At 32.4% G+C, this 72089-nt stretch overlaps 1 protein-coding gene and 4 long non-coding RNA genes across 5 annotated transcripts in view; 2 read left to right on the forward strand and 3 right to left on the reverse strand.

Moving 5' to 3' along the window:
• Positions 1-12102: 12102 nt before the first annotated feature.
• Positions 12103-17704, reverse strand: LOC139429664 (uncharacterized). Its single transcript, XR_011640218.1, has 3 exons — positions 17624-17704; positions 15988-16029; positions 12103-13476 (listed from the first exon to the last, which is right to left on the reverse strand). It is a non-coding gene; the product is annotated as an uncharacterized lncRNA (long non-coding RNA).
• A 15890-nt stretch (positions 17705-33594) lies between these two features.
• LOC139429659 (uncharacterized) lies at positions 33595-34896 on the forward strand. Its single transcript, XR_011640213.1, has 2 exons — positions 33595-34535; positions 34591-34896. It is a non-coding gene; the product is annotated as an uncharacterized lncRNA (long non-coding RNA).
• A 2824-nt stretch (positions 34897-37720) lies between these two features.
• Positions 37721-48308, reverse strand: LOC139429640 (3'-5' RNA helicase YTHDC2-like). Its single transcript, XM_071195598.1, has 9 exons — positions 46968-48308; positions 46376-46866; positions 46144-46317; positions 45424-46076; positions 39626-39773; positions 38768-39559; positions 38556-38707; positions 37978-38502; positions 37721-37855 (listed from the first exon to the last, which is right to left on the reverse strand). The coding sequence occupies exons 1-8, from the start codon at positions 48085-48087 to the stop codon at positions 38352-38354; spliced, it is 3681 nt and encodes a 1226-aa protein (XP_071051699.1). The 5' UTR covers positions 48088-48308; the 3' UTR covers positions 37721-37855; positions 37978-38351.
• On the forward strand, positions 42139-42591 carry LOC139429642 (uncharacterized). Its single transcript, XR_011640202.1, has 2 exons — positions 42139-42299; positions 42517-42591. It is a non-coding gene; the product is annotated as an uncharacterized lncRNA (long non-coding RNA).
• A 20264-nt stretch (positions 48309-68572) lies between the features above and the next one.
• The window catches only part of LOC139429665 (uncharacterized), a 5603-nt gene continuing 2086 nt past the window's right edge, over positions 68573-72089 (reverse strand). The window contains exon 3 of the long non-coding RNA XR_011640219.1: positions 68573-69946. This is a non-coding gene — a long non-coding RNA (uncharacterized lncRNA). The remainder of the gene's footprint in view (positions 69947-72089) is intronic.

Here is a 72089-nt window from a genome sequence, read left to right on the forward strand (position 1 = left end):
TTTATAGGATAAGCTTCAGGCCAAAGTGTGAAGCGGTCGATTACTGTGAGGACATAAGAACATCCTAAAGATACTAAAGGTCCTAATAAATCTATATGGATATGCTGAAATCGTCCTTTAGGAATGGATATTTTCTCAACAAGGGATTTGGTATGTTGATGGATCTTTGTTTTCTGCTACTGGAGACATCTCATTCTTGTCCAAAATTGTATGTCCTTTGACATATGAGGCCAAATGAAGTGAGATTTAACACTGTGTAATGTAGAACGAAAACCTGAATAAGTTAAAGAATGAAATTTATTAAAAATTACTCTTCTATATTTTTAAGGTATATATATTTTAGGGGATGTCAAAGTAATGTCGCACCAAAGTACTAAATTTTAGCCTGCAATTTTTGTTTCAGATAAAAATATAAGTTAGTTATAATTGCATTTGGAAGCTGATTGTTTGTTGATTAAATAAGGTAATTGTTGATCTTGGTCCTGAGCATTTTTAATCATCTGTAAGTTTGGGTATTGATCTTCAAGGCAATCGACATTGATTCGTGACAATGTGTCTGCCACAATGTTCGATTTACCTTGCTCCCATACCTATATTTGAAGCATTAGTAGTTAACGAAAGCGACGCATGAATAGATGGATGCGCAAGTGTTATCGTAAAAGTAAGAAGTTCTTGAGTGAATGATAGTTCATGTTTGTTTGAACATGAAGAGATTGATTTGTCTTTACTAGAATTTAGACCAGGTGTTAAATTATATAGTGGTGCTAATGAATGAACGAATGAATGTATGATAAAAGTTTATCATACCTAAGAATCTTTGTAGCTCTTTTAAAGAAACAGTGCTGTACAGTTATTTAAATGCAAGTTGAAGTCTTGTATGTGAGGAAGAGGGTAACGATCAAGAACAGTTAAAATTTAGATGATGATAATCTCCACAGGGTCCCCAACCATTGGACTCTTTTTTAGGGACCATATGTTATGGAGAAGCTGTGGACGAAAATGATGAAAAATACCTAAAGATACGATAGTTTCAAATTTTTTTTTAGCAATATTAAATTTTTAATGATATTGTGATTTGTAGAATGCATCACTGGGGAAGAAAAATCTGGGGGAGAAATTAATTTTGAGTAGCATTTTAAAAGTTGTTTAAATTTCGTTTCAATAGAAAATAGTTTTGGTGAAGTTGAATTAGTTCGTTGGATTAAACGTATTGAACATAGATTGGTTTCCAAATCAATTAAAGGACGATTTTTAATATATAATAAGATACCGTATTTATGTAAAAAATCGGCACAGATAATTGTTTTTTTAACATCGGCTATAATAAATATGAAAGAGTAATTTCTTCTAAGATTTAATGATCACGTTAATAATTTTTTGTCATTAGTATTTATCGAATTTCCCTTAGCAGCCGAAAGGAATTTAGTAGAATCCTGTTTGTGTTGTAGATACAACGTGTGAGGAAGTACTGAAATATCTGCGAAGACAAAGATTGGCGAATAAATGAAGTAGAACCTCTTGGTCGCTAAAGAGTTGTAGTAATTAAATAATTTTAACTGTTTTTAAAAATTAAAATGCAAAGGCAGACGTGTTGTCTGGTTGGTTGCTTATAATCGAATGATATTTACATCGAAATCAACAAAAATGGTAACAAAGGTAATTTATGATAATAAGGTAATTTGATAAAAGTTATAATTTCTATGTGTACGCTACAGTCGCTCTATATAGAATGCAAAACACCGGAGAATCACGTATGTACGATTTGTGTAGTCAAATATTCTCGACACATAAAACTTAAGCAGCACAATATTGTACCGGTCTTATGGTCTCGACGCAGAACTACGAGCGCGTGAATTATAAACAGTCGAAAGAAATGTTCTAGTTGAAAAGAAATAAGTCATCTAATTGTAAAAAAATACAAATAATATAATTAAAAATAAACTACGTTTCTTCGTTAATAATGTAACGAAGTAACATTTTTTTTTTAATTCCGAAAAATTAATAACATCCGAATATACTTGCCACATTACCCCGACCTCCTACAGTTTCCGCCCGATTTAGAAAAATCCAAAAATTGATACCTTATCACCACCCACTTATGCAACTTTATTCGCATTTTCCTTAATTTCTTAATTTCCTTAATTAAACTTCAAATTTTCATATTAATTCATTTAAAACCGTTAAACCTTTTTCTGAAAACGTTTCCTGACCGAATTTCAAATAAACAAAAGCAATTAGTGGAAATCGCCAAACGACGTAATTACCGAAAGCACATGGTTTCTGAAAATTGTTATTTAAAATAATTAAATAACACCGCAACGAAGTAAAATACGAAGAAGTATCAGTAATCAGTAATCAGGGTGTTACTGTAAACAAGGCCGACCGTCCCGTGTGAGTTTCAGCAGCCAGCGAGCTACCGTTCAGCTACCGTACAGCGACTATTTTTTTTATGATGCGGAATTAGAAATCGTAGAACAATCAAACCGATTTCAAACAATTACTAGTATCATGAAATAACCGTTGAATGATTCTAAAGACGATCCGATTATGATTAACATGATTATTAACCAAAATCATCCCGCATCTTAATTAATTAATTTACTTCATTCCTGATGGTCATCCATGGAAAATACTACCCGTATAGGATTGCCCCGGACACCGGCCAACTGCTGAAGCTACTTTGTGTTGAAGTGCGCGTTCATTAATACTGATTAATCGAAGTTAACGTGAAACACGCGGTCGGGAAAACGTTTATGTAGGTAAGTGCCGTAAACGCTAACCGATTTTGTTAATTATATTTTTGTAAATTTCCACATAAACAAGGGCATCTTTTGAATTATGTTATAAATTTTTCCGATAATTATTTTTAATTAATTATCACTCCGCTATTCCTTAATAAATTTTATCCGCTCAAAAAAGGGATTTAGTTAATTTTGTACCCCGCATCCGATAACGCCGTTAAAATTTTGCTATTGTCATTAATTAGCCCCGCACATTATAATTTAGTTTTGATAACTTGTTTCAATACGATCCCCACCTCGGAAAAATCCAGTTTTCACCCCGAACAAGTATAAGTAGCCGGTCAAAATTTCACATTCAACCAGTCTTCAACTGTCAGAATCAGTCTTCAACTGTCTTGATCAGTCTTCGACCGTTCTAGATTAGTCTTCGACAGTCTTCAAGAGTCTTTAGCCGTCATCAACCGTCTTCAAGAAGTTCGCCAGACTTCACCGAAAAATCTCCGAGTTTTGGAAATAACCGAGTTTCATCGTAAGTTTCTTTTTGGTCTTGCAATTGTGGGACTTTGATTTTATTTTCCGCAATACTTTCCCCGACCTGGTGTTGCTGCGAGTTTTCCGCAACACTCTCCCGACCTGGTGTTGCTGCGAGTTTTCCGCAGCACTTCATCCAGACCAATTATTCCCTTATGAATAATTATTTCAATCACGTCCGAAGTACGAGTGCTACAATATTGCACTAGGCCAGACATTTACCGATTATATATTTAAATAAAGATTTTTTTTTACCTTCCTCCGTAAACTCCTATGTTGATTTTTTTTATTATTAATAAATTTTGATTTTATTTCTTAATTTATGAACCGCATGTTTTTATTTTTTTGACCTTTTCTCAAACACCCTGAATCTCCGACTGTAACCCCCAAAAGCTACTTGGAGGCGAAAGAGTTCCTTAACTCTGTAAACATAAGGTAGCGCCCGAGACCGTTAACATCCCGAACATAAAAAATAGGGCACCAAGACCCCTTTCCTAGGACCGAAGCAGGAAAGGACGTCGCAATAAGTAAAGAGTGTGACTGATTCACATAGATGTAATACTAAATAATATAATTCTCGTTGAACTAAAATTAGAACTAAAACTAGAACTAACACTAGAAACTTTCGCATTTTGCCGGGCGTCTTTTAAGAAAAACGATAATTTTAGTTCAATTAACACCGGCCGTGAAAGCCTTCGTACTTATAATATAATTCTCCCTTTAAAAAAGTGTAACGCAATTGCTCTAGTGGAGTATCAGACCACCCCAACTGTTGCTTTTCTCAAAAATGGTTAAAAATAAAAAATGTCTGATTTATGAATGACAATAATGTAGTAGAAGAATATCTAAAACCAAATAATTGAAAAAAATTGGTTTAAAAGATATGAAGCAAAAACTGGTGTCTGGGTATCTAAACACCCCAGTATAGTACTTGAGTGTTAAATGTGACACCATCAGTGTTTAACTACGGTTCAGCATCGAGTTACTCAAATGCCGGACCGGTGCTTAGACATTTGAACGCGGCGACGGTTTGATCTTGCATCCAAACTTCTAACTTCGCTCGTTACGTTATCTTTGTCAAGAATTCGATCACGCTTTCTTCCGATTTTCCAGATAACACTGGCAAACCAGTTAACGAAATTTTAGACACAGTTTTTGGTGCTTCTGATTTACGTTATCTTAAACAAACTTTAATTGAGTTAAGTAGAGAAATTTACGATTCCTGACAGTAATGTATTAATGCCGGTTCTGGCGCAGGAATAAGCGCATGGGCAGTTCCAACCCTGTGACGTCACACTCCAATGTATTCAGCATGAGCGACTTGTCGGATGTGTTGTTGGCTCGATAACTCGTGTAATACCATATACTGGATGTATCTGAATGATAATATGATATATATATATATATATATATATATATATATATATATGATATATATATGATAATATGATATACATATATATGATATACTTTGATATATGAACCATGGGCGACTTTGGCTCCCCTAAGGAGCTACACACCTCCAAAAATGGCTGAAAATTTTGGTTTAATTTTTTTTTCTCAAAAACCCTAAACGATAGGTAAACGAAATTTGGGGAATATGTTTAACTCATAATAGGGCACGTTTTTACCCTCTTTGTACTTTCAACCCACCCTTCTAAACTACTAAACGTAGCCACCCCCTTTATATTTTTACACTACCCGATTAACTTACTACCCGATTTTCGATATTTTCTTTTGGTTTATTTTTATATTTACATTTATTTTTTTTGTTTACCATTTATTTTTTTAATAAATTTATTTCTTTGGTATATGATTTTGCCGATTTCTTGTTTTGTGTTATATGTTGGTGTCGTCGAACCTTTTCCTTTCCAACCCTCTTGGCAGTTAGAGCGATCTGCAACTGAAACTGCGTGGCGCCTTATAAATTCAGACCCACCCCATCTTCACTGGGAAGCCGAGGTGTTGCAGATCTGCGCACTTATTTTTAAGGGTTCGATTGTGTTGTCGTTTCTTTTTGTAGAGAAGTCGTCACACTATGGGTACTACTTTCAAAATATTTGGCAGCAATATGTTTTAGAACATTCTCACACGATGGTGATATCATATTTTCAATGATTTTTAATATGAATGAATTGTTTTACAATCGATGTTATTTTTGCCCAAATAACGAAGTAGATGTTTATTACAAAAAAAGTTTAATTGTTTCTTTCGTGTCTACCGCTACTTGATATTTGGACAACAATAACATTGAGTGATAATTAACTTTAACTATAATGATAATTTATAGTTAAAGAAAACCATCTACAATAATTGCATTTTAAAGCTGTATAAAATACGAGCGAAACACTTCAAACACTTTAAAATTTACGATTCGTGCAAGCGCTTTCGCGACATTGGGCCATGACAAAGACAGACAAATACATCATTCCGTCTGCCTTTGATGCAAACGCTCTCCTCTCATTGCTTAAATATTGAGTCAGCGATATAGGAGATAGTATATACAAGGTACATGAATATATTTATCAACCTTGAGTATATATATATATGTGTAACATCATCCATCGGAGAAATCCTGAAGAGTACGTCATACAAGGGTGAGTTGTTGGTTGCATAACTCGTGTAACGCCATCTAGCGGAGAAATTCGGTGGTGTAAAAATAGAAATAACAATTATATGATAACACATTTATCATTTAATTGTTAAGTAAAACATAAATATTCTAATATAACTACTGTTTACATATTTATTTCCATACAGAGAAACATCGGATTACATATCAGATTTCTTGAAAAAACAAATTTCTAGAAATAACAGGTGTTATTGCTACATAAAATGCGAATAAAGCGGTTTCTATTATTAAATCACCGAGGTTAAGTGAACTTTACTTAACTTACTTGCACCTCACAATAAATTTAACTGTTTTAAGTTTTTTAACATTACATTTATTTAATATAGTTAATCTATATGAAATTAAACAATAATTATTTACTTAAAATTGTATTAACATTACTTAACACGTTATGCTATAATGACCCCAAGCTAATGTATTAATTCCGTTATCACAAATATATCGCTTGGAGTCATTTCGTGAAAGAACCAATTTATTTTGTAATACAGTAAATATTCTGCGGTTAAAACTTCTAAATAATGTTTGTTGTTTAAATAATACCAATTTCGAATTTAGACAATCTAAATAATTTTGAAAAGAGATGTGATGTTTAACAACGGCCTTCTTAACTCCTTTGAATTTTTTGGTAATCCGCCCATCAGCGACCCTTTTAGCCTTTGACCTCAAACCAACAAATTCGACCATTACGTTTCCACAATTCTCATCTTTCATTTTAATTTAATTAATTTTAGTTTGTATTTTATTGTTTTGCTATTGTTTTGGTTTGATTTTAATACATTTAATTTATTATTTAAATTTAACTAGATTTCTTTTATTTTTATAAATTTCATTTAACTTTGCTCCCTAAATTGAAGCCGGCGTGACAAGTTCTGCTTGTCGCATACGCCTTTAGCACGCCCATACAACATAGTAGAGCCGCTCCTTACAAATTGGTGTCAGAAGTGGGACATTATAGTTTTTGTATAATTTTCGAACCTTTAATTTCGTACCAATCAGAATAATTACTAACCGTTATTATCATGGCAGAGGCCGCCATACAAGCTATGACCGTTACCCCCGTGTCACTCGGGATGATCGCAGCAACGGTAGAAGCGTTGTCGGGACAAAGGAACGTGAAATTATATTTTGAACGAATAGAGCAAAGAACCACGTTAGATAGGTGGACAGAACAAGAAACATTGAATATCGTAAAATATCGACTTTCCGGAGAGGCGTATCGATATAACAAAAGTGATACAACATTGAAAATAATGGTAATGTTTACTGAATTCAAAGAAAAATTTATCCAAAGATTCAAGCCGCGAAGAATTCCAGGTGAAGCATACAACAAATTGAATCGCACTTTCCGGGTACCTAATGAGACTGTGTCCGAATTCTAGACTAGAATAAAATTGGTAGCTAATAAAATTTTGGAGGATAACCAAAGTAGGGCGACAGATGCCGAGTTGCCAGGTATTAAAAAGAAAATTAACGAAAGCGTCCTTAATCAATTTAGGATGGGGTTGCGAAGAGAGATTTCTCAAAACATCGGAATTATATTAATGCGAGAAAGTCTGACTTTGGAGAAGGCGGCGGAAATTGCGACTCTAGAAGAGAGTCATCAATTCGCCTTAAGACGTCGATTCAAATCGGTTCGGGTGATGGAATCTTCGATTACATGTTTCAAATGTGGAGAAATTGGTCACATATCAAGAAATTGTAGAAATCAACAAAGACAAAAAACAACGCAGTTTAAAGGAAATCAGAAATTTAATTCTATAAACCTCATAAGTAATAGATTAACCGAAGGGAATTCGCCAAGACAGTCGTTTAGCTGTTATAATTGTGGACAAGAAGATCACTTTAGTCGAAATTGCACTCTTCCCAGAAATCATAGACAAGGCACGACTCAGAAAAATTTTAAACGTGTAAGACTTAGAGAGCCTCTTATTAGGATTAGGTGTGCATTTAAACACAATTTCTTCGAATGTACGTTTAATTAACTTTTCATACGCCTAATGTAAAACTTACAACTACCATAAAACATAACATAATGTCGACTCTAACGGACACGGACACAAGGCATGCCGCGTAATAATTAATATACAAACTAATAAAAATCAGCGTTTTAAAATCAAATTAAATTAATGCTACAACTCGGCCATCCTGACAATAGTTCGTCCTCGAACTACACACAAAAGTTTTTTTTTTTATGTTTGTCCACGGAAGCAAATTATTTCCCACCGGTACACCCTCATATGGTCTATTCGAATTTTGAAATCCATCAATATCTACTATGACAAATCGAGTTTCAAAAGAAATTTTCTGGGAAAATTTCTTCGTTAGTAAAGGGAGGTATTATTACAGCTCAATTTTTTTTTTTACTTTAGGTAACTTGAGTTTTGTTCGGAATTTATGTTATTTGTTATCTTTTCTTTATGTTGGTGGGAAATTTGTATTGCATATAGGCGGTTATTGAAATATTTGTGTTTATTTGGAATTAATTTTATTAATTTTTGTTTAATTTGATTTTTTTAGCAACGATCTCGATTCAGCAACTCCCTAAATCCCTTTTATCCTTTCAGATGATTTTTCTTTTCCTTTTCTTGATTTTTCTTCGTTTTTCGTTCTTTTGTGCATGTGTATATTGAGCGAGCAGGTGTATTTTTTGGGCCCTTTAAATTTAATTTAAAAGCATTGTGGCTTACCTCTCGAGTCTCTTCTTGAGTAACCAGTTACGATACACTGTGGTGTAAGGTGATTGAGGCATTTTTGGGTTCATCACCACTGCATATCTTTTGAAATCGTGTTTTCACGTTTCAAGTCATCGGATTTTTAGTGTATTTACATTAAAATTCATCTTTCTGGTTTTAAACTTCGAACATCAGAGGTAAGCGTGTATTTTTCTAACTTTTGCTATTTCTTTTAACCTTTCATGTAATCATTCTTTCTCTCTTTTCCAAACTACTTTAATTAACTTACTATTTAAAAAATATATATATACATACTAAACTAATTTCCCATTTAATCTAATTTAAATACTAAAACTGTTTTATCTTCTTTTCCTAATTTCTTTTTATTATTTTCATGCAGGTTTTAGTAAGAGCCAATTTTATTTGGTAATTTTTCTAAGAGCGAAATTTCGTTCAACCAAACGTTTCGTTCTGCCATCTTGGAAACATCCACTTCGGTGTGTTGCTTTCCTACAAGAAACATTAAGCATCAAATTCTAAAATAACATCATCCATACTTACCTTTCCCTCGCACCAGAGGTCGTTGCTGCGGAAAGTTAAGATACAAAATCATCGATACTAGAACCTAGAACATTACATCGGGGAAAAAGGTCAGGAATATTTTTAAAAATATAATTATGTATGAAATGGGTGCCCATTATGTATGAAATATAGTATATATCTTTGTAGGTATCAACTTTATAAAAAAACATTTTATGCAAAACTTGTTTAATATTTTATTTGCCTTAATTAGACTCCATTCAATTGTTTTAAATTCAGAAAACAAATGAGTAACGAATAATACTTAAATTTTTTAAATGTCAATGTATTCTTTCTTTATGATGGCGTAAAATTGTAATAAAAATTAATCAATAACATTAATCTAAATATCCGAGATCGTCAAATAACTCGAATTATTACTGTAAATTAAATTTACATACAAAATAAAACAAATAAACGAAAAACTATTGTACATCTCCAATAATTCGAGGTACTGCGAGATACTTGACGATCTCGGATATCTAGATTAATGTTATTAGTTAAATTTTCTTAATAAACTAAAATTAATTAAATTTTTCGCGGGTTCTAATAATTTTGATGATTGTTTTTTTTTGGTTATTTCTTTTTTTCGCTAACATTAATAGTTTAGAGTTCATTATTTGTTATTGTTTGTACGTTATTTTGAATTTTTGGAAATAAACAAAACTTTTCTATTTTGCCTGTATAGACATTGTTGGAAATAATTCACGAGCACACCCTGTATAATCTGAACGCGTGAAGATAAGTCCATAATATTTGCGGAGCACAAAGGATTACTGTAGACGAGTTTATTCAGGGAGTTTCGACTTTTTTATTCGCGGCATTGTTGTCTGAGCCACCCTTCCAAGTGGAACATTCCGTCGCTATGGAAACCGAAGTGGATGGAAAATTCCGGTCGTTTTTAGTGTGGTGTGAGGAACCACATTGTTATCGTACTCTGTGCGCAATGGATGGGCGATCGCGTTACTTAAGCGAGTTTGAGCGAGGAATGTTTGTGCTTATGCACATTGAGGGTGTATCGTTCTGTGAAATTGCGCGTCGTCTCGAGTGATCTCGAGTGATATTTTAATAATGTGAAATTGACAGTAACAACAATTCTTTGTTTAATGATATTACAGAATTTAATAACCATCGACTTTTCCCAAAATACGTGTAGCTGACTGAATCTGATCTACTTTATCGCTTAGCCTACAGTTTTTAACAAAATTTACTTTTCACATCTTTTAAACCTTTTAAATTTTTAAATCTGGATCGTTTCGTACTGTGATATGATTCACAGTTTCAACACCGCACAGATAGCCTACATAACCTTAAATAAAACTCACGTTAGTCGTCTTACTGCGCTTCACGCTATAACGCGTTTTTACTTTTTGAATTTTTTTAATTTGCGTTCTTTTTGTTGATGGTAATATTTTAAGTTTTATTGCGACATTTTGTTGTTTACAATCTTTTTATAATGAAAAATAGGTAATTGAAAGCCGCTTTACTGAATTCTAAATATAATTTTAAACTTTCCTTTCTTTTACAGTTCTCTTTAATTTTTCAACTCGCCCTTCTGGCTTTTAATCTTTTGTAACTTATTAAAACATTACGTTCTTACTCCCGAAGTCGCTTGGTGTTCTGATTATGTATTCTCCTTCTAGTTTGATTCTTCGTTATTGACGGTATCTAGTTTAAACATTGTCATTTGCAAAATGGTTTTTTCTATTATTGATTTTTCAGTCATGCCTGAGGAAGGTTTCATAGAAACCGAAACAGCTTGTGCACCGATTAGCTAAGTTTTTCATATACACTATTTTTTATCATAAGACCTTTGGTATTTTTTAAACTTATCTCTCTACAATGAACGTGAAATCACAATTATCTAAACTAAAATGTCACTTTTATATTTACGCTTGTAAAACTAGCAAAAATTTATATTTATCTTGCATAATTCTTGTATTAATTCCTCAAAGTATATATTTACAGTATGTCCCAGGACAGATGTTACAAGAGGTAAATGACCTACATATTTTTGAATTTTACTTTAAGGATGTGGAATTAAGCCCTGCTTGATGTGAACAGAATTTTAAGAATATTATCATTTTTTGAAAATCAAGTTGGCCTTGGCAGTGAAAAGAACTATTTTTAGTTCAGGTAAAGTAACTTTTTTGTTCATGATCATTCGAAATTTTATTAAGAAAAGTTGTTCAAAATGACAAATTATGGTTCTATGCAAAATTTCTCGACGTAAATTTTGTGTTCTAAAATTAACATAATGCAAGAGGAATTCAACTTTTAACTAGAACTGAGGGATAATACAATTTAAAGGAAAAATATAAAAAGGTTTCTTCGTAGTTTGAACTGGTCTGCAATTTAAAAAAATACAATAGTCTGACTAGTTTCGGCTTTTTGACAACTTCAGAAATTATTTTGAATTCAGAAAGAAGTTAAGATATATACATATTTTCTCATTTGACATTGTTGAGATCGTGAAGGTTGTTAATTACAATAAAATAATATTAAATAAATTACAATACAATTAATTTTCCAATATTTGCGACTACTTAAGTACATTTTTTCTATGCGTACTAATGTTTGTGTTCCTTCACTCTGATCTAATCTAAAAGTATGGAGGTAGATCAGAGTGAAGATTAGATTTCTGAAATTTTTCATAGTGCCATTATTTCACATTCCAAACAACTTTTCATGATGAAATTTTGCCCTATCATGAACAGAAAGGATACTCTAACTGAACTAAAAATAGTTTCACTGTCAACGCCGACTTGATTTTCAAAATATGAAAATATTCTTGAAGTTCTCTTCACACCAAGCAGAGTTTAATCCCCAATCTTTCTAAATTTTTAGGTCATACCTCTTGTAACATCTATACTGGGACACACTTCATATTTAATAGGTATATTAAATTGTTAAAAATATAAAATGAAATCAATGAAATTCTGAAACATCAATGAAAAATATAGATATTTATTCTAGCCACATAATGTAATGCTCATTATTATTAATTACATCCGAAAAAATAACAAATTAAACCTATTCAAAAAACGAGTAAATAACGAGTAAATGCTGTTACTGAAGCATCAGTTGGAATGTTTGGAGTATTCACTTTATTCAAAAAACAAATAAGTAATTGTTTATTCAAACACATGAACTTAAAATTTGACAGAAAATTATTAAGAAGTACAATAAATATAAACATATTACGAAACGACGTAATTAATCAACAATAGCAAATAAAATAAGTACTCTAATAAAGTATATATTGCACTTACAATCTAATATATAAGTGAAACTAAATTATGTAAATCGCCAAGAATTGTAATAATACTGCAAATAATCGAAACATATTCATAAACAACTTATTCCAAACAACAATTATTAAATCTCTAAAAATTAAATCAAAATTAACCTTGACAAAACTATACGAACTACATTCATGCATTTACTAGAAATATTCAGTAAGAAATGTTGAATCACTTCGGAAATTCAAGAATATTGTTCTTCAGAACAATAATTAAGTTCATTACTTGTGATTGCTAGCTGATGCCAACGTGCCATTAGCCAACCTTCTAGGTTCTGGTAGTGTTTCATTGACGGATTTATACAGTGGACAATACTTTCTAGTATGAGCATTATAACCATCTGCATAACAATACGGATACTTCAACGCTCTCAAAACCGGACATGAAACTTTACCTGTGGAATCTTTCAACGAATGACTTTCATAAAATTCTCGCCCCTCTGAATTTCTTCGACAAAACGTACAAGTTCTTGTTGATATGGCTTTTGACCACCCGTTTACGGTAGAATTGTTTCCATTGAGAAAATTATCCCACTTATGATTATCTTCCTGTTTGGCGATAGGTTGTCTTAAAAATGCCTCTTTCATTTTTGTCACGTAATAATCCATTGGTTGATTATTGCTAACTATGATCTCTTCTGATGAATATTTAAAAGGAATGTTATAGATGCTGGTGGTCTGGTGACAGAGCGAACAGGAAAATATATCAGGGTTTTTGTCGTTAATTAACAAATGACAACGTGATGGACATTTATCAGGAATTCCTTTGTAGCTATCAATCTTTTCAGTAGTTTGATGATTGGCAGAGAGTGGCTTTGAAGCTGTTACTGAAGCATCAGTTGGAATGTTTGGAGTATTCACTGTATAAAATACGGAAAATGTGTTAGTCATTTCTGTTTACATGAATACAAAAATAACGTAAAATAAATATAAATTCGATCTAAATAATCATAAAAGTATCTCACCTCCATCCCGTAGATTTTTCTTCAATATGCAGCCGGTGACATTCCCACCATTTATCTGTACAAAAAGGGAAAGATAAAAAATTATTTAAACTAAGATTAGAACTAAATCTAGAACTAACACTAGAAACTTTCGGGTTTTGCCGTGCGTCTTTTAATAAAAGGTTTGACGTTTCGGATGCCATGTCAAAAGCTCACTTCGAACCAGTTTCTGAAGAAGGTTGCAACATGGCATCCGAAACGTCAAACCTTTTATTAAAAGACGCACGGCAAAACCCGAAAGTTTCTAGTGTTAGTTCTAGTTTTAGTTCTAACCTTAGTTTAATTCACACCGGCCGTGAAAGCCTTCGTACTTATAAAAAATTATTATAATGCATATACCGTTTGAGGCATTTAAATTGACACTACCTATAGCTCATAAATCGTCAATTTTATCGAATAAGGTTTCAGATAAAACTTTCATCATATGAAGGGGAAAATATTCTGTATGGTATTCAGTTTACATTTTAGAAGCGCTATATATGTCTTTCAATTGTTAAGTTGTAACGCCTAAATATCTAACTTTAACAAAATAAAATCTAGACAAAGAGAAAAGAAATATGTTTACACCTAAGGACACACGCGAGTCCTCGACCGGCCGGAATTCTGAGTTGCAATAATTTTATTGAAATAAAATAATACTCGCATAAAATATAATCAAAAAATAATACAGGTAAGGTATTGTAATAGATAATGTAATTCAAAGGATAATATACTAAAAACAGAATTTGTTGTCAATGGTTCGCAAAATGAAACAAGCAAAAAAATAAAATGTGGCAAAAAAATTGAAACTCGCCAACAAAAATGTACGAAGGATATAAAATGAATTTAATTTAATCAATGAATTGCTTTTAATCAAAAAAATAATTGAATGAAACACTACATGAAAATTCCTCAGTGAGAACAAGATTAGTGCACGATTCTCCGGCAGAAATAAAATGTTGATGTTATCTGACCTTATGTTCGTTGACTATTCCGATCTGATCTGAAGGAACTTATCTACACCAGCAACTTTTGGTGTTCTATAGGAAAATTTATTTTTATTGAACAATTTTTCTTAATTGATGCAGTTGTTTCCAGTCAGTAACGAAATAGTAATTCCTCTCGGACCAAAGTTGTCTCCAAAATATTGGTAACCGAAGAAGTAATGAAATGAGATTATTCCACAAAAGTAAATCGAGAATAATATAGCTCCTCACAATAAAACCTGGTTAAAAGAAAATTAAAGAAGAATAGTAAAGAAAATTAAGAAGCATTACTAAAGATTAAATTTTAGGACGGTTTTTTAATTTTTCTTTGTAGAATAGTTTTAGGATAGTAGTTTTGTAGTACTAGAAAGGATGTGTGAATAGATGAATGTGTTGAATGAATAGTAATTAAGCAAATGCTTTCCTCAGGTGGTCTAGGTTTTAAGCAAAGAAAAATTTGGGAATAAGAAAATACGTTGAAATCCGGATGTACCGATAAATTCGAGAAAAGAAAATCACTTTTCTCACAATTAATCACGAATAATGAATCCCAAAAATTTGGATTGAAAAAACTCACAAAACTGTGACTTCGCTTTTCTATACTTGAAAGAGAACGAGAAGGCTTTTGAACATACTTTTATACGAATGAGAAAAAATTACACCTGCGCAAAAATAAAGTCACAACACGGTGTCGAAATGAAAGGAAGAAATTCAAAGAATTAGGAATCTTTTAAGGGAAAAGAGAAGAAAGGAATATTGAGGATTACCAGGAGTATGCTGCTGTAAAAAAATCTTAATTAAAAGAAACAATGTAAAATATATGCATCCCAAAATTATGCAACTCATAATTCACAACAAAGACAAGTCAACAACATAAAACAAAAAGAAACAAAGTCTTTCCGTAGCTACCTAATTCATTCGTCACGTTTCACTAATTAAGCTTGGAACGACATATGATTACTGAAACGATTTAAATAATTTTAGTTTATGAGAAACATCAGAGTTATCAATGATGCTCGAAATTTATGCGAAGATTTCCTACAGAAACATTCCGTCCCGTGCTTCATTTTATCGTATTGTGAAATAATTTAAAAAAAAATTTGTGAAAAATTTTTAATTTTTGCCTTGAAAAATTTTGCTCAAGATAAACGACGATGAGTGATAATAGTACAATCAACGTTTAAGCTGCTGTTCGTAATAATCCACATTTATTCTCTCGCTATTTCTCGAGGCTGTACGGTATCCCAACGTAGTGTCCTTTACATTTTATTTTTAATTGAAGCTTATTTGTTTTATTGTGTTTGTTATGGAGAATACCATAATAATTAAAAAAGGGTAAGTATCTATTTAAAAAATCTTACTTGACAAATGAAAGACAGATCGAGACGCTTCTGAAATGTAATGGGACAAATGGGAACTATGCAGAATATTTTCACCCTTTATATCATGAAAGTTTTACCTGAAACTTTTTACGATAAAATTGACAGTTTAAGAGATACAAGGTCGTCTCAATTTCAATGCCTCATCGATATAATATCGATAATTAGAATATACAGTATTACCATTATCAGGAAATAGTGAGTAAAATGATCTATGGTCACCTCCTAGAAATAACAAAAAAATATAGGCTATTATTATTATAGATAGTTAAAACGTTATTATGAATGTTAGTGTAAGTACATGAAGTTAATAAAAAAAAAGCAATGAAGTTTGTTAAACATAAACGTTATTAACATCACAGAAATTTCATGCAATTACTATACTTTTCCGAAAAAATTAAACGACGATTCAAATGATTATTAAAATTAAAATATATTTTCTAACTTTTCAAGAATCGCCCGGTCGCTTAAAAATCGACGATTCTTTTTAATCGATAGGTACTGACCTAAAAATGACGTTAACAATAAAAAAAGTGTGTTCACTTTTGTGACGTCACAAGCAATGCTTTTTAAACATTTAACTTTTTTGTAAACATGCTTTTTCGTATTCAACCGGTCAACACCTAACCCACAAATTGTTTATTTTATAGCCACGCACAAAATAAATCTAATAAACTTAAAAGTAAAGTTATTTTTACTTAACTTGTAGAGATTACAACATATATTTTCGGATGAAATACCCTAGTTTCTTAAGTTTTCGATGCATAGCACTACCTAGATAGACTGTATCAATAGACTGTCTGTCAAGTGATACAAAAACCTACAACGACTGAAATGTCTTTATTTACCGTCTGTCTACTGGCGTGGATCTAAATGTTAGCGGTTTTCTTTCAATGGACCCTTCAATCCGTAATTTACAACTCGACATTTAGCGAATTCGCACTAGTTTAAATGTTAATTAACATAACTGAACATCCAATTTCTATACAAAATTCTGAAGTAAATCCAATCTAACCTAATCCTGACCTAATCCAACCCGGAATTTACACCTACCACCTGCATCAAACCCAACCGGTACCCAACCCGACAATTCGGAAATTCACACCAGTTTAAATGTTAATTAAACTAACTCAAAATCTGATTTCGAATATAGTAAGTAAAAATTAAATCATTGTCTCAAATTTAATGAAAGAATTAACAACTTGTTAATATTAATTTAATAATATTTATAACGCATATTTTCGGATATAATACAACGACTAAAAGTCTTTATTTACCATACACCTGTTCGTGTGGACGGTTTTTTTTTGTCAACAAAACCAACCTAACCTGAAATTTATAACCCAAGGTTATTTCACCCGAAAATATATTAATTTTTTCAAAATTTATGTGTAACGGTGTTGCTTTGAAAATATATGGTTAGCATGGTTGATGAAGTCACAAAACGTGACGTCACATCAAAACTTTAAAGTGATTTTTTTACTTTTCCGCACTTTTTCTTTGTTTTGCCTTCAATTAAAAAGAATCGATTTTTATGCGACCGAGCGATTCTTGAAAAATGCCCATATTTTTATTCAAAGATAAATACGTCTAATTGATACGAATGTTAACACAGAATGAATTGTATATAAAATAAATACATATTTGTTATCTTGGAAACAAATAAAAATATATAATTTTCATAAGCAATAGACCCTAATGATTGAATTGAATAGATTGAACTCGTTCATCAATGCCGGCAATATTGACAGTAACGTCACAATGAACAACTGAATTAAAAAATACTAAAATGAAGTATATAAAACCCAAAACTACTCACAAATTTTCGATATAAGAAGAGAATTTTTAATAAGTTGTAAACATCTCCGCGGGGTAAACTTAACCTAAACTTAACACAAACACTAAACATCGGTGAGGTGACTGAATTGGAAGGCCAAGCGTCTGCGGTTTATATAGGGGTAGGATTGACGATGTAATACAGGGGCGTGGCTTAGAAATTAACATTGTTCTTTGTATGCTAAAACGTACACTTTTATAGCAGCGAAAATACTAGAATAAATTGTTGAAAAACTTGAATAATGTTCGATTAAGTGTAAAATTAGGTTCTATCATTATTTTACATTGAAAGTTGTTAATTACAACTTTGATACGAGATTTTGTATTGAAGTATCGATACGGGTCGTGTTAACAGTTTCTACATCCGCCCAAGGTTCGTAAAGCGCATTGTACAATACGCTTTACGGACCTTGCATCCGCCATGCTGTCGCCAGACAAACCGGAAACCCGCCCTCAGAAACTTCGAGTTGTTCTCATAAAAGGAAATAAAACCTACCCATATTTTCTATAAACTGCAAGAAATTATCAAAGTATTAATTCTGCCTCTTAATGTAAAGAACTACACTTATTATCTTTCTATAAAATATTACTATGAAATTTTAATAGTTATATTTAATTTTAATATCTGCGATGAATAAATGTGTTTATTCAAAATTGTAATAAATTGTTGACATTGATTTGTTGACATTTGTTGCATTGTTTATTCTTACTTTTACTTTCGTTTTAAACTAGGAGGATTGAATACAAAACTTAGATTTAGAATAAGAAATATCATTAAAAAATATCACTGGATATTTTTGGCGGTAAATTTAAATTCACGTTATTATTACATAAAACGAAATGTTCTACTTATTATTAACATTTATTTAGCATTTCGTCTATTTTAAACATACAAGTTAGGAGTGCGGGAAGTTACCCCCAATTTTTTGATTTTTAAATTTTTTATTGTTGTCCTAGATTGTTCTAGAGATGTTCTACATTGTTCCAAAGCGGCAAATTGAAAAAATAAAACTCCACGAGAAAACCGAAAAAACAGGTTTTTTGACTAGCCCCCCATTTTTGGAAAAGTGAAATTTTCTTTGTTGTTCTGGGTTGTTCTAGTTGTTCTAGTTATTGTTCTAGAAAATCAAAATTGTGGGATACAGCATTACGAAGTTATAACTAAAAATAGGTTTGGCCGCTGAAATGTCTGGTTGATTGCTGTGACCATAGCTTTTCTATCAATTCCATATTACAAATATGTACCTATTATAGCTAACGCAATCTGGAACAGCTATTATTTTCACTAGAACAACTCTCTAAAGGGCACTTTACTCTTTGAAAATTAAAGTTTTTCGAAGTTTTAATAAGAATTAAAAAACATAGAACAATCAGAAATAACTCAAACTTTGCCGATTCAAATTGTTCTAGATGTGTTTTGCGTTCAACACGAACATTAATTTTGCAAAATCACATATTTTTTGTTGCTCTAAATTGTTCTTGTTGTACTAGGTACTTAAAATGTTTATTTAATCACTGCGGTTTTAGTTCTTTTGAAGTTTCATGTAATAATAGTTTTAAAATACTAAAAAAATATAGAATAATCTGACCATCATAATTATCTAAAAATCACAAGTTTCACCTTTCTCTTTAAACTTATAATAGTAAAACAAAAGATGCGATTTAAAGTGTATTTATTTTGTATAAACTAATAAATTAATAAATAAACTAAACTAAGAAATAAAACAATAACTATTCGATCAGTATTACTATATTAGTACAATAATTTATTTTAAGGTAAACTATAACTAAATAAACTAAATTATGTAAATAAACTAATATCATGGAATAATACGGTTACATCACTTTGCTCAATTATAAACATATATGCACATTTAAGCATTTATTTCAGTAGCTTTTTCAACTTGTACGGATTCTTTTCGTAAGTCTTTAAATAATTTCCAATTGGCATTGTTGGGCACAAATGCCAGGTAGTGTCCTACATCAGTCAAAGTTTGAGTACCTTCGTAACTGATGATACCTGCGGGGATATAGAATTTGTTGTGGAGTTACAAATTGCGTACGTAATCACTCAATTTTGTTTTATTGTTCTCTCCATTTGTTGTTTCTATAAACAGACCACATTTTTTTGCAATTGTTGCTTAGGGTTTGCATGTAGTTTTCTATTACTTGGTTTAGCTATGCATAGCCTAATATTGTTACGATGTCAATGTCGATTGGTAAAATTATGTTTTTATGGAAAGTAACGTTTAAACCATTATTGCAGTTTTTAGTGCTACAATAACTAAATTCTTCTTTAAATCGTTGTGTGCAAAGAAACGTAATATTTGACACAACATTCACTATTATCAGGCCAGCAATATTCTGGTTTCCAAAATAATTTATGCCTGTTAATAGTTCAGCTCTTTTTTTATATGTTGCTTTACTAGAACCGGTTTTTAAAAATAATTTTAGGAAACTAAAGCAATATGTGCAAACATTCTCAACATGATTTCTAAATGAATAGCTAGTATCATCAGCTACGAAGGTACTCACTCTTTGAGTGATGTAGGATACTACACGGCATTTGTGCCCAACAATTAGTTATTATTTAATGATTTAAGAAAAAAATCCATACAGGTTGAAGAAGCAACAGAAATAAATGCACAAATGTGCATATATGTGTGTAAATGAGTTCCGTGATATTAGTCCATTTAGATGATTTAATTTATTTACTTATACTTTACTTTAGAATAATTTTTTGTACAGTTTTTGTGAAAGAATAGGTATTGTTTTGTTAGTTTATTTATTAATTTATTACTTAGTTTTACAAAATAAAATACACTTTAAATCGCATCTTATGTTTTATTATTATAAGTTTAAATAGAAAGGTGATTTTTAGAAAATTAGATGGTCAGATTATTCCATATTTTTTAATTTTTTAAAACTATTATTATATTAACGGTTGGGTTCACTGATTCAACAAAACCTGTCCGATATCACAACAACTAATAAAATTTAAGGTTTTTCTAGTGAAAATAACAGCTGTTCTGAATTGTTTTAATTGTTGTAAGTAGTAATTTTTAATATGAAACTTTAAAAGAACTAAAACCGCAGTGATTAAATAAACATTTTAAGTACCTAGAACAACAAGAACAATTTAGAGTAACAAAAAATATGTGATTTTGCAAAATTAATGTCCGTGTTAAACGCAAAACACATCTAGAACAATTTGAATCGGCAAAGTTTGAATTATTTTAGATTGCTCTATGTTTTTTAATTCTTATTGTGTAATATATAACCGCTGTCACAAGAATTACTGACTGAAACTTCCAAAAATTTTAATTTTCAAAGAGTAAAGTGCCCTTTAGAGAGTTGTTCTAGTGAAAATAATAGCTGTTCCAGATTGCGTTAGCTATAATAAGTATATATTTGTTATATGGAACTGATAATAGAAAAACTATGGTCACAGCAATCAACTAGACATTTGGGCGGCCAAACCTATTTTTAATTATAACTTCGTAATGCTGTATCCCCTAATTTTGATTTTCTAGAACAATAGCTAGAACAACCCAGAACAACAAAGAAAATTTGATTTTTCCAAAGATGGGGGGCTAGTAAAAAAACCCGTTTTTTCGGTTTTCTCGCGGAGTTTTTATTTTTTCGATTTGCCGATTTGGTACAATGTAGAACAACTCTAGAACAATCTACAACAATAAAATATTTAAAAATCAAAAAATAGGGGGCTAACTTCCCGCACTCACAAGTTAGCATGTATGGTTTAAATATATTTAATATAACACACATAACTTCATAATTACTAACATTCGCCATATTGAGTGCCAACATAATTCACTAAAAAAAACATTAACAAATAACTGTAAAAGATTCGATTTATGCCAACGAGAATTTCAAACAAAAGGGAAGCTTTGTGGTGCGAAATTTCAAAATCTACACCGCGTATGCAGGCTGTTTCTGTAAGTGTTTGGATATTTTTAATCACAAATACTACGTGACTAAAAGTTATGACGAATCATTTAAAAATTTCTGGTCTAAACCCATAAATGGCTAAGATATATATATGCCTTCGCAATTTTTAAACATTTTCTTAAATATTTTTGACATGGTTTGTCGTATTAAACTTATGTTCTCGTTGTCATTACATCACATTCTTTGTTCATATTTAACAAATAATAATCCTTAAATTAAAATAAATTACGTTAAGACTTACTACAACCAATGCACACCGATAAAAATCACGAACACTACTATCCGTGCTGAAAGTCAAGGCCTCTCACTTTAGACATCGATATCTTCGCAACCGCTTGATGAAAAAGATTGCGGTAAAGTTTGTTGTAATTACTAAACATTTCTACGTACCATTGAATGTGAATTTGAATTTTCGGCTCCGCGGTTTTCTTTTTATCGCGAAGTAAATGAAAAAAGTACCCGATTTTTGAGTGTGCCGCCAACTGTCCACTTTGCGATTTTTTCACTTGAAAATATATTAAACTAAGATTAGAACTAAAACTAGAACTAACACTAGAAACTTTCCGGTTTTGCCGTGCGTCTTTTAATAAAAGGTTTGACGTTTCGGATGCCATGTTGCAACCTTCTTCAGAAACTCGAAGTGACTTCGAACCAGTTTCTGAAGAAGGTTCACACCGGCCGTGAAAGCCTTCGTACTTATATGAAAATATATTGTATTGGTGAACGATTGAATATTGATGATATATCGATGAATTAAAAATTTAATTAAAAAAAAACAAAAAAAACAACTTAATAAATTATTTAATTATTAATACGAACTTAAATTTTATATCATTTGATGTTGTTAACTCGGACTGAATATCCTAAATCAAAATAAAATTTTCAAAATTCGAATTTTTAATGAACAACAAAAAAAATTAATCAAAGACTTATCTTAATTACAAGTAAATTGTTTCTCCTTCAAACAATGGTTTCTATATACGCCTCCTCTATCAACTTAAATCATCGGTGATTCCACACTCTCACGCTAGATGTCCAAATCCAAATCGATTGTTTTAATTTATTCTTCCTTTTTGTATTCTGATTATCGTCTCAGTTAGTGTTTTAAATGTTCACGAATTTTTAATAAACAATTTTATACACTTGATTAAATTAGTTTTTTTTTTAATTGCTAGTTTTTTTTTAATATTCAAACTCACATTAGGTTATTTCTTCTTCTTCTTCACTATGATCGGGGTTATGTTTTTTTTTTTAGTATATTTTCATTGTCGAACGCGTTCACAACAAAAGGGTGCGTCTTCTTCTACGATTCAACTTTGATTGTTATTGTTATTTTTTCAAGTGTCGGTACTTCAATTTTCTATCAAATGCGTAGCGACTATGCTACTGACAATCGTGGATTATTTCAAAAATAATATAAATTTTGGTTATACAAAGTACGTTAAAAGATAATTTATGTAAAATTTCGGAACGACATGCAATGTCGATCAAAATAGTTCAAATATGTTTTCTTTTTTCCAGAAATAATGATTATCAGATATTATTATCGATTTGTTGGTTAATTTCTTCAATTTCAGGAACAATATGGTTTTAAATGTCTTTATCATTATCGGTGAATTTTTAAAATAAGATTTTGGAATGGATATGGAAATTTTATTACTTTCTAGAAATATTACGGCATAGATTATTATTGATTAAGTGAAAGATCGCATTAATAAGTCTTTGTAAGAAGTTTTATCGATAATTTCATGAGCAATATCGATTCTCAACTGACAGGTGAAAACGTAGTCATATTTTTTCATTAAAAATGAAATCAGATACTATCAGATACTCGTATCAGCCTGAATTACTACAATATCAATAAAAAAATAAATAAAAAAGGAGAGATGTAACACCACGTTTCTAACTACAGTATAAATAAGAACATATTTCAATATGTTCTTTATAATTCAATATTATTTCATAACAAACATGACCACTATTTGGTGTAATTTATGTGAAAAATGATTCTGCTTTTGTAAGCCGTTGTGGAGTTAGTATTCATTATAAATAATATTTCCAACTCTAACAATGCCATAAACACGTATTGATTTTTAATGTTCTATTTCATTGACAAAATCGAAAAACATAATGAAAATAATAAACAAAATCATTAAACTAAAACTAAAACTAACACTAGCACTATCACTAGAACTAACACTAGAAACTTTCGGGTTAACCCGTGCGTTTTTTGAAAAAAATGTTTGACGTTCGGATGCCACATGATAGTGCTAGTGTTAGTTCTAGTTTTAGTTTAATTAACACCGGCCGTGAATGCCTTCGTACTTATAAATAAAATCATACTAACCAAAATAACGTAAACTAGATCTTTTACAAAAAACTAATAATTTTTAATAGATAAGTACGCTACATGTAAACTGTAAATAATTCAAAATGACAATTTTAAAATAAGGTTGTCAAAACTGACAGGTGACTATGTATTTTCTGTTTAATAGTGACATTGTCACAAAAATTAATGACGTTGTCGTTTAAAGAAAATGTTGGTTGTAAACGATGAATACTAAAAGTAAGTTTTTGTTATTTCGCGAAATAATAAAGCTTTTTTTTCAATATTTTTATAATTTAGAAGGGCCCTTCTAACTGCAGAGAGAGGGATGGACGATGTTCTAACTTTAGAAACACAAATTTAGTATTTAACAAATTCTTATGTACGGTTCTTAAGGTTGATTATTAAGGTTTAGAAGTAGAACGGAATGAAATTGGTACAGGCTTTAAATTTGAAAATGTATTGCGCAAACTAGATAGGAGAGGTTCTGTGTCAACAGAATGATGTGAATTTATAGAAAATTCTCCAGGAAGACAAAGTGGTTGCCTAACTCAGCGGGAGAACAACGCCGATCTTCTTTTAAAGAGAATCAGAGTCCCAACAGGATTATTGGTGGTTCGTGATTCCACCTATCGACATTTCCTATGGCTGTTATGGCGGTTTTGAGAGTCCTGTGCTTGTAAAATTGTAAAAGGGTGTGATAGATTGTGGTATGCCGATTCTGGAAAGATATTCACGGAGAAGAGTGTTTGCTACTGAAGAAGATGAAATATCATTTATAGGATAAGCTTCAGGCCAAAGTGTGAAGCGGTCGATTACTGTGAGGACATAAGAACATCCTAAAGATACTAAAGGTCCTAATAAATCTATATGGATATGCTGAAATCGTCCTTTAGGAATGGATATTTTCTCAACAAGGGATTTGGTATGTTGATGGATCTTTGTTTTCTGCTACTGGAGACATCTCATTCTTGTCCAAAATTGTATGTCCTTTGACATATGAGGCCAAATGAAGCGAGATTTAACACTGTGTAATGTAGAACGAAAACCTGAATAAGTTAAAGAATGAAATTTATTAAAAATTACTCTTCTATATTTTTAAGGTATATATATTTTAGGGGATGTCAAAGTAATGTCGCACCAAAGTACTAAATTTTAGCCTGCAATTTTTGTTTCAGATAAAAATATAAATTAGTTATAATTGCATTTGGAAGCTGATTGTTTGTTGATTAAATAAGGTAATTGTTGATCTTGGTCCTGAGCATTTTTAATCATCTGTAAGTTTGGGTATTGATCTTCAAGGCAATCGACATTGATTCGTGACAATGTGTCTGCCACAATGTTCGATTTACCTTGCTCCCATACCTATATTTGAAGCATTAGTAGTTAACGAAAGCGACGCATGAATAGATGGATGCGCAAGTGTTATCGTAAAAGTAAGAAGTTCTTGAGTGAATGATAGTTCATGTTTGTTTGAACATGAAGAGATTGATTTGTCTTTACTAGAATTTAGACCAGGTGTTAAATTATACAGTGGTGCTAATGAATGAACGAATGAATATATGATAAAAGTTTATCATACCTAAGAATCTTTGTAGCTCTTTTAAAGAAACAGTGCTGTACAGTTATTTAAATGCAAGTTGAAGTCTTGTATGTGAGGAAGAGGGTAACGATCAAGAACAGTTAAAATTTAGATGATGATAATCTCCACAGGGTCCCCAACCATTGGACTCTTTTTTAGGGACCATATGTTATGGAGAAGCTGTGGACGAAAATGATGAAAAATACCTAAAGATACGATAGTTTCAAATTTTTTTTTAGCAATATTAAATTTTTAATGATATGGTGATTTGTAGAATGCATCACTGGGGAAGAAAAATCTGGGGGAGAAATTAATTTTGAGTAGCATTTTAAAAGTTGTTTAAATTTCGTTTCAATAGAAAATAGTTTTGGTGAAGTTGAATTAGTTCGTTGGATTAAACGTATTGAACATAGATTGGTTTCCAAATCAATTAAAGGACGATTTTTAATATCTAATAAGATACCGTATTTATGTAAAAAATCGGCACAGATAATTGTTTTTTTAACATCGGCTATAATAAATATGAAAGGGTAATTTCTTCTAAGATTTAATGATCACGTTAATAATTTTTTGTCATTAGTATTTATCGAATTTCCCTTAGCAGCCGAAAGGAATTTAGTAGAATCCTGTTTGTGTTGTAGATACAACGTGTGAGGAAGTACTGAAATATCTGCGAAGACAAAGATTGGCGAATAAATGAAGTAGAACCTCTTGGTCGCTAAAGAGTTGTAGTAATTAAATAATTTTAACTGTTTTTAAAAATTAAAATGCAAAGGCAGACGTGTTGTCTGGTTGGTTGCTTATAATCGAATGATATTTACATCGAAATCAACAAAAATGGTAACAAAGGTAATTTATGATAATAAGATAATTTGATAAAAGTTATAATTTCTATGTGTACGCTACAGTCGCTCTATATAGAATGCAAAACACCGGAGAATCACGTAAGTACGATTTGTGTAGTCAAATATTCTCGACACATAAAACTTAAGCAGCACAATATTGTACCGGTCTTATGGTCTCGACGCAGAAGTACGAGCGCGTTAATTATAAACAGTCGAAAGAAATGTTCTAGTTGAAAAGAAATAAGTCATCTAATTGTAAAAAAATACAAATAATATAATTAAAAATAAACTACGTTTCTTCGTTAATAATGTAACGAAGTAACATTTTTTTTTTAATTCCGAAAAATTAATAACATCCGAATATACTTCCCACATTACCCCGACCTCCTACAGTTTCCGCCCGATTTAGAAAAATCCAAAAATTGATACCTTATCACCACCCACTTATGCAACTTTATTCGCATTTTCCTTAATTTCTTAATTTCCTTAATTAAACTTCAAATTTTCATATTAATTCATTTAAAACCGTTAAACCTTTTTCTGAAAACGTTTCCTGACCGAATTTCAAATAAACAAAAGCAATTAGTGGAAATCGCCAAACGACGTAATTACCGAAAGCACATGGTTTCTGAAAATTGTTATTTAAAATAATTAAATAACACCGCAACGAAGTAAAATACGAAGAAGTATCAGTAATCAGTAATCAGGGTGTTACTGTAAACAAGGCCGACCGTCCCGTGTGAGTTTCAGCAGCCAGCGAGCTACCGTTCAGCTACCGTACAGCGACTATTTTTTTTATGATGCGGAATTAGAAATCGTAGAACAATCAAACCGATTTCAAACAATTACTAGTATCATGAAATAACCGTTGAATGATTCTAAAGACGATCCGATTATGATTAACATGATTATTAACCAAAATCATCCCGCATCTTAATTAATTAATTTACTTCATTCCTGATGGTCATCCATGGAAAATACTACACGTATAGGATTGCCCCGGACACCGCCCAACTGCTGAAGCTACTTTGTGTTGAAGTGCGCGTTCATTAATACTGATTAATCGAAGTTAACGTGAAACACGCGGTCGGGAAAACGTTTATGTAGGTAAGTGCCGTAAACGCTAACCGATTTTGTTAATTATATTTTTGTAAATTTCCACATAAACAAGGGTATCTTTTGAATTATGTTATAAATTTTTCCGATAATTATTTTTAATTAATTATCACTCCGCTATTCCTTAATCAATTTTATCCGCTCAAAAAAGGGATTTAGTTAATTTTGTACCCCGCATCCGATAGCGCCGTTAAAATTTTGCTATTGTGATTAATTAGCCCCGCTCATTATAATTTAGTTTTGATAACTTGTTTCAATACGATCCCCCCCTCGGAAAAATCCAGTTTTCACCCCGAACAAGTATAAGTAGCCGGTCAAAATTTCATTTTCAACCAGTCTTCAACTGTCAGAATCAGTCTTCAACTGTCTTGATCAGTCTTCGACCGTTCTGGATTAGTCTTCGACAGTCTTCAAGAGTCTTCAGCCGTCATCAACCGTCTTCAAGAAGTTCGCCAGACTTCACCGAAAAATCTCCGAGTTTTGGAAATAACCGAGTTTCATCGTAAGTTTCGTTTTGGTCTTACAATTGTGGGACTTTGATTTTATTTTCCGCAATACTTTCCCCGACCTGGTGTTGCTGCGAGTTTTCCGCAACACTCTTCCGACCTGGTACTGCTGCGAGTTTTCCGCAATACTTTCCCCGACCTGGTGTTGCTGCGAGTTTTCCGCAACATCTTTCCGACCTGGTGCTACCGCGAGTTTTCCGTAGCACTTCATCCAGACCAATTATTCCCTTATGAATAATTATTTCAATCACGTCCGAAGTACGAGTGCCACAAGATTGCACTAGGCCAGACATTTACCGATTATATATTTAAATAAAGATTTTTTTTACCTTCCTCCGTAAACTCCTATGTTGATTTTTTTTATTATTAATAAATTTTGATTTTATTTCTTAATTTATGAACCGCATGTTTTTATTTTTTTGACCCTCTCTAAAACACCCTGAATCTCCGACTGTAACCCCCAAAAGCTACTTGGAGGCGAAAGAGTTCCTTAACTCTGTAAACATAAGGTGGCGCCCGAGACCGTTAACATCCCGAACATAAAAAAAAGGGCACCAAGACCCCTTTCCTAGGACCGAAGCAGGAAAGGACGTCGCAATAAGTAAAGAGTGTGTCTGATTCACATAGATGTAATACTAAATAATATAATTCTCGTTGAACTAAAATTAGAACTAAAACTAGAACTAACACTAGAATCTTTCGCAGTTTGCCGGGCGTCTTTTAAGAAAAACGCTAATTTTAGTTCAATTAACACCGGCCGTGAAAGCCTTCGTACTTATAATATAATTCTCCCTTTAAAAAAGTGTAACGCAACTGCTCTAGTGGAGTATCAGACCATCCCAACTGTTGTATATTTTTACATATTTGGATTTGTCTGTTTTGAAGCTTTATAAATAACTTTACTTTTTGCAATTTGATTCTTCCGTTCTCGAGTTATTCGATTTTTTCTAGAAAAATCTGCTCCAGCGGTTATTTGTTAAAAAAATCATAGAACACTCAATTTTTGAGATATCAATTTAGGATTCAGAACATGTTTAAACAATATGATGGAGTATGTTTTGGTGCCGAGAACAGCTGTCTAGATCGTTTGGTCACATTACTATGGCACGTTAACTTTTCGAAACTTGGAAGTACCATAACTTCATTTTTTTAAATGGCACCCCCCATATTTTATTACTTAGTCGTCTTCGGTGTCTCTTTTTACATCTTTTATATCCGATATGTCCTATACCTAACATTTATAGTTTGGAAGATAATTAGAGTTTTTTGAAAAATGCACACACATCGATATTTAACCTAGTGTGTCATGAATACCGTCATGTAGTGAATGACCGGATGAAGTGGAAGTTTGAAAATTTGTAGACTTGTGATGTTTGATGCCAGCTTTTTAACTAAAGTATATTCAGGTTCCGGGTACTTGTGGTTACACCGGAAGAGGTGACAATTTTCATATTTCAAATGGAACACCCTGAGTTTTATTACATTTTTCAATCAAAAATGTCAACTACAACGTTACTTTTTATAATTTATAAATCATCTAGTTTACCGCCGGAAAAAAAATTTGGTGTTGTGGAATGTTGTTGTGGTTATGTATTATCAGAGGATCAGTAAGGAAAGAGTAAACAGTTTGACATTTGCTAAAGCTATGGTTTATTTCTGTTGGAGTGTAATTGGAGTGTAATCAGAGGATCAGTAAGGAAAGAGTAAACAGTTTGACATTTGCTAAAGCTATGGTTTATTTCTGTTGGAGTGTAATTGGAGTGTAATCAGAGGATCAGTAAGGAAAGAGTAAACAGTTTGACATTTGCTAAAGCTATGGTTTATTTCTGTTGAGAGTGTAACCAAATAATGCCATATACGTGTCGGCTGCAACCTACAAATGGCCTAAAAAAATTGAACAAAAATTTCAAAAATGTAATGAAATACAGGTGTTTCATTTGAAATATGAAAGTTGTCACATCTTCCGGTGTAACCGCAAGTACCCGGAACCTGAAAATATTTGACTAAAAAGCTGGCATCAAACATCAGAAGTCTGTAAATTTTCAAAAGGCCACTTCATATGGTTATACACTAGGTCACACTAGCTATTCATGGCACACTAGGTTAAATATCGATATGATATGTGTGCATTTTTCAAAAAACCCTAATTATCTTCCAAACTATAAATGTTAGGTATAGAGCGTATGGGATATAAAAGATGTAAAATGAGACACCCAAGACGACTAAGTAATAAAATATGGGGGGTGCCATTTAAAAAAATGAAGTTATGAAATTTCCAAATTTCGAAAAGTTATCGTGCCGAAGTAAAGTAACCAAACGTTCTAGACGGACGTACTCGGCACCAAAACATACTCCATCATGTTGCTTACGCATGTTCTGAATCCTAAATTGATATCCCAAAAATCGAGTGTTCTCTGATTTTTTTAACAAATGTCTGCTGGAGCAGATTTTTCTAGAAAAATTCGAATAACTCGAGAACGGCCGAATGAAATTGCAAAAAGTAAAGTTATTCATAAACCTTGAAAATAGACAAATCCAAATATGTAAAAATATATAGGGTGTTCCATTTAAAAAAATATAGTAGGTGTCGACTTCCGGTATAACCGGAATTGCTAGAAATCTGAAAATATTTTAGTCGAAGAGAACGCAATTAATAATACTTAAATCTGAATTTTCAAATTTTTGTTTTAGCTAGAACCCTGTAAAGTTCTAATGAACGATCGTCGTGGATGACCCTGTATATGTCCGTCCATAGGGAAGGTCAATGCGGAAAAAGGAGCAAAAAAAACATGTACAATATTAAACAGACTTGATCAAAAAAGAATATTACATTACAGATAGAAACAGAACGATAAAAAGAGGAGAAACGAAGACATAAAGAGATACTAAACTCAAATGTTTTGTTTACGGAAAAACGTGTCAAAATAAGATCAACTTGAAGTGTTAGGAACCTAAACATAGTTTCCATAAGAAATACGTTCCAAAATCTCATCGAATTCTTATTCCTGATATGAATACTTATCTATGCCATAATTGTTACAGCGAAGAGTCCAGAAAATGAACTTTATAAGAACTCCTATGATGAAAACTTATTAAATACAGACAAATTTTAACAACTTGAAACTGGCCAGGATAAGAACATTAATAATGATCCTTGCAAAATCAGTAAGACAAGAAACAACAGCAAGGTGTCAAAATATAACTTGAAGGATTGGATGAAGATGAAAAAATTTATCCTAAATAAGCGCATTGTGTGTATAATCAAGTTTCAACAGTAATGTATTACAATTAACATATGTCCAATAACTGTAACATTACCGCCCAATGACTATTTGTACTTTTTTGCAATAAATAATTAAAAATGTAATTCGTGTATTATCTACGAAATCAGATAAGTAACTACAAAAAATCCCTTAACTGTCCAATAACTGTATGGTTTACTCTAATCAATAATTATTTCATTCTGATTCAGATTATTTCACTCACATATACAATGTATACAGGGTGTTTTAAAACAACGTTTAAATATTTATAGGGGTATAGGGGTTCAAATTTTTTGGGACATTACATTTTTTCTTTTAAACTATAACTACTACAGATTTGATACCTGGCAAATCGATACAGTATAAAACTGTCTCTTTTTGAGAATAGTATGATGTTTCCATTGTTTCCGGTTAGACCGGAAGTGAAAATAAATACCACTATTTTTCAGAAAATTCAAAAATTTTATTTAACAATTAGTCAGATAGCTTAATTCTAAACAACATTAATTCGAAAAAAGGAATTGTACTCCTTAAGGTTTCCGAAAAAGAAAACATTTTAAAAAATAAATTATTAGAAAAATTGAATTGACACAACGTAATACTAACATTAATCAAAACGAAGCTTTTTACTGAAGATGTTCAAAATGTCGACCTGCAACATCAATACAGTTTCTCATTCTACGTTCAAAGGAAGCCCGAACTCTTTCAAATAGCCCGTAGTTTTCACGAATTGTTTGGCAACCCTGTTAGCCGGCGATTGGAAAATGTTTCAGCATAGAAACGATGTGCTCTCAAACTATTTGCATTGACACGGCCGTACATAAACACCATATCGCTCATTTCAGCATTTGAATACAAGACCATTGCAAACGATTTCACTTCACATTTCGCAAAATCAAATGACTGGAGTTTGGTTATTTCGTAATTTCAACAAAACGTCAAATTAATGTATCTTAGCAGATTGTACGTAAGGCAAAGCCTACTCCTTGTAATGGCCAAATTTTGGTAACTAATGGCATAACGTTTTGTAATGGAATAACTTATACTAACTGGAAGCAATGGAAACATCATACTACTCTCAAAAAGAGACAGTTTCATACTGTATCGATTTCCCAAGTATCAAATCTGTAGTAGTTACAGTTTAAAAGAAAAAACCTAGCGTCCCAAAAAATTTGAACATCCTGTAACGCGAAAACGGTTGATTTTCGGACCCATCTTGGTTAACACTTTTCGACTTGTTTTCTACTGTAGCACTACCCCTATAAATATTTAAACGTTGTTTTAAAACACCCTGTATAAAGAGAAAATATTGTAACTGTGATATACACTTAACCGCAAAATTAACGCACCACTCTGACTTTTAGTTTTATTTCGAGAAATATTATACAGGGTGTCAGATAAAAAACGCCCCAAGCTGTAACTCTGTCATTTACATTTCGATTTTCATGAGCGAGGTATCAAATTAAATGGTTTGATTCATGCTGCAAATAAACTTTTTCCAACGCCATCTTCAATTTCAAGCGATTATCAACTTTTGATTTTTAAATTGCTAGGTATGTTTTTCTTCACGTTATTGGATAGAGGTTTTTTTCTGAATCCATTAACGTACAATACATCAACATTAATTGTAATTGCGGCTTTACGCAATAAAACATCTTTAATCCTAGTTACAAAAACTTTAAATGTTAAATACTTATAACTACCAGGCAGACTATTAAAAAATTTTATTCCATAATATTTATAGGCGTTCCTAGATCTGGTCAGTCTCAACGCATCATGTCGGATGTCACCCCCCCTCCTAGTTTTGTAATTGTGAAAATCACCATTTTTTTTTAGTTGACAATGAAGTAACATTGTATATTTCAAACATTCAAAGATTTTTAAATTGCTAAACGAAGAGCGACAGTCTTCAGTATAGTTTAATTTGGCTATATTTCTATTGACTCAATTACGCCTTTTGTATAGGATTTGTCAGTCTTCTTTATTTAATTTTGAAATCATAGCAGCTTTTCATGAGGGGCTTGTTTTTTAAGTAAATAAGCCTCACTTCTAAAATAAAAGTAGGCATTGCATTTTAATTGTTTTACCAATTGATAAGATAACTGTCATTCGTGCAATACATAATGGAGCGTGCTAGACGAAATTTAAATCGTGATGAATGTGTAACTTGGCGTGGCTCATACAACGGTCGGTAGGGTTTTGCAGAGATTTGTAGAGACCAACAATTATGCTAGACGACGTGACCAAGGCAGGCCATGAACTATAAATGCGGTGGAGGATCAATTTTTGATGCTTCGTTTTGCCTTGTAAGTTCTGATCGTCGTAACAGAAGGCCAGTGACAGAATGTACAGAAGGCCAAATGAAAGATATTCCACATGTAACATTCGAGAAACCACATTATACGTGTTAAAGCACATATATTTTACATGATTTTGTTTATTTTTAGTTTTCGTTTATTTCCTACAATTCATTTAAGTCAAACTTATTGTTATTATCGAAATAATTCTGTTTATGTATTCTATTTTTAATATGTTTTACAAAATGTATGATAATTTTGACTTTAATTATAATAAATCGAAATATATAAACGGTGCGTTAATTTTGCGGTTAAGTGTATTTAAACGTACCTGTATATGGAAGTCGTCTGTATCAGTTGAGTGTAGACCACTCCACTTAATTAAATGAAATAATTAGTGATTCATGTTTATCACTTACATCTATTTAAGAAAAAGATGAGTAAAATGACATACTTTGGTTGCAATGTAATCCATTTTTGCCTCCTTTTTGTACTTCTGTTGCTCCATTAATTTTACATAACTAATCACAGAAAATCAAAAAGAAATTTATGAATTAAAATATGAACATTTTACTTACTCGATTTAGAAAATGTGTTATTTTACACATCTCCTTTTTTACGTTGATTATTTAAATAAATCAGTGCCATTATGTTTTGTTTTAGACATTAAAAGTAATCTTTTTTACATTTTGCGGAATTTACATCGCCTATTTACTATTGTTACTACTAAGAGCTTATAGTGAATTAAGATCAATGCCATTTTTCGATATGAGATTAAAATTTTTGACACTACTAATGTTGGTGGTTTTATCGATAAGCTTAACAATAACAGTTTTAAGATTTGGAATCGGAGTTTTGGAAGATAACTTCGTCGCCCAATTGTCCACCCATTACAACAGTTCTGTTCAATTCATGTCTTTTTACGGTTTATTAAATTTCTACGTTTACGCCATGACCTATGTTTATTCTCCAAATACTAAAACCATTCAAGGTAAACATTAAAAATCTCATTTTGTAATCGATTGATTTAAAAAAAATCGTTTTAGAATCAATTATAACTAAAGATAACCCAACCTTTTCGATGATTAATGATTCCGACGAAGATGTTATTTATGGTTCCGAAGATGAAAGTAGAAGGCCGTTGAATAGGGCAAGAAATGACGATGACAGTGATTGAATTAAAATAAGAAATGGTGCCAAGAAGGGGGCTTTTTGGTGAAGTTCTTTTTCTACTTTCGTTATTTTAGATAATATGTAGTGTTTTAAGTAAGTCGAAATGAACTGTAAACAATTATCATAATAAATAAGTGTTATTGTAATTTAAATTGGCGAAATAAACAAACGTAATTGTTTTTATGCTTTTTTTTAATGGAAGACTACAACAATCAATAGAAGATAATTAACTGTAATAATGGAAAATTTGCTCTTTTAATGCCTAACTGACTTAGAAGTTGGAAGTAAAAGACTCTAAACAAGAAAATTTGTCCCACATAAAATGCAACATGTCTGAATGTTTCTAGTTCTAATGTTAGTTCTAGTGACAGTGGTAGGTAGCGCTAGTTAACATGAGATATCACTATGTTGCATATTTTTATTGAAATAAAACTAGAACTCACAGTAGACCTAGAACTAGAATCATCCGGGTTTAGCCGTCTTGAGAGACATGCGGCTAAATCCGAATGTTTCTAGTTCTAGGTCTAGTGTTAGCTTTAGTATTGTACTAGCACTATCACTAGAACTAACACAAGACCTAGAACTAGAATCATTCGGGTTTAGCCGTCTTGAGAGACGTGCGGCTAAACCCAAATGTTTCTAGTTCTAAGTCTAGTGTTAGTTCTAGCATTACACTATCACTGGAACTAACACAAGACATAGAACTAGAATCATTCGGGTTTAGCCGTCTTGAGAGACGTGCGGCTAAACCCGAATGTTTCTAGTTCTAAGTCTAGTGTTAGTTCTAGCATTTCACTATCACTAGAACTAACACAAGACCTAGAACTAGAATCATTCGGGATTAGTCGTCTTGAGAGACATGCGGCTAAATCCGAATGTTTCTAGTTCTCGGTCTAGTGTTAGTTCTAGTATTGCACTAGCACTATTACTAGAATTAACACAAGACCAAGAATCATTCGGCTTTAGCCGTCTTGAGAGACGTGCGTCTAAAACCCGAATGTTTCTAGTCCTCGGTCTAGTGTTAGTTCTAGCATTCCACTATCACTAGAACTCACACACAAGACCTAGAACTAAAATCATTAGGGTTTAGCCGTCTTGAGAAACGTGCGGCTAAATCCGAATGTTTCTAGTTTTCGATCTAGTTTTAGTTCTAGTATTGCACTATCACTATCACTAGAACTAACACAAGACCTGGAGCTAGAATCGTTCGGGTTTAGCAGTCTTGAGAAACGTGCGACTAAACCCGAATGTTTCTAGTTCTAAGTTTAATGTTAGTTCTAGCATTCCACTATCACTAAAACTAACAAAAGACCTAGAACTAGAATCATTCGGGTTTAGCCGTCTTGACAGACGTGCGACTAAATCCGAATGTTTCTAGTTCTCGGTCTAGTGTTAGTTCTAGTATTGCACTAGCACTATCGCTAGAACTAGCACAAGACCTAGAACTAGAATCGTTCGGGTTTAGCCGTCTTGAGAGACGTGCGACTAAACCAGAATGTTGCTAGTTCTCGGTCTAGTGTTAGTTTTAGTTTTACACTAGTACTGTCACTAGAACTTACACACAAGACCTAGAACTAAAATCATTCGGGTTTAGCTGTCTTGAGAGACGTGCGGCTAAACCCGATACTTTCTAGTTCTAGGTCTAATGTTAGTTCTAGTTTTACACTATCATTAGAACTAATACAAGACCTAGAACTAGAATCATTCGGGTTTAGCCGTCTTGAGAGACGTGCGGCTAAATCCGAATGTTTTTAGTTCTGGGTGAAGTGTTAGTTCTAGTATTGCACTAGCACTATCACTAGAACTAACACAAGATCTGGAACTAGAATTATTCGGGTTTAGCCGTCTTGAGAGACGTGCGACTAAACCCGAATGTTTCTAGTTCTAAGTCTAGTGTTAGTTCTAGCATTCCACTATCACTAAAACTAACACAAGACCTATAACTAGAATCATTCGGGCATAGCCGTCTTAAGAGATGAGCGGCTAAATCCGAATGTTCCTAGTTCTCGGTCTAGTGTTAGTTCTAGTATTGCACTAGCACTATCACTAGAACTAACACAAGATCTGGAACTAGAATTATTCGGGTTTAGCCGTCTTGAGAGACGTGCGACTAAACCCGAATGTTTCTAGTTCTAAGTCTAGTGTTAGTTCTAGCATTCCACTATCACTAAAACTAACACAAGACCTATAACTAGAATCATTCGGGCATAGCCGTCTTAAGAGACGAGCGGCTAAATCCGAATGTTCCTAGTTCTCGGTCTAGTGTTAGTTCTAGTATTGCACTAGCACTATCACTAGAACTAACACAAGACCTGGAACTAGAATCATTCGGGTTTAGCCGTCTTGAGAGACGTGCGGCTAAATCCGAATGTTTCTAGTTCTCGGTCTAGTGTTAGTTCTAGTATTGCACTAGCACTATTACTAGAACTAACACAAGACCTAGAATCATTCGGGTTTAGCCGTCTTGAAAGACGTGCGGCTAAACCCGAATGTTTCTAGTTCTAGTATTTCACTATCACTAGAACTAACACAAGACCTAGAACTAGAATCATTCGGGTTTAGCCGTCTTGAGAGACGTGCGGCTCACCTTTTTCCAAGTAAAACTTTTCTTATGCAAAACTACCCAATGGCACAGTGCAAGCATATAGTAGCTTCGTAACTATGGTTACTGCATTCATATATTGCGCGTTATATGAAATTCCCAGTAGGGAATTGCAAAAATTACTGACTCAGAAAATGGTTGTTATAGTTATAGACATTATGTAACTGACGTCTGCTAACAGAAAGTGATTTAATATGAAGTTAAGTGCTTCAAATTGTTTCAAGTATGTTTCAAAGTTTTCACACACTAAAAGGTAATTGAGGAGATTAATTACTGTAATATTTGATATCTTGTGTACCTGTAAACACTTATAAAGGAAATTTTATTAAATATGATAAATTTTTTAAGTAAGAAATTAGTTTTTATCAGAAAGTATTTTTTAATCAATAAATAAACCCTAATAAAACATAAAAGTCATTTTTTAATAGTTAATTCAACAAACAACAAAAATTACCACTGATGATTATTTCTTCTTCCTCTCCATCCACCTCTCCAACGTGGTTTCTTATAACCTCCACTCCTTCTTTCAGGAAACTCTGAAAAAATCACCCAAAACAGAAAACATATTAGTTAAGCAACTGGAGTTTTAAGAAAACTTAATACTTACAAGAAAGTAATAACATTAATTAACGTTAATACTAAATTAATTCTAACTTACCTGTAACTTCTTAATAAATAAATTAATCTTCTTATTTCATAATCGGATGTGGATAATGGTGCGGAGATGATGTGGCATGATCAGGATTTAACACATTAATAAACACATTTACAATACGACATAAACTACATGCACAAAAAAAAATGCAAAAAAATTAAGTTAAAAATAATTAAACCGTAACAATTATTAAGCTAACATAGAAAAGGATAATTTATTAAAATGTTTTTTGTTAAAGGAACTGTACGAACATCGTAGATAAATAATTTTAAAAGAAATGCGATCAAAATGAGAAAATTCTAAAAGAAGTGTTTGGAAAAAAGAATATTGTTCGGATAAGATGAGGTAATAAAAAAGATTTACTTTAAAAATTATTCTTAAATATCAAGACCCCTAAACAAAATTGGACGTGCGAAAACGTTAGGTTGATCGTTACGTTCCATCATCAACGTGGCTATTTTTATGCCAATCTCCCTACTAATTTGATACCCATCCACGAAGTAATTGATCCCATTTGGAAAAAATCCCCTAAAATTATTTAAACAATAAAAAATTATCAATATATTTAATAGGAAACTCACCTGATTTGATCGTATGTAACTCCTTGTGTACTTAACCAATTAATTTTGGCAGGTGTGTTATATTGACCGTCATTAGTAGACATTAATTGGGCTAAAGCTTGAAATTCCGAAGTTCCTAGAACGTTGTATAGAAGAAAAGTCTTTTGATTTTCCTAGGTTACAAAAAAAAAAAAAATTAATTAATAAATGAAATCAAATTTAATTATATATACCAAGAAGCTCCTAAAAACCTTCCGCTCAGTTTGCGGGGCGAAATTCCAAATTCCTTGCGATAAACTAATCATGATATTGCTCAATTCCAATGGACGGATAACATAAAATATCGACGACGGACCAAAACGATATACTGGTCCTATAGTCGCTGTCATATCAATCAACACATTCGTTGGAATACCAAAACGGCGATGATCACTAAAAACACCATCTTGAGATGTGCTTGGAACGTTTGCTCCATTCCCGCTGGTATGACTCAATTCAGGCTGTTTTGAATGTGGTCCGCAACCTTGTCGTTTAGAAGAACCAGTTTTCAAACAAGGTTGGTATTGTTTCGAACTACCACTTTGATGATTATGATTATCATCAGCATCATTTGGAATTCCATTAAAATTTCTTTTAAGAACCTGCTGATTCCTTTCAACATTATCACCGAAATTAGGTTCCATATTTGGATCGAAGTCGTTCGATGATTCGCCGTTTGTGTTAAAATGCAAATATCCATTGCTTCCTGGTGGGAGTCGTGGCCTTTTTCCAAATTCAAACGGTTGAACAAGATTAAAATAAGGCTCTTCGATTACAAGAACATAATTAAAAAGTCCGAGAAGATCCGTTTCGAATTTTGTAGTTTTAGCAGATGGTTGCGTGACGTGACGTTGAATCATGTCGTTTAAAGCAAGTCGAAATTTCCACACTACATCGCCACCCAAGTTCACATTTAAAGAATCATCGATTTCCATTATTGACGATTCCGGATCAAATCGCAAAGTTGAACCAGCGGTTAAAACAATCTAATTTTTAAATAGAAAAAGTTGTTTTAGTTCTATTTGGGTGTCTAATACCAATAATTAGCTTACAGTTAATGGAGTAACAGCAGTAACTCCTTTTAAATTGCACAAATTCCCAAGTTTTGACATTTCATCAAAAACAAACCATAATCCTGATGAGTATTCCATGGTTCCTCGAAGACACGAAGTCGAATGCATTAAAACCCTCTTTTCATTTCTATCAAATAATAATTTATTAAATTATTTAATTTATTATTTAATAGGCTCACTTTCATATGAAATGTACCACCCACTAAAATTTGAACTACAACTTTGAAACTTCGGTAAAATAATGCCTTATTATCAACTAAAAAACGATGAAAGTTTCCGCCGAAAAAACTCAACTTTCAATATTTTCTTCCTAGTACTGTAAGTTAATTTGATTGTCAAACTGCCAAGTAGACGCCTTGCAATGCTCCCAATGCGACGTCGGTCGTCGATTTTGGTATCAAAGAGGTGGGTCTCTTACTCCGAAATTGGGAGAAGGATGAATCGGGACCACACTACAGTTGCTCAGATATGGGTTTTATGATCAGAAGAAGGTATTCAGAGGCGCATCTTGCTGGAAGACCCGCCCGAAGAAACAACGAACGTGAAGACCGACTCCTTAGGCGGATGGCTACCAGGGATCGATTTTAAACAACAAGGTCAATTGCTGTGGATTGGACGAGAGCTTTGAAGGGACACTTGTCGATTTCAACTGTTTACAGAAGAATTTCTTCCTTTGGGCTTCATTCATACCGTCCTTACCATCGGCTTCCATTAACACCTCCCTATAAAGCAGCCAGACTTGCATAGTGTCAAAAACGGCAAGGGTGGGTTCATCAATGGAATGACATCATCTTCAGTGATGAATCAAGGTTTTGTTTATGGATGAATGATAGTAGTAGAAGGATGCGACATCGAGGGGAAAAACGGCATTTGGAGTTCGTTCAAAGACGCCACACAGCCTTAACACCTGGGGTTATAGTTTGGGGGCTGATATGTGCTGGACGAGGGTGTTTGCCCACTACACCGTATATATACTATGAGCGTAACCGTATCGACACATGCAAAAAAATATTCTTTGTATGAATTATCATGAGACAATGTCCACTGGACCGTTCCGGCACCGACTAACGCCGTACCGTGCCATGCCCGACCCGACAGCAATTCCCAGGGAGGAATATTTTGCAGGTGCCGAAACGTTCGGTGCACGGCACGCACCGATGTGCATAGGCTGCCCAACCGCGTGGTTACGCAAACATCTGTTTTACTATTCCTTTCGCGCTAGAACACTGCAGCAGGTTCAGCAGGTTGTTAAATATGGTGGACGAAAAACTAATGAAATGTGTTCGTAAATACGAATTTTTATATAACTTTCAACATCCAAAATTGATATGGATACTCAAAGGAAAGAGAGAGCCTGGAAGGAAATTTGAAATGATGACATTCGAAAGTACTGAAAAATTTTCTTCATCATCAATTAAGTGTCTAAATAATGTCCAGTATTCTCCCTCAGCTTTTCGTTCTTTTAGAGCATCGTGAATCCAATACCGTCGTCGCTGTTTTTGCGTTACTTTAGCAAGACTGAGGACGCCATATATGGCAAGTGAGACTACTGATTTACTTTATACTGTGACTAAACGAGATCCGAACGGGGCATCTACAGTTTGCATACACGGGCATAATACGCGTGGCATACGGGCATATATATGACGCGTTCCTGTTATGGTCCTAGTATGGAACGGTGTAGTGGGCAAAGACCTTTACATGTCGTTACATCGACAACGTTCTGCAACCGGTGTTAGTACCTTTCATGAAGACGTTGCAGAATGCCACACAACAGGATAATGCAAGACCCCATACTGCTGTAGTTAAAAAGAAGGTTCCTGGAACAGGTTGGATTACAGATTTTGCCCTGGCCTGTAAGGTCATCGGAATTGTCGCCAATTGAACATGTCTGGGATATGATGGGTTGGCGACTAAGACAAGTACCCAGGCCTCCTGAGAATCTGGATGACCTTCGACACAATCTAGAGTTTGCATGGAACGAGATACCCCAGGAGAACATCGACCACTTAAGAGCGGAAATTCTTTTTATGGAAATCTTTTTTCCATAAAAAGTTGCCTGAACATCTTAAGAATGTGATAGGAAAATTTTAAGGCGAAATTCTAAGTACTTCCGTTAAAATAGCGTTTTTCCCTACTACTATACATATGAACCACGGGACTCACGCGTGATTAAAGTAACTCACGCATGATCACGTGATCAAAAAAATCGATTATTTTTATAGCAATATCTTGTTTAACCTCTTGATTCTATGAAGTTTTAATTTCAAATGATTTAAATTGTAAAAGTTATAAACCTTTAACAAGTACGTTATAGATAACAATCTACAAGTCTTCCCGGTTTTTATAACTCCGTCTCTTTACTTCTGTGGGAATAAAACGGGATTATCACTAAGAGCCACATTAAGGAACACACCTTTATTGCAAATTGTAGAGAAATAATAGGTTTAAAATAATTTTAGTTTCAACGAATTTAAATTCGATCGAAAAAATACGAAAAAAAGGAAAAGTTATAAATGGACGGATAACGACTTGGAGCGTAATAATATAATTTTTAATGGCCAAGTAGATGAAAATGATAACGATATAAGTGCTTTGGAGTTATTTTCACTTTTCTTTGATGATGAAATACTGGATCTAATAGTAATCGAAAGTAATGGTTATGCAAATCAGAAGAATCACCACCTAAGAATAGAGAAAACAGAAATAAAAGCATTTATACGTGTACTATTACTCAGTGGATACATGCAAGTACCAAGAAGGAGAATGTACTGGGAGTATGAAAGAGACAAAATGTCAAAATGTGTTGTTGTCTAAAGCAATAAGTCGAAATAATTTTGAATATATTATGTCCCATTTTCATCTTGCAGATACTACTAAAATAGAAGCAAGAGACAAATTCGCAAAGGTGAGGCCTTTATTCCAACATCTGAATAAAAATTTTTTAGAAAATAGTATATGCATTGCATTGATGAAGCCATGGTACCATACTTTGAAGTTGAGAGACACAGGCACCATTCGTGAAAACAGTATACCAGCTAATCCTCTGATGGATTCTAAAAAAATTAAGAAAGAGCCAAGGGGATGCTACGATTATAAAAATGTTGATGTCCAAAATATAATTGTTGTAAAATGGCATGACAATAGTATTGTCACTTTATGTTTAAATTCAGCAGGGGTGAATCCAATTCATTCTGCAAAAAGATTTTCTCGAAAAGAAAAGAAAATTATTCGGGTAACATTTAGTCAATTTATACAACGCCAATATGGGAGGTGTCGACAGATATGATCAAAATTTGAGCCTTTATCGTATATACCGTATTTTCTCGAATCTTATCCGCACTCGAATCTAATCCGCACCCCGATTTTAAAAATGCATAGTGGTAAAAAAATTTAGTTTGCGAATGTAATCCGCATCTTTCTTTGAGCAATTCGACAACACCAAAACGATGCGATGCTTGTTGTTAACCATAAATATAATTTTTTCCGTTGACTGACGCTGATGCACCTAAAGAAACCTTGCTTACGACGAGTTTTTATTAGACTAGACTTTAAATTTACCAAGCCAGAAAAAATTAGAAAATAAATATAATTTTAAAAATAAATAGTAATGCCTAGCACGAATTCCGTTCATATACTGCCCTAGTAGTAGCTCGAACGTGGTGTGTGCTTAATTAATAATTATACATATAATAGGGTAATTATAAAAAAATGTAGCAAAAATCTAAAAGGTTCTTCTATACAGCAAAGTTTAAAGAGATGTTATTAAGTTAGCGTTAAGGAAATCGAAAAGCTGGTACAATTTTTGCTGATAACGAGAGTAACGTTGCAGCTGTTGCGGAAAGACCAGGTAGCTATTGGAGACTGTGAGGCATCGTGCAAAAAATTTACCGGGCCAAAGAAGAGACGATTTCATGAAATTGACGAGGCAGTTTTCTAGTTCTCTCAAGAAAAACGAAAAGAGGGACTAAAGAATTTTTAATACTAGCTCCCAAAAGCGCCTAATGATTTTCAAGAAAATTTCAATTTGTCTCAAACTGTAAATGTCAACAAAATGGTAGTATATCTGGATATGCCACCCAACTACACACTGGAAAGAAGAGGTGTGTGGGAAATTTCTTTATAAACGAATGGTTGCGAAAAATTGCGCATCACATTGATGCTAGCAGTAACAAGTGATAGGGAAAAATTGCTGACATTACTACTATTGAGAAAAAAACCATTCTGAAATCTGAAAGACTTCCCGAATGAGGTCCTAGTTAGGGCACAACAAAAAGGATGGATAATTGAAAAGCTGATGATGGAATGATTAAGACAAGTATGGAGTCGTAGACCAGGAAGATTATTAAATAAGGATATTAATTAATCATAGATGATTGCCCTTGGTTTAGACTTCTTGTCACAATAATAATACCTGGTGGAATAACATCCATACTACAACCTGTGTATGTATATGTATATTAACAAACTCGAGAATTAACAAAACCGGGAGCAATTAAAGGAGCTTCTGAACTTGTTCAGTGAGTGTAGGCGACATGGAAAACGATCCCTGAAAACAATATTATAACATCATTTAAGAAGTTTTGTATAATCCGAAGATGACGTAATATGGGAAGAAAATGATACATAAAAATGTAAATATCGTTCTAAAACCGTTAATAAAGTGTTATTGTTATAATGTGATTTTATTTTACTATTTTCCAAATTGCAACTATACGACTGCGAATCTAATCCGCACCCGATTGTAATCCGCATTTGATTTTAGAGCACATAAAATTTGTAAAAAAGGTGCGGATTACATTCGAGAAAATACGGTATGTCAGAGAGAAAAAACAGTATTTTCCTCTTATAGCGCATTGTATTGACATGTCAGTCCACAACGCCTGGCAACTACATAGGAGAAGTGATGGAACACTTGATCAGCTAAAATTTAGAAGAAGAATTGCCACCACACTGCTATTGCAGAATAAAAAACAAACGACTTCAAGAGGACATATGTCACATAATGAAGATGTATATTCGTTTTGATCACAGGGACCACTACGTCATACCTCAAGATAAGCAGAACTATACTATATATAATACGGCTTGAATTTTGTATTTTTCAAAATACATTTTTAATTTGTTTTACAAAATTTGTTTATTTATAGCTTAAACACTAACCTCTCAGAACATCTACTCATAAACAACCACCAAATTTGTATGGGCATATCTGGGTTAAGAGGTTTTACTGTATATCAATATTTTCTTAAAAAGTTTTAACATTATATTAAAACACCTGTATTTTTTAAATGCTTATTTTTTTTTTAACTTTTTTTTGGTTCACATAGAAGATGTTGGGAACAATTTAAAAGCATTCGCAAGTAATTCTAACCACTCTAGCGAATACTAGAATGTTTGAAACGGAACCGCTCACTCCGTAAGTTCCCCTATCTGATCACTATTTGCCGTTCGCCTATAAAAGTTTTAGAATATGTGAATACATATTTTTATAAAACAAAGCATCACTAAATAGTAGTGGGTATCAAACTTATTTTATCGCGTCTAAATGTACTTCCCCCTTAATAGAGAGCATGGGTAGAGTTAATGCATGCATAGCCATGCGTGGAGATGCAACCTACTACTAGCTTTTTCTTGAAAAATGTTAATTTTTGTTTTTTTCAACTAAACTTTCATCGTTTCTTAGTTGATAAAAAAGCATTATTTTACCGAAATTTCAAAATTGTAGCCTAATTCTTAATGGGTGATGTATTTCATGTGAAAGTGAGTGTATATACCTTGAAACCACTTTATTGTGATGCGAAAACACAACATTCGGATATAACCCCGCACATAGCGCTGCTTTAACAATTGGCCAACTTCTATTAAATTGTACTAAATTCCTAATGCCACTGGAAACCGGCACCAAACCAGACTGCCTTAACAAGCTAACCAAATGGCATCTCGTCGCCGAAATCATATCCATACAACTCGGACTAACGTAATATTCGCGATAAAACTTCCTTTCCGTCTTAGTTAATTTCGCTTCCTGCCATTTTTGGTACACCATTAACAGGGCCATATGATCGCTGAACGTCCCGCAAGTTAACGATTTCTTTCGTTTCAGAGCTTCGACTTTTTCGGAACCTTTCGTTGGTAAAACGAAAGGATCTTTATGGGTCAAAGTAGCAACGACGGTTAAAACGGGATCGAGACATTTAAAAATTACCGAATAGATTAGCATTTTACCCAAATGGGGTTCGATACAGAGACGAAGTAAATGAGAACCAAGAACGGTTAGGCTTTCGTTAGAATCGAGAGCTCCAAGCGAAACTAAATCGTTTATCGCATTCACTATAACGTGAGTGTTTGGGGCTTCGAGGGCTTTTGAAAGAAAATCGGCTATTTTCATCCCGTGTGGGGCGAGTTGTTTGGTTTGGAGGCAAAGTTCCTTAAAATGTCAAAAAAATTAGATTAAGGAAAATCGGTTTGATTAAAAATTATAAAAAAAGGCTTACATGTAAAGGTACCGTGAGTATTTCCGGTATGGTATTTATTAAAAGCGACTCATAACGCGTCCTAGAAAATATATGATAACATTTTCCTGGAGCGCATCTTCCAGCTCTCCCGGCTCTTTGTTTTAAAGAAGCAATACTAATCCATGTAGTTTCCAAAGTAGATGTTCCATTCAACTTAAACCCCAAAAGAAAATAAATCAAGAAAAACTTATTTAATCAAAATTTTTCTCACCGAATCGTACGATTTCTGTTTAACCTTCCCAGTATCAATAACATGGGCAATATCATCAATGGTAATACTCGTTTCAGCAACATTCGTTGATAAAATCACTTTGCGTTGTTGCGATCGCTTGAAAACGTCGTGTTGCGCATTAACCATCATGCTTCCGTGTAATACGCAAATTTTGAGAAACTTTCCAACAGGAGATGCAGATAAAGCTTCAAGTTGAAGCATGATATCTTCGTAACCCGGAAGGAATACGAGAACCCCCATATTGTTTTTAATCTCAGTTTGATGGATATGTGTGATGATCGCAACGATTAAATCGTGGTCGATTATGTCTTCAAGAATCGTTTGATTGTACAGACTTAAAACGTCATTGTGAACTTGTCTCTTCATGTATTCGAAATATCGAATCAGGGTTACTACGCCGTTATGGCAGTTTTGTTCAGCCATATCGATTGCTGTGCAATTTTGTTGTGATTTTAATGATACATCAGCACCTAAACAATTTTTTTTTTAATATTCTTGTATATATAATTAATAATCAGTCTTTCTCACGGAAGTGAGAGTATAAATAAATAATATAAAAATAATTTTTTACCTAAATTTAGTAATTTTTCAACAAATTCAATATGACCATTAGCCGCTGCTGCCATCAAAAGCGTGTATCCTGCACCACTGTGCTGATGATTAACAGAAACTTCTTCGGATAAAATAAGATGTAAGACTTGAATGAAATTTTCTTCGTTAGGAATTGAAATGTAATGCAATAAAGCTTCATCCATTTCTCTTAATACATCTTGATCGACTACTACAACTTCATTAATTTTATTACTTTCGGCTATTTCATTGTTTTGTTTGCTATTTTTTTTCTGAATCAATTTCATCTGTTCAGACTCATAATTTAATTCAAGTAATATATTTTCGAGGAAGTAATGTTGTATGGGATATGTTCTTCCTTTGACTTCAACTTTAGCGACGTTCCCAAAGTAATTCTCGAATAATTCCACGTCCAACGTAGCCGACATTAATATTAAACGCAAATTCGGGAATTGTTTTATACATTCTCGAAGACTGATCAAAACGAAATCGGTAAATTTATCTCTTTCGTGGATTTCGTCGATTATTATGTAAGATACATTCTTCAAAACGGCGAATCCGCTCATTAATGTACGCAATAAAACGCCGGTTGTACAATAAATTAGTGAAGTTGTGGGTCCTAAGCAACAATCTAATTTTATTTGGTAACCACAAGTTTCGCCAACTCGTTCCCCTCTTTCAATTGAAACCCTTTCAGCTACAGCAACGGTGGAAATTCTACTTGGTTGCGTGCAAATAATTCTACAAGGTTTATTAAGTGAATTTGAGTATTCCAAGAGGTATTGAGGAATCTGGGTGGTTTTTCCCGAACCGGTTTCTCCGGAAATAATCGTAACGGAATTCCTTTCAATCGTTTCCAAAATAAAATTTCTCATTTCAAAAACGGGAAGATTACTTCTAAAATCAGCAAATTCATACGAACTCGGGCCATTGACAAAAGGGGGATCCCCAAAGCATAAATTACCCTCGCTTCCATTCGTAATAACAACCTGATGAAGGTCGTTAAACGTAGCAGTGGGCCCGTTACAGTTATTCATCACGAAATGCTTCAATTTACTCTTAGCGTCGTTACCAATTTTAAATTCAAATGTACCTTGATTTGAAGTTACGTTTTTAAACATTGTTAAGGTTCGATTCGGCTCTTTTCCTTTCGATTTTGATTTCAAACCCAAACGGCGGCACTTTTCGTGGATGTATTTCCGCTCAACGTTATTCAAATTCGGTTTGAATGTGAACTCGGTGACTCCGGGATCTGCACAGAAATCTCTGAAAATTATGTCGATTCCAATGCGAAAATCCTCGGTGTGCTCGTTCTGCAAGGACTGTCTGTTTATTTTATAGCCACGCACAAAATAAATCTAATAAACTTAAAAGTAAAGTTATTTTTACTTAACTTGTAGAGATTACAACATATATTTTCGGATGAAATACCCTAGTTTCTTAAGTTTTCGATGCATAGCACTACCTAGATAGACTGTATCAATAGACTGTCTGTCAAGTGATACAAAAACCTACAACGACTGAAATGTCTTTATTTACCGTCTGTCTACTGGCGTGGATCTAAATGTTAGCGGTTTTCTTTCAATGGACCCTTCAATCCGTAATTTACAACTCGACATTTAGCGAATTCGCACTAGTTTAAATGTTAATTAACATAACTGAACATCCAATTTCTATACAAAATTCTGAAGTAAATCCAATCTAACCTAATCCTGACCTAATCCAACCCGGAATTTACACCTACCACCTGCATCAAACCCAACCGGTACCCAACCCGACAATTCGGAAATTCACACCAGTTTAAATGTTAATTAAACTAACTCAAAATCTGATTTCGAATATAGTAAGTAAAAATTAAATCATTGTCTCAAATTTAATGAAAGAATTAACAACTTGTTAATATTAATTTAATAATATTTATAACGCATATTTTCGGATATAATACAACGACTAAAAGTCTTTATTTACCATACACCTGTTCGTGTGGACGGTTTTTTTTTGTCAACAAAACCAACCTAACCTGAAATTTATAACCCAAGGTTATTTCACCCGAAAATATATTAATTTTTTCAAAATTTATGTGTAACGGTGTTGCTTTGAAAATATATGGTTAGCATGGTTGATGAAGTCACAAAACGTGACGTCACATCAAAACTTTAAAGTGATTTTTTTACTTTTCCGCACTTTTTCTTTGTTTTGCCTTCAATTAAAAAGAATCGATTTTTATGCGACCGAGCGATTCTTGAAAAATGCCCATATTTTTATTCAAAGATAAATACGTCTAATTGATACGAATGTTAACACAGAATGAATTGTATATAAAATAAATACATATTTGTTATCTTGGAAACAAATAAAAATATATAATTTTCATAAGCAATAGACCCTAATGATTGAATTGAATAGATTGAACTCGTTCATCAATGCCGGCAATATTGACAGTAACGTCACAATGAACAACTGAATTAAAAAATACTAAAATGAAGTATATAAAACCCAAAACTACTCACAAATTTTCGATATAAGAAGAGAATTTTTAATAAGTTGTAAACATCTCCGCGGGGTAAACTTAACCTAAACTTAACACAAACACTAAACATCGGTGAGGTGACTGAATTGGAAGGCCAAGCGTCTGCGGTTTATATAGGGGTAGGATTGACGATGTAATACAGGGGCGTGGCTTAGAAATTAACATTGTTCTTTGTATGCTAAAACGTACACTTTTATAGCAGCGAAAATACTAGAATAAATTGTTGAAAAACTTGAATAATGTTCGATTAAGTGTAAAATTAGGTTCTATCATTATTTTACATTGAAAGTTGTTAATTACAACTTTGATACGAGATTTTGTATTGAAGTATCGATACGGGTCGTGTTAACAGTTTCTACATCCGCCCAAGGTTCGTAAAGCGCATTGTACAATACGCTTTACGGACCTTGCATCCGCCATGCTGTCGCCAGACAAACCGGAAACCCGCCCTCAGAAACTTCGAGTTGTTCTCATAAAAGGAAATAAAACCTACCCATATTTTCTATAAACTGCAAGAAATTATCAAAGTATTAATTCTGCCTCTTAATGTAAAGAACTACACTTATTATCTTTCTATAAAATATTACTATGAAATTTTAATAGTTATATTTAATTTTAATATCTGCGATGAATAAATGTGTTTATTCAAAATTGTAATAAATTGTTGACATTGATTTGTTGACATTTGTTGCATTGTTTATTCTTACTTTTACTTTCGTTTTAAACTAGGAGGATTGAATACAAAACTTAGATTTAGAATAAGAAATATCATTAAAAAATATCACTGGATATTTTTGGCGGTAAATTTAAATTCACGTTATTATTACATAAAACGAAATGTTCTACTTATTATTAACATTTATTTAGCATTTCGTCTATTTTAAACATACAAGTTAGGAGTGCGGGAAGTTACCCCCAATTTTTTGATTTTTAAATTTTTTATTGTTGTCCTAGATTGTTCTAGAGATGTTCTACATTGTTCCAAAGCGGCAAATTGAAAAAATAAAACTCCACGAGAAAACCGAAAAAACAGGTTTTTTGACTAGCCCCCCATTTTTGGAAAAGTGAAATTTTCTTTGTTGTTCTGGGTTGTTCTAGTTGTTCTAGTTATTGTTCTAGAAAATCAAAATTGTGGGATACAGCATTACGAAGTTATAACTAAAAATAGGTTTGGCCGCTGAAATGTCTGGTTGATTGCTGTGACCATAGCTTTTCTATCAATTCCATATTACAAATATGTACCTATTATAGCTAACGCAATCTGGAACAGCTATTATTTTCACTAGAACAACTCTCTAAAGGGCACTTTACTCTTTGAAAATTAAAGTTTTTCGAAGTTTTAATAAGAATTAAAAAACATAGAACAATCAGAAATAACTCAAACTTTGCCGATTCAAATTGTTCTAGATGTGTTTTGCGTTCAACACGAACATTAATTTTGCAAAATCACATATTTTTTGTTGCTCTAAATTGTTCTTGTTGTACTAGGTACTTAAAATGTTTATTTAATCACTGCGGTTTTAGTTCTTTTGAAGTTTCATGTAATAATAGTTTTAAAATACTAAAAAAATATAGAATAATCTGACCATCATAATTATCTAAAAATCACAAGTTTCACCTTTCTCTTTAAACTTATAATAGTAAAACAAAAGATGCGATTTAAAGTGTATTTATTTTGTATAAACTAATAAATTAATAAATAAACTAAACTAAGAAATAAAACAATAACTATTCGATCAGTATTACTATATTAGTACAATAATTTATTTTAAGGTAAACTATAACTAAATAAACTAAATTATGTAAATAAACTAATATCATGGAATAATACGGTTACATCACTTTGCTCAATTATAAACATATATGCACATTTAAGCATTTATTTCAGTAGCTTTTTCAACTTGTACGGATTCTTTTCGTAAGTCTTTAAATAATTTCCAATTGGCATTGTTGGGCACAAATGCCAGGTAGTGTCCTACATCAGTCAAAGTTTGAGTACCTTCGTAACTGATGATACCTGCGGGGATATAGAATTTGTTGTGGAGTTACAAATTGCGTACGTAATCACTCAATTTTGTTTTATTGTTCTCTCCATTTGTTGTTTCTATAAACAGACCACATTTTTTTGCAATTGTTGCTTAGGGTTTGCATGTAGTTTTCTATTACTTGGTTTAGCTATGCATAGCCTAATATTGTTACGATGTCAATGTCGATTGGTAAAATTATGTTTTTATGGAAAGTAACGTTTAAACCATTATTGCAGTTTTTAGTGCTACAATAACTAAATTCTTCTTTAAATCGTTGTGTGCAAAGAAACGTAATATTTGACACAACATTCACTATTATCAGGCCAGCAATATTCTGGTTTCCAAAATAATTTATGCCTGTTAATAGTTCAGCTCTTTTTTTATATGTTGCTTTACTAGAACCGGTTTTTAAAAATAATTTTAGGAAACTAAAGCAATATGTGCAAACATTCTCAACATGATTTCTAAATGAATAGCTAGTATCATCAGCTACGAAGGTACTCACTCTTTGAGTGATGTAGGATACTACACGGCATTTGTGCCCAACAATTAGTTATTATTTAATGATTTAAGAAAAAAATCCATACAGGTTGAAGAAGCAACAGAAATAAATGCACAAATGTGCATATATGTGTGTAAATGAGTTCCGTGATATTAGTCCATTTAGATGATTTAATTTATTTACTTATACTTTACTTTAGAATAATTTTTTGTACAGTTTTTGTGAAAGAATAGGTATTGTTTTGTTAGTTTATTTATTAATTTATTACTTAGTTTTACAAAATAAAATACACTTTAAATCGCATCTTATGTTTTATTATTATAAGTTTAAATAGAAAGGTGATTTTTAGAAAATTAGATGGTCAGATTATTCCATATTTTTTAATTTTTTAAAACTATTATTATATTAACGGTTGGGTTCACTGATTCAACAAAACCTGTCCGATATCACAACAACTAATAAAATTTAAGGTTTTTCTAGTGAAAATAACAGCTGTTCTGAATTGTTTTAATTGTTGTAAGTAGTAATTTTTAATATGAAACTTTAAAAGAACTAAAACCGCAGTGATTAAATAAACATTTTAAGTACCTAGAACAACAAGAACAATTTAGAGTAACAAAAAATATGTGATTTTGCAAAATTAATGTCCGTGTTAAACGCAAAACACATCTAGAACAATTTGAATCGGCAAAGTTTGAATTATTTTAGATTGCTCTATGTTTTTTAATTCTTATTGTGTAATATATAACCGCTGTCACAAGAATTACTGACTGAAACTTCCAAAAATTTTAATTTTCAAAGAGTAAAGTGCCCTTTAGAGAGTTGTTCTAGTGAAAATAATAGCTGTTCCAGATTGCGTTAGCTATAATAAGTATATATTTGTTATATGGAACTGATAATAGAAAAACTATGGTCACAGCAATCAACTAGACATTTGGGCGGCCAAACCTATTTTTAATTATAACTTCGTAATGCTGTATCCCCTAATTTTGATTTTCTAGAACAATAGCTAGAACAACCCAGAACAACAAAGAAAATTTGATTTTTCCAAAGATGGGGGGCTAGTAAAAAAACCCGTTTTTTCGGTTTTCTCGCGGAGTTTTTATTTTTTCGATTTGCCGATTTGGTACAATGTAGAACAACTCTAGAACAATCTACAACAATAAAATATTTAAAAATCAAAAAATAGGGGGCTAACTTCCCGCACTCACAAGTTAGCATGTATGGTTTAAATATATTTAATATAACACACATAACTTCATAATTACTAACATTCGCCATATTGAGTGCCAACATAATTCACTAAAAAAAAACATTAACAAATAACTGTAAAAGATTCGATTTATGCCAACGAGAATTTCAAACAAAAGGGAAGCTTTGTGGTGCGAAATTTCAAAATCTACACCGCGTATGCAGGCTGTTTCTGTAAGTGTTTGGATATTTTTAATCACAAATACTACGTGACTAAAAGTTATGACGAATCATTTAAAAATTTCTGGTCTAAACCCATAAATGGCTAAGATATATATATGCCTTCGCAATTTTTAAACATTTTCTTAAATATTTTTGACATGGTTTGTCGTATTAAACTTATGTTCTCGTTGTCATTACATCACATTAATAAATTACGTTAAGACTTACTACAACCAATGCACACCGATAAAAATCACGAACACTACTATCCGTGCTGAAAGTCAAGGCCTCTCACTTTAGACATCGATATCTTCGCAACCGCTTGATGAAAAAGATTGCGGTAAAGTTTGTTGTAATTACTAAACATTTCTACGTACCATTGAATGTGAATTTGAATTTTCGGCTCCGCGGTTTTCTTTTTATCGCGAAGTAAATGAAAAAAGTACCCGATTTTTGAGTGTGCCGCCAACTGTCCACTTTGCGATTTTTTCACTTGAAAATATATTAAACTAAGATTAGAACTAAAACTAGAACTAACACTAGAAACTTTCCGGTTTTGCCGTGCGTCTTTTAATAAAAGGTTTGACGTTTCGGATGCCATGTTGCAACCTTCTTCAGAAACTCGAAGTGACTTCGAACCAGTTTCTGAAGAAGGTTCACACCGGCCGTGAAAGCCTTCGTACTTATATGAAAATATATTGTATTGGTGAACGATTGAATATTGATGATATATATATCGATGAATTAAAAATTTAATTAAAAAAAAACAAAAAAAACAACTTAATAAATTATTTAATTATTAATACGAACTTAAATGTTATATCATTTGATGTTGTTAACTCGGACTGAATATCCTAAATCAAAATAAAATTTTCAAAATTCGAATTTTTAATGAACAACAAAAAAAATTAATCAAAGACTTATCTTAATTACAAGTAAATTGTTTCTCCTTCAAACAATGGTTTCTATATACGCCTCCTCTATCAACTTAAATCCTCGGTGATTCCACACTCTCACGCTAGATGTCCAAATCCAAATCGATTGTTTTAATTTATTCTTCCTTTTTGTATTCTGATTATCGTCTCAGTTAGTGTTTTAAATGTTCACGAATTTTTAATAAACAATTTTATACACTTGATTAAATTAGATTTTTTTTTAATTGCTAGTTTTTTTTAATATTCAAACTCACATTAGGTTATTTCTTCTTCTTCTTCACTATGATCGGGGTTATGTTTTTTTTTTTAGTATATTTTCATTGTCGAACGCGTTCACAACAAAAGGGTGCGTCTTCTTCTACGATTCAACTTTGATTGTTATTGTTATTTTTTCAAGTGTCGGTACTTCAATTTTCTATCAAATGCGTAGCGACTATGCTACTGACAATCGTGGATTATTTCAAAAATAATATAAATTTTGGTTATACAAAGTACGTTAAAAGATAATTTATGTAAAATTTCGGAACGACATGCAATGTCGATCAAAATAGTTCAAATATGTTTTCTTTTTTCCAGAAATAATGATTATCAGATATTATTATCGATTTGTTGGTTAATTTCTTCAATTTCAGGAACAATATGGTTTTAAATGTCTTTATCATTATCGGTGAATTTTTAAAATAAGATTTTGGAATGGATATGGAAATTTTATTACTTTCTAGAAATATTACGGCATAGATTATTATTGATTAAGTGAAAGATCGCATTAATAAGTCTTTGTAAGAAGTTTTATCGATAATTTCATGAGCAATATCGATTCTCAACTGACAGGTGAAAACGTAGTCATATTTTTTCATTAAAAATGAAATCAGATACTATCAGATACTCGTATCAGCCTGAATTACTACAATATCAATAAAAAAATAAATAAAAAAGGAGAGATGTAACACCACGTTTCTAACTACAGTATAAATAAGAACATATTTCAATATGTTCTTTATAATTCAATATTATTTCATAACAAACATGACCACTATTTGGTGTAATTTATGTGAAAAATGATTCTGCTTTTGTAAGCCGTTGTGGAGTTAGTATTCATTATAAATAATATTTCCAACTCTAACAATGCCATAAACACGTATTGATTTTTAATGTTTTATTTCATTGACAAAATCGAAAAACATAATGAAAATAATAAACAAAATCATTAAACTAACACTAGCACTATCACTAGAACTAACACTAGACCTACAACTAGAAACTTTCGGGTTAACACGTGCGTTTTTTGAAAAAAATGTTTGACGTTCGGATGCCACATGATAGTGCTAGTGTTAGTTCTAGTTTTAGTTTAATTAACACCGGCCGTGAATGCCTTCGTACTTATAAATAAAATCATACTAACCAAAATAACGTAAACTAGATCTTTTACAAAAAACTAATAATTTTTAATAGATAAGTACGCTACATGTAAACTGTAAATAATTCAAAATGACAATTTTAAAATAAGGTTGTCAAAACTGACAGGTGACTATGTATTTTCTGTTTAATAGTGACATTGTCACAAAAATTAATGACGTTGTCGTTTAAAGAAAATGTTGGTTGTAAACGATGAATACTAAAAGTAAGTTTTTGTTATTTCGCGAAATAATAAAGCTTTTTTTTCAATATTTTTATAATTTAGAAGGGCCCTTCTAACTGCAGAGAGAGGGATGGACGATGTTCTAACTTTAGAAACACAAATTTAGTATTTAACAAATTCTTATGTACGGTTCTTAAGGTTGATTATTAAGGTTTAGAAGTAGAACGGAATGAAATTGGTACAGGCTTTAAATTTGAAAATGTATTGCGCAAACTAGATAGGAGAGGTTCTGTGTCAACAGAATGATGTGAATTTATAGAAAATTCTCCAGGAAGACAAAGTGGTTGCCTAACTCAGCGGGAGAACAACGCCGATCTTCTTTTAAAGAGAATCAGAGTCCCAACAGGATTATTGGTGGTTCGTGATTCCACCTATCGACATTTCCTATGGCTGTTATGGCGGTTTTGAGAGTCCTGTGCTTGTAAAATTGTAAAAGGGTGTGATAGATTGTGGTATGCCGATTCTGGAAAGATATTCACGGAGAAGAGTGTTTGCTACTGAAGAAGATGAAATATCATTTATAGGATAAGCTTCAGGCCAAAGTGTGAAGCGGTCGATTACTGTGAGGACATAAGAACATCCTAAAGATACTAAAGGTCCTAATAAATCTATATGGATATGCTGAAATCGTCCTTTAGGAATGGATATTTTCTCAACAAGGGATTTGGTATGTTGATGGATCTTTGTTTTCTGCTACTGGAGACATCTCATTCTTGTCCAAAATTGTATGTCCTTTGACATATGAGGCCAAATGAAGTGAGATTTAACACTGTGTAATGTAGAACGAAAACCTGAATAAGTTAAAGAATGAAATTTATTAAAAATTACTCTTCTATATTTTTAAGGTATATATATTTTAGGGGATGTCAAAGTAATGTCGCACCAAAGTACTAAATTTTAGCCTGCAATTTTTGTTTCAGATAAAAATATAAGTTAGTTATAATTGCATTTGGAAGCTGATTGTTTGTTGATTAAATAAGGTAATTGTTGATCTTGGTCCTGAGCATTTTTAATCATCTGTAAGTTTGGGTATTGATCTTCAAGGCAATCGACATTGATTCGTGACAATGTGTCTGCCACAATGTTCGATTTACCTTGCTCCCATACCTATATTTGAAGCATTAGTAGTTAACGAAAGCGACGCATGAATAGATGGATGCGCAAGTGTTATCGTAAAAGTAAGAAGTTCTTGAGTGAATGATAGTTCATGTTTGTTTGAACATGAAGAGATTGATTTGTCTTTACTAGAATTTAGACCAGGTGTTAAATTATATAGTGGTGCTAATGAATGAACGAATGAATGTATGATAAAAGTTTATCATACCTAAGAATCTTTGTAGCTCTTTTAAAGAAACAGTGCTGTACAGTTATTTAAATGCAAGTTGAAGTCTTGTATGTGAGGAAGAGGGTAACGATCAAGAACAGTTAAAATTTAGATGATGATAATCTCCACAGGGTCCCCAACCATTGGACTCTTTTTTAGGGACCATATGTTATGGAGAAGCTGTGGACGAAAATGATGAAAAATACCTAAAGATACGATAGTTTCAAATTTTTTTTTAGCAATATTAAATTTTTAATGATATGGTGATTTGTAGAATGCATCACTGGGGAAGAAAAATCTGGGGGAGAAATTAATTTTGAGTAGCATTTTAAAAGTTGTTTAAATTTCGTTTCAATAGAAAATAGTTTTGGTGAAGTTGAATTAGTTCGTTGGATTAAACGTATTGAACATAGATTGGTTTCCAAATCAATTAAAGGACGATTTTTAATATATAATAAGATACCGTATTTATGTAAAAAATCGGCACAGATAATTGTTTTTTTAACATCGGCTATAATAAATATGAAAGGGTAATTTCTTCTAAGATTTAATGATCACGTTAATAATTTTTTGTCATTAGTATTTATCGAATTTCCCTTAGCAGCCGAAAGGAATTTAGTAGAATCCTGTTCGTGTTGTAGATACAACGTGTGAGGAAGTACTGAAATATCTGCGAAGACAAAGATTGGCGAATAAATGAAGTAGAACCTCTTGGTCGCTAAAGAGTTGTAGTAATTAAATAATTTTAACTGTTTTTAAAAATTAAAATGCAAAGGCAGACGTGTTGTCTGGTTGGTTGCTTATAATCGAATGATATTTACATCGAAATCAACAAAAATGGTAACAAAGGTAATTTATGATAATAAGGTAATTTGATAAAAGTTATAATTTCTATGTGTACGCTACAGTCGCTCTATATAGAATGCAAAACACCGGAGAATCACGTATGTACGATTTGTGTAGTCAAATATTCTCGACACATAAAACTTAAGCAGCACAATATTGTACCGGTCTTATGGTCTCGACGCAGAAGTACGAGCGCGTTAATTATAAACAGTCGAAAGAAATGTTCTAGTTGAAAAGAAATAAGTCATCTAATTGTAAAAAAATACAAATAATATAATTAAAAATAAACTACGTTTCTTCGTTAATAATGTAACGAAGTAACATTTTTTTTTTAATTCCGAAAAATTAATAACATCCGAATATACTTCCCACATTACCCCGACCTCCTACAGTTTCCGCCCGATTTAGAAAAATCCAAAAATTGATACCTTATCACCACCCACTTATGCAACTTTATTCGCATTTTCCTTAATTTCTTAATTTCCTTAATTAAACTTCAAATTTTCATATTAATTCATTTAAAACCGTTAAACCTTTTTCTGATAACGTTTCCTGACCGAATTTCAAATAAACAAAAGCAATTAGTGGAAATCGCCAAACGACGTAATTACCGAAAGCACATGGTTTCTGAAAATTGTTATTTAAAATAATTAAATAACACCGCAACGAAGTAAAATACGAAGAAGTATCAGTAATCAGTAATCAGGGTGTTACTGTAAACAAGGCCGACCGTCCCGTGTGAGTTTCAGCAGCCAGCGAGCTACCGTTCAGCTACCGTACAGCGACTATTTTTTTTATGATGCGGAATTAGAAATCGTAGAACAATCAAACCGATTTCAAACAATTACTAGTATCATGAAATAACCGTTGAATGATTCTAAAGACGATCCGATTATGATTAACATGATTATTAACCAAAATCATCCCGCATCTTAATTAATTAATTTACTTCATTCCTGATGGTCATCCATGGAAAATACTACCCGTATAGGATTGCCCCGGACACCGCCCAACTGCTGAAGCTACTTTGTGTTGAAGTGCGCGTTCATTAATACTGATTAATCGAAGTTAACGTGAAACACGCGGTCGGGAAAACGTTTATGTAGGTAAGTGCCGTAAACGCTAACCGATTTTGTTAATTATATTTTTGTAAATTTCCACATAAACAAGGGCATCTTTTGAATTATGTTATAAATTTTTCCGATAATTATTTTTAATTAATTATCACTCCGCTATTCCTTAATAAATTTTATCCGCTCAAAAAAGGGATTTAGTTAATTTTGTACCCCGCATCCGATAACGCCGTTAAAATTTTGCTATTGTCATTAATTAGCCCCGCACATTATAATTTAGTTTTGATAACTTGTTTCAATACGATCCCCACCTCGGAAAAATCCAGTTTTCACCCCGAACAAGTATAAGTAGCCGGTCAAAATTTCACATTCAACCAGTTTTCAACTGTCAGAATCAGTCTTCAACTGTCTTGATCAGTCTTCGACCGTTCTGGATTAGTCTTCGACAGTCTTCAAGAGTCTTTAGCCGTCATCAACCGTCTTCAAGAAGTTCGCCAGACTTCACCGAAAAATCTCCGAGTTTTGGAAATAACCGAGTTTCATCGTAAGTTTCTTTTTGGTCTTGCAATTGTGGGACTTTGATTTTATTTTCCGCAATACTTTCCCCGACCTGGTGTTGCTGCGAGTTTTCCGCAGCACTTCATCCAGACCAATTATTCCCTTATGAATAATTATTTCAATCACGTCCGAAGTACGAGTGCTACAATATTGCACTAGGCCAGACATTTACCGATTATATATTTAAATAAAGATTTTTTTTTACCTTCCTCCGTAAACTCCTATGTTGATTTTTTTTATTATTAATAAATTTTGATTTTATTTCTTAATTTATGAACCGCATGTTTTTATTTTTTTGACCCTTTCTCAAACACCCTGAATCTCCGACTGTAACCCCCAAAAGCTACTTGGAGGCGAAAGAGTTCCTTAACTCTGTAAACATAAGGTAGCGCCCGAGACCGTTAACATCCCGAACATAAAAAATAGGGCACCAAGACCCCTTTCCTAGGACCGAAGCAGGAAAGGACGTCGCAATAAGTAAAGAGTGTGACTGATTCACATAGATGTAATACTAAATAATATAATTCTCGTTGAACTAAAATTAGAACTAAAACTAGAACTAACACTAGAAACTTTCGCATTTTGCCGGGCGTCTTTTAAGAAAAACGATAATTTTAGTTCAATTAACACCGGCCGTGAAAGCCTTCGTACTTATAATATAATTCTCCCTTTAAAAAAGTGTAACGCAATTGCTCTAGTGGAGTATCAGACCACCCCAACTGTTGCTTTTCTCAAAAATGGTTAAAAATAAAAAATGTCTGATTTATGAATGACAATAATGTAGTAGAAGAATATCTAAAACCAAATAATTGAAAAAAATTGGTTTAAAAGATATGAAGCAAAAACTGGTGTCTGGGTATCTAAACACCCCAGTATAGTACTTGAGTGTTAAATGTGACACCATCAGTGTTTAACTACGGTTCAGCATCGAGTTACTCAAATGCCGGACCGGTGCTTAGACATTTGAACGCGGCGACGGTTTGATCTTGCATCCAAACTTCTAACTTCGCTCGTTACGTTATCTTTGTCAAGAATTCGATCACGCTTTCTTCCGATTTTCTAGATAACACTGGCAAACCAGTTAACGAAATTTTAGACACAGTTTTTGGTGCTTCTGATTTACGTTATCTTAAACAAACTTTAATTGAGTTAAGTAGAGAAATTTACGATTCCTGACAGTAATGTATTAATGCCGGTTCTGGCGCAGGAACAAGCGCATGGGCAGTTCCAACCCTGTGACGTCACACTCCAATGTATTCAGCATGAGCGACTTGTCGGATGAGTTGTTGGCTCGATAACTCGTGTAATACCATATACTGGATGTATCTGAATGATAATATGATATACATATGATATGATATATATATATATGATAATATGATATACATATATATGATATACTTTGATATATGAACCATGGGCGACTTTGGCTTCCCTAAGGAGCTACACACCTCCAAAAATGGCTGAAAATTTTGGTTTAATTTTTTTTTCTCAAAAACCCTAAACGATAGGTAAACGAAATTTGGGGAATATGTTTAACTCATAATAGGGCACGTTTTGACCCTCTTTGTACTTTCAACCCACTCTTCTAAACTACTAAACGTAGCCACCCCCTTTATATTTTTACACTACCCGATTAACTTACTACCCGATTTTCGATATTTTCTTTTGGTTTATTTTTATATTTACATTTATTTTTTTTGTTTACCATTTATTTTTTTAATAAATTTATTTCTTTGGTATATGATTTTGCCGATTTCTTGTTTTGTGTTATATGTTGGTGTCGTCGAACCTTTTCCTTTCCAACCCTCTTGGCAGTTAGAGCGATCTGCAACTGAAACTGCGTGGCGCCTTATAAATTCAGACCCACTCCATCTTCACTGGGAAGCCGAGGTGTTGCAGATCTGCGCACTTATTTTTAAGGGTTCGATTGTGTTGTCGTTTCTTTTTGTAGAGAAGTCGTCACACTATGGGTACTACTTTCAAAATATTTGGCAGCAATATGTTTTAGAAAATTCTCACACGATGGTGATATCATATTTTCAATGATTTTTAATATGAATGAATTGTTTTACAAGCGATGTTATTTTTGCCCAAATAACGAAGTAGATGTTTATTACAAAAAAAGTTTAATTGTTTCTTTCGTGTCTACCGCTACTTGATATTTGGACAACAATAACATTGAGTGATAATTAACTTTAACTATAATGATAATTTATAGTTAAAGAAAACCATCTACAATAATTGCATTTTAAAGCTGTATAAAATACGAGCGAAACACTTCAAACACTTTAAAATTTACGATTCGTGCAAGCGCTTTCGCGACATTGGGTCATGACAAAGACAGACAAATACATCATTCCGTCTGCCTTTGATGCAAACGCTCTCCTCTCATTGCTTAAATATTGAGTCAGCGATATAGGAGATAGTATATACAAGGTACATGAATATATTTATCAACCTTGAGTATATATATATGTGTAACATCATCCATCGGAGAAATCCTGAAGAGTACGTCATACAAGGGTGAGTTGTTGGTTGCATAACTCGTGTAACGCCATCTAGCGGAGAAATTCGGTGGTGTAAAAATAGAAATAACAATTATATGATAACACATTTATCATTTAATTGTTAAGTAAAACATAAATATTCTAATATAACTACTGTTTACAAATTTATATCCATACAGAGAAACATCGGATTACATATCAGATTTCTTGAAAAAACAAATTTCTAGAAATAACAGGTGTTATTGCTACATAAAATGCGAATAAAGCGGTTTTTATTATTAAATCACCGAGGTTAAGTGAACTTTACTTAACTTACTTGCACCTCACAATAAATTTAATTGTTTTAAGTTTTTTAACATTACATTTACTTAATATAGTTAATCTATATGAAATTAAACAATAATTATTTACTTAAAATTGTATTAACATTACTTAACACGTTATGCTATAATGACCCCAAGCTAATGTATTAATTCCGTTATCACAAATATATCGCTTGGAGTCATTTCGTGAAAGAACCAATTTATTTTGTAATACAGTAAATATTCTGCGGTTAAAACTTCTAAATAATGTTTGTTGTTTAAATAATACCAATTTCGAATTTAGACAATCTAAATAATTTTGAAAAGAGATGTGATGTTTAACAACGGCCTTCTTAACTCCTTTGAATTTTTTGGTAATCCGCCCATCAGCGACCCTTTTAGCCTTTGACCTCAAACCAACAAATTCGACCATTACGTTTCCACAATTCTCATCTTTCATTTTAATTTAATTAATTTTAGTTTGTATTTTATTGTTTTGCTATTGTTTTGGTTTGATTTTAATACATTTAATTTATTATTTAAATTTAACTAGATTTCTTTTATTTTTATAAATTTCATTTAACTTTGCTCCCTAAATTGAAGCCGGCGTGACAAGTTCTGCTTGTCGCATACGCCTTTAGCACGCCCATACAACATAGTAGAGCCGCTCCTTACAAATTGGTGTCAGAAGTGGGACATTATAGTTTTTGTATAATTTTCGAACCTTTAATTTCGTACCAATCAGAATAATTACTAACCGTTATTATCATGGCAGAGGCCGCCATACAAGCTATGACCGTTACCCCCGTGTCACTCGGGATGATCGCAGCAACGGTAGAAGCGTTGTCGGGACAAAGGAACGTGAAATTATATTTTGAACGAATAGAGCAAAGAACCACGTTAGATAGGTGGACAGAACAAGAAACATTGAATATCGTAAAATATCGACTTTCCGGAGAGGCGTATCGATATAACAAAAGTGATACAACATTGAAAATAATGGTAATGTTTACTGAATTCAAAGAAAAATTTATCCAAAGATTCAAGCCGCGAAGAATTCCAGGTGAAGCATACAACAAATTGAATCGCACTTTCCGGGTACCTAATGAGACTGTGTCCGAATTCTAGACTAGAATAAAATTGGTAGCTAATTAAATTTTGGAGGATAACCAAAGTAGGGCGACAGATGCCGAGTTGCCAGGTATTAAAAAGAAAATTAACGAAAGCGTCCTTAATCAATTTAGGATGGGGTTGCGAAGAGAGATTTCTCAAAACATCGGAATTATATTAATGCGAGAAAGTCTGACTTTGGAGAAGGCGGCGGAAATTGCGACTCTAGAAGAGAGTCATCAATTCGCCTTAAGACGTCGATTCAAATCGGTTCGGGTGATGGAATCTTCGATTACATGTTTCAAATGTGGAGAAATTGGTCACATATCAAGAAATTGTAGAAATCAACAAAGACAAAAAACAACGCAGTTTAAAGGAAATCAGAAATTTAATTCTATAAACCTCATAAGTAATAGATTAACCGAAGGGAATTCGCCAAGACAGTCGTTTAGCTGTTATAATTGTGGACAAGAAGATCACTTTAGTCGAAATTGCACTCTTCCCAGAAATCATAGACAAGGCACGACTCAGAAAAATTTTAAACGTGTAAGACTTAGAGAGCCTCTTATTAGGATTAGGTGTGCATTTAAACACAATTTCTTCGAATGTACGTTTAATTAACTTTTCATACGCCTAATGTAAAACTTACAACTACCATAAAACATAACATAATGTCGACTCTAACGGACACGGACACAAGGCATGCCGCGTAATAATTAATATACAAACTAATAAAAATCAGCGTTTTAAAATCAAATTAAATTAATGCTACAACTCGGCCATCCTGACAATAGTTCGTCCTCGAACTACACACAAAAGTTTTTTTTTTTATGTTTGTCCACGGAAGCAAATTATTTCCCACCGGTACACCCTCATATGGTCTATTCGAATTTTGAAATCCATCAATATCTACTATGACAAATCGAGTTTCAAAAGAAATTTTCTGGGAAAATTTCTTCGTTAGTAAAGGGAGGTATTATTACAGCTCAATTTTTTTTTTTACTTTAGGTAACTTGAGTTTTGTTCGGAATTTATGTTATTTGTTATCTTTTCTTTATGTTGGTGGGAAATTTGTATTGCATATAGGCGGTTATTGAAATATTTGTGTTTATTTGGAATTAATTTTATTAATTTTTGTTTAATTTGATTTTTTTAGCAACGATCTCGATTCAGCAACTCCCTAAATCCCTTTTATCCTTTCAGATGATTTTTCTTTTCCTTTTCTTGATTTTTCTTCGTTTTTCGTTCTTTTGTGCATGTGTATATTGAGCGAGCAGGTGTATTTTTTGGGCCCTTTAAATTTAATTTAAAAGCATTGTGGCTTACCTCTCGAGTCTCTTCTTGAGTAACCAGTTACGATACACTGTGGTGTAAGGTGATTGAGGCATTTTTGGGTTCATCACCACTGCATATCTTTTGAAATCGTGTTTTCACGTTTCAAGTCATCGGATTTTTAGTGTATTTACATTAAAATTCATCTTTCTGGTTTTAAACTTCGAACATCAGAGGTAAGCGTGTATTTTTCTAACTTTTGCTATTTCTTTTAACCTTTCATGTAATCATTCTTTCTCTCTTTTCCAAACTACTTTAATTAACTTACTATTTAAAAAATATATATATACATACTAAACTAATTTCCCATTTAATCTAATTTAAATACTAAAACTGTTTTATCTTCTTTTCCTAATTTCTTTTTATTATTTTCATGCAGGTTTTAGTAAGAGCCAATTTTATTTGGTAATTTTTCTAAGAGCGAAATTTCGTTCAACCAAACGTTTCGTTCTGCCATCTTGGAAACATCCACTTCGGTGTGTTGCTTTCCTACAAGAAACATTAAGCATCAAATTCTAAAATAACATCATCCATACTTACCTTTCCCTCGCACCAGAGGTCGTTGCTGCGGAAAGTTAAGATACAAAATCATCGATACTAGAACCTAGAACATTACATCGGGGAAAAAGGTCAGGAATATTTTTAAAAATATAATTATGTATGAAATGGGTGCCCATTATGTATGAAATATAGTATATATCTTTGTAGGTATCAACTTTATAAAAAAACATTTTATGCAAAACTTGTTTAATATTTTATTTGCCTTAATTAGACTCCATTCAATTGTTTTAAATTCAGAAAACAAATGAGTAACGAATAATACTTAAATTTTTTAAATGTCAATGTATTCTTTCTTTATGATGGCGTAAAATTGTAATAAAAATTAATCAATAACATTAATCTAAATATCCGAGATCGTCAAATAACTCGAATTATTACTGTAAATTAAATTTACATACAAAATAAAACAAATAAACGAAAAACTATTGTACATCTCCAATAATTCGAGGTACTGCGAGATACTTGACGATCTCGGATATCTAGATTAATGTTATTAGTTAAATTTTCTTAATAAACTAAAATTAATTAAATTTTTCGCGGGTTCTAATAATTTTGATGATTGTTTTTTTTTGGTTATTTCTTTTTTTCGCTAACATTAATAGTTTAGAGTTCATTATTTGTTATTGTTTGTACGTTATTTTGAATTTTTGGAAATAAACAAAACTTTTCTATTTTGCCTGTATAGACATTGTTGGAAATAATTCACGAGCACACCCTGTATAATCTGAACGCGTGAAGATAAGTACATAATATTTGCGGAGCACAAAGGATTACTGTAGACGAGTTTATTCAGGGAGTTTCGACTTTTTTATTCGCGGCATTGTTGTCTGAGCCACCCTTCCAAGTGGAACATTCCGTCGCTATGGAAACCGAAGTGGATGGAAAATTCCGGTCGTTTTTAGTGTGGTGTGAGGAACCACATTGTTATCGTACTCTGTGCGCAATGGATGGGCGATCGCGTTACTTAAGCGAGTTTGAGCGAGGAATGTTTGTGCTTATGCACATTGAGGGTGTATCGTTCTGTGAAATTGCGCGTCGTCTCGAGTGATCTCGAGTGATATTTTAATAATGTGAAATTGACAGTAACAACAATTCTTTGTTTAATGATATTACAGAATTTAATAACCATCGACTTTTCCCAAAATACGTGTAGCTGACTGAATCTGATCTACTTTATCGCTTAGCCTACAGTTTTTAACAAAATTTACTTTTCACATCTTTTAAACCTTTTAAATTTTTAAATCTGGATCGTTTCGTACTGTGATATGATTCACAGTTTCAACACCGCACAGATAGCCTACATAACCTTAAATAAAACTCACGTTAGTCGTCTTACTGCGCTTCACGCTATAACGCGTTTTTACTTTTTGAATTTTTTTAATTTGCGTTCTTTTTGTTGATGGTAATATTTTAAGTTTTATTGCGACATTTTGTTGTTTACAATCTTTTTATAATGAAAAATAGGTAATTGAAAGCCGCTTTACTGAATTCTAAATATAATTTTAAACTTTCCTTTCTTTTACAGTTCTCTTTAATTTTTCAACTCGCCCTTCTGGCTTTTAATCTTTTGTAACTTATTAAAACATTACGTTCTTACTCCCGAAGTCGCTTGGTGTTCTGATTATGTATTCTCCTTCTAGTTTGATTCTTCGTTATTGACGGTATCTAGTTTAAACATTGTCATTTGCAAAATGGTTTTTTCTATTATTGATTTTTCAGTCATGCCTGAGGAAGGTTTCATAGAAACCGAAACAGCTTGTGCACCGATTAGCTAAGTTTTTCAAATACACTATTTTTTATCATAAGACCTTTGGTATTTTTTAAACTTATCTCTCTACAATGAACGTGAAATCACAATTATCTAAACTAAAATGTCACTTTTATATTTACGCTTGTAAAACTAGCAAAAATTTATATTTATCTTGCATAATTCTTGTATTAATTCCTCAAAGTATATATTTACAGTATGTCCCAGGACAGATGTTACAAGAGGTAAATGACCTACATATTTTTGAATTTTACTTTAAGGATGTGGAATTAAGCCCTGCTTGATGTGAACAGAATTTTAAGAATATTATCATTTTTTGAAAATCAAGTTGGCCTTGGCAGTGAAAAGAACTATTTTTAGTTCAGGTAAAGTAACTTTTTTGTTCATGATCATTCGAAATTTTATTAAGAAAAGTTGTTCAAAATGACAAATTATGGTTCTATGCAAAATTTCTCGACGTAAATTTTGTGTTCTAAAATTAACATAATGCAAGAGGAATTCAACTTTTAACTAGAACTGAGGGATAATACAATTTAAAGGAAAAATATAAAAAGGTTTCTTCGTAGTTTGAACTGGTCTGCAATTTAAAAAAATACAATAGTCTGACTAGTTTCGGCTTTTTGACAACTTCAGAAATTATTTTGAATTCAGAAAGAAGTTAAGATATATACATATTTTCTCATTTGACATTGTTGAGATCGTGAAGGTTGTTAATTACAATAAAATAATATTAAATAAATTACAATACAATTAATTTTCCAATATTTGCGACTACTTAAGTACATTTTTTCTAGGCGTACTAATGTTTGTGTTCCTTCACTCTGATCTAATCTAAAAGTATGGAGGTAGATCAGAGTGAAGATTAGATTTCTGAAATTTTTCATAGTGCCATTATTTCACATTCCAAACAACTTTTCATGATGAAATTTTGCCCTATCATGAACAGAAAGGATACTCTAACTGAACTAAAAATAGTTTCACTGTCAACGCCGACTTGATTTTCAAAATATGAAAATATTCTTGAAGTTCTCTTCACACCAAGCAGAGTTTAATCCCCAATCTTTCTAAATTTTTAGGTCATACCTCTTGTAACATCTATACTGGGACACACTTCATATTTAATAGGTATATTAAATTGTTAAAAATATAAAATGAAATCAATGAAATTCTGAAACATCAATGAAAAATATAGATATTTATTCTAGCCACATAATGTAATGCTCATTATTATTAATTACATCCGAAAAAATAACAAATTAAACCTATTCAAAAAACGAGTAAATAACGAGTAAATGCTGTTACTGAAGCATCAGTTGGAATGTTTGGAGTATTCACTTTATTCAAAAAACAAATAAGTAATTGTTTATTCAAACACATGAACTTAAAATTTGACAGAAAATTATTAAGAAGTACAATAAATATAAACATATTACGAAACGACGTAATTAATCAACAATAGCAAATAAAATAAGTACTCTAATAAAGTATATATTGCACTTACAATCTAATATATAAGTGAAACTAAATTATGTAAATCGCCAAGAATTGTAATAATACTGCAAATAATCGAAACATATTCATAAACAACTTATTCCAAACAACAATTATTAAATCTCTAAAAATTAAATCAAAATTAACCTTGACAAAACTATACGAACTACATTCATGCATTTACTAGAAATATTCAGTAAGAAATGTTGAATCACTTCGGAAATTCAAGAATATTGTTCTTCAGAACAATAATTAAGTTCATTACTTGTGATTGCTAGCTGATGCCAACGTGCCATTAGCCAACCTTCTAGGTTCTGGTAGTGTTTCATTGACGGATTTATACAGTGGACAATACTTTCTAGTATGAGCATTATAACCATCTGCATAACAATACGGATACTTCAACGCTCTCAAAACCGGACATGAAACTTTACCTGTGGAATCTTTCAACGAATGACTTTCATAAAATTCTCGCCCCTCTGAATTTCTTCGACAAAACGTACAAGTTCTTGTTGATATGGCTTTTGACCACCCGTTTACGGTAGAATTGTTTCCATTGAGAAAATTATCCCACTTATGATTATCTTCCTGTTTGGCGATAGGTTGTCTTAAAAATGCCTCTTTCATTTTTGTCACGTAATAATCCATTGGTTGATTATTGCTAACTATGATCTCTTCTGATGAATATTTAAAAGGAATGTTATAGATGCTGGTGGTCTGGTGACAGAGCGAACAGGAAAATATATCAGGGTTTTTGTCGTTAATTAACAAATGACAACGTGATGGACATTTATCAGGAATTCCTTTGTAGCTATCAATCTTTTCAGTAGTTTGATGATTGGCAGAGAGTGGCTTTGAAGCTGTTACTGAAGCATCAGTTGGAATGTTTGGAGTATTCACTGTATAAAATACGGAAAATGTGTTAGTCATTTCTGTTTACATGAATACAAAAATAACGTAAAATAAATATAAATTCGATCTAAATAATCATAAAAGTATCTCACCTCCATCCCGTAGATTTTTCTTCAATATGCAGCCGGTGACATTCCCACCATTTATCTGTACAAAAAGGGAAAGATAAAAAATTATTTAAACTAAGATTAGAACTAAATCTAGAACTAACACTAGAAACTTTCGGGTTTTGCCGTGCGTCTTTTAATAAAAGGTTTGACGTTTCGGATGCCATGTCAAAAGCTCACTTCGAACCAGTTTCTGAAGAAGGTTGCAACATGGCATCCGAAACGTCAAACCTTTTATTAAAAGACGCACGGCAAAACCCGAAAGTTTCTAGTGTTAGTTCTAGTTTTAGTTCTAATCTTAGTTTAATTCACACCGGCCGTGAAAGCCTTCGTACTTATAAAAAATCATTATAATGCATATACCGTTTGAGGCATTTAAATTGACACTACCTATAGCTCATAAATCGTCAATTTTATCGAATAAGGTTTCAGATAAAACTTTCATCATATGAAGGGGAAAATATTCTGTATGGTATTCAGTTTACATTTTAGAAGCGCTATATATGTCTTTCAATTGTTAAGTTGTAACGCCTAAATATCTAACTTTAACAAAATAAAATCTAGACAAAGAGAAAAGAAATATGTTTACACCTAAGGACACACGCGAGTCCTCGACCGGCCGGAATTCTGAGTTGCAATAATTTTATTGAAATAAAATAATACTCGCATAAAATATAATCAAAAAATAATACAGGTAAGGTATTGTAATAGATAATGTAATTCAAAGGATAATATACTAAAAACAGAATTTGTTGTCAATGGTTCGCAAAATAAAACAAGCAAAAAAATAAAATGTGGCAAAAAAATTGAAACTCGCCAACAAAAATGTACGAAGGATATAAAATGAATTTAATTTAATCAATGAATTGCTTTTAATCAAAAAAATAATTGAATGAAACACTACATGAAAATTCCTCAGTGAGAACAAGATTAGTGCACGATTCTCCGGCAGAAATAAAATGTTGATGTTATCTGACCTTATGTTCGTTGACTATTCCGATCTGATCTGAAGGAACTTATCTACACCAGCAACTTTTGGTGTTCTATAGGAAAATTTATTTTTATTGAACAATTTTTCTTAATTGATGCAGTTGTTTCCAGTCAGTAACGAAATAGTAATTCCTCTCGGACCAAAGTTGTCTCCAAAATATTGGTAACCGAAGAAGTAATGAAATGAGATTATTCCACAAAAGTAAATCGAGAATAATATAGCTCCTCACAATAAAACCTGTTTAAAAGAAAATTAAAGAAGAATAGTAAAGAAAATTAAGAAGCATTACTAAAGATTAAATTTTAGGACGGTTTTTTAATTTTTCTTTGTAGAATAGTTTTAGGATAGTAGTTTTGTAGTACTAGAAAGGATGTGTGAATAGATGAATGGGTTGAATGAATAGTAATTAAGCAAATGCTTTCCTCAGGTGGTCTAGGTTTTAAGCAAAGAAAAATTTGGGAATAAGAAAATACGTTGAAATCCGGATGTACCGATAAATTCGAGAAAAGAAAATCACTTTTCTCACAATTAATCACGAATAATGAATCCCAAAAATTTGGATTGAAAAAACTCACAAAACTGTGACTTCGCTTTTCTATACTTGAAAGAGAACGAGAAGGCTTTTGAACATACTTTTATACGAATGAGAAAAAATTACACCTGCGCAAAAATAAAGTCACAACACGGTCTCGAAATGAAAGGAAGAAATTCAAAGAATTAGGAATCTTTTAAGGGAAAAGAGAAGAAAGGAATATTGAGGATTACCAGGAGTATGCTGCTGTAAAAAAATCTTAATTAAAAAAAACAATGTAAAATATATGCATCCCAAAATTATGCAACTCATAATTCACAACAAAGACAAGTCAACAACATAAAACAAAAAGAAACAAAGTCTTTCCGTAGCTACCTAATTCATTCGTCACGTTTCACTAATTAAGCTTGGAACGACATATGATTACTGAAACGATTTAAATAATTTTAGTTTATGAGAAACATCAGAGTTATCAATGATGCTCGAAATTTATGCGAAGATTTCCTACAGAAACATTCCGTCCCGTGCTTCATTTTATCGTATTGTGAAATAATTTTAAAAAAAATTTGTGAAAAATTTTTAATTTTTGCCTTGAAAAATTTTGCTCAAGATAAACGACGATGAGTGATAATAGTACAATCAACGTTTAAGCTGCTGTTC

This window comes from Onthophagus taurus, chromosome 4 (genome assembly GCF_036711975.1).
Source record: "Onthophagus taurus isolate NC chromosome 4, IU_Otau_3.0, whole genome shotgun sequence".
Taxonomy (NCBI): Eukaryota; Metazoa; Arthropoda; class Insecta; order Coleoptera; family Scarabaeidae; genus Onthophagus; species Onthophagus taurus.

Bases quoted from the DNA above. Each gene is read 5' to 3' on its own strand.
- LOC139429640 (XM_071195598.1), bottom strand. From the start codon at position 48,087: ATGTTTAAAAACGTAACTTCAAATCAAGGTACATTTGAATTTAAAATT. The intron at 46,867-46,967 runs GTAAAAAATTAT...AAAATTGTTTAG, and splicing joins TGAAAAATTACTAAATTTAG to GTGCTGATGTATCATTAAAA. The intron at 39,774-45,423 runs GTATATACACTC...ATTATTTGATAG, and splicing joins CACAATAAAGTGGTTTCAAG to AAATGAAAAGAGGGTTTTAA.